Genomic DNA, 70,790 nt, shown 5'->3' with positions numbered 1-70,790 from the left:
GCGGGGTGGTGAAGGCGGGGGGAGTAGACGGGTAGAGAATGCGAGGGTGGAAAAGGCGGTGGGAGAAGGCGGGGAGAGAAGGCGGTGGAGAAAAGGCTGGGAGAAGGTGGTGGGAGCAGGCGGGGAGAGAAGACGAGGGTGTAGAACTCGGGGGAGAAGGCGGGGGAGTGAAGATGAGGGAGAGAGAAGGCGGGGAAAAGTCGGTGGGAGAAGGCAGAGAGCGAAGTCGAGTGTGGAGTAGTCGAGGGTGAGAAGGCTGGGATGAGAAGGCGAGGTGGAGAAGGCGAGGGAGAGAAGGCAAGTGGGAGAATGCGGGGCGAAGGCAGTGGGAGAAGGCGGGGAGAAGGCGATGAGAATAGAAGGCGGGGAGAAGGTGGCGGGAGAAGGTGGGGAGAGAGAATATGGGTGGAGAAGGAGGAGGGAGAGGGCGGGGGAGTGAAGACAAGGGGGAGAGAAGGTGGGGGGATGTTGGTGGGAAAGGCAGGAGGAGGAGGCGATGGGAGAGTAACGACGAGAGTGCGTGTTCGGAGAAGGCAGGGAGAGAAGGCGGGGGTGGTGAAGGCGGGGGGAGTAGACGGGTAGAGAATGCGAGGGTGGAAAAGGCGGTGGGAGAAAAGGCTGGGAGAAGGTGGTGGGAGCAGGCGGGGAGAGAAGACGAGGGTGTAGAAGTCGGGGGAGAAGGCGGGGGAGTGAAGATGAGGGAGAGAGAAGGCGGGGAGAAGTCGGTGCGAGAAGGCAGGGAGAGAAGTCGAGTGTGGAGTAGTCAAGGATGAGAAGGCTGGGATGAGAAGGCGAGGTGGAGAAGGCGAGGGAGAGAAGGCAAGTGGGAGAAGGCGGGGCGAAGGCAGTGGGAGAAGGCGGGGAGAAGGCGATGAGAATAGAAGGCGGGGAGAAGGTGGCGGGAGAAGGTGGGGAGAGAAGATATGGGTGGAGAAGGCAACGGTGAGAAGGCAGGTAGAGAATGGGAGGGGAAGAAGGCGATGTAGAGATGGCGTGGAGAGAAGGTGGTAAGAGTTGGTGGGGTGAAGAAGGCGTGGGAAGGAGGCGAAGAGAGAAGGCGATGGTGGAGAAGGCAGGGGGGAGAACAAGGTGGTAGAAGGCGGGGAAGATGGCGGGGAGAGAAGGCGGGGAGAAGGCAGTAGGAGCAGGCAGGGAGAGAAGACGAGGATGGAGAGACGAAGGTGAGAAGGCGGGAGAGAAGGCGAGGGTGGAGATGGTAGGGGAGAAGGCGGGGGAGTGAAGACGAAGGGGAGAGAAGGCGGGCAGACGTTGGTAGGAGAAGGCATGGAGAGAAGGCGAGGGGAGAGAAACGAAGGCGGAGAACGCAAGAAGAGCAGGCGAAGGTGGAGAAGGCAGGGGAGAGAAGGCGAGGGGGAGAAGGCTGGGAGAAGGCAGTGGGAGAATGCGGGGACAAAAGACGAGTTTGGAGAAGGTGAGGGTGAGAACGCGGGGAGAGAAGGTGTGGAGAGAGTGCGTGTTCGGAGAAGGCGGGCAGAGAAGGCGAGGGTGAAGTAGACGGGGGAGAGATGGCAGAGAGAAGGCAGGGGAGGGAAGGCGGGGGACCAGTCGATGGTGGAGTACAGCGGGGGGGTAAAATGTGGGGAGAAGGAAGTGGGAGGAGGCGGGGAGAGACGACGAAGGTGGAGAAGGCGGTGAGAAGACGGCAGAGAGAAGGGAGGGGAGAAGGTGGTGGAGAGAAGGCAGGGAGAGAAGGCGGGGAGAGAAGGCAATTGTGGAGAAGGCGCAGAGAGAAGGTGGTGGAAGAACGCGGGGAAGATGGCGGTTGAGAGAAGGAAAGGGTGGAGAAAGCGGGGAGAAGGTGGGAAGGAAGGCGGGGAGTAAGGCGAGTGTGGAGTAGGTGGGGAGCAAAATCGATGGTGGAAAAGGCGTGGAGAGAGTGCGCGTTTGGAGAAGGCGGGCAGAGATGGCGAAGGTGGAGTAGGCTGGGTAGAGATGGCGGAGAAAAGGCAGGGGAGGGAAGGCGGGGGATCAGCCGAGGGTGGAGTACAGCTGGGGGTAAAATGTGGGGAGAAGGTGGTGGGAGAAGTCTGGGAGAGAAGACGAGGGTGGAGAAGGCGAGGGTGAGAAGGCGGAGAGAAAATGCAAGTGTGGAGAAGGCGGTGAGAAGGCGTTATAGTGAAGGCGAGGGGGGAAAAGGCTAGCGAGAAGGTGGGGATAGAAGACGGGGATGAGAGAAGGCGGAGGAGAAGGTGGTTGGAGAAGGTGTGGTAGAGAAGGTGACGGGAGAGAAGATGGGTAGAGAAGGGGAGGGAGGTTAAAGCGAGGGCGAGAGAAGGCGAGAGGGGTGAAGGCAAGGGGATGGTGAATGCGAGGGGGTGTGTGAAGGTGTGAGTATGGTGAGGGCGTGAAGTGAAAGTGAGGGGTGTGAAGCCGAGAGTGGTGAAGGCGGGGAAGTGTAAAGTCGACGAGCAGAGAAACCGTGAGGGAAGGCGAGGGTGGAGAAAGCGTTGAGAAGGCGAGAGGGAAATGCTGAGGGGGATAAGGTAGAGAGAAGGCGAGGGGCAGAGTAGGCGAGGAGGCGAATGCGGGGAGGAGAAGGCGAGGGGAGAGAATGCTGGGGAGAAGGCGAGGGGAAAGAAGGTGAGGGTGGAGAAGGTGGAGAGAAGGCGATGGGAAGAGAAGGAGAGCGGAGAAAAGACGGGTAGAGAAGGGGAGCGAGGTGAAAGCGAGGGAGAGAGAAGGCGAGAATGGTGATGGCAAGGGGATGGTGAATGTGAGGGGCTGTGTGAAAATGACAGCCTGGTGAAGGCAAGGGGGTGAAGACAAGGGGCGTGAAGATGAGGTTGGTGAAGGTGGGGGAACGTGAAGACGAGGAGCAGAGAAGTGGGGAGAGAAGGCGAGTGTGGAGAATAAGAGGAGAAGTCGAGGAGGAGAGAAGGCAACTGGGAGAAGATGAGGGAGAAGGTGGGAAGAAGGCGAGTGAGAGAGACGGCGAGTGGGAGAAGGCGGGGTGGAGAGAATACGGGGAGAAGGCGAATGGAGCGAAGGTGAGGGTGGAGAAGTCGGTGAGAGAAGGCGAGGGGGAAAAGGCGAGGAGAGAGGCGAGGGGAGAGAAGACAGGAAGAGAAGGGAAGGGAGGTGAAAGCGAGGATGAGAGAAGGCGAGAGGGGTGAAGGCAACGGAAAGGTGAATGCGAGGGGGTGTGCGAAGGTGAGAATATGATGAGGGCGAGTGGGTGAATGCGAGGTGCGTGAAGATGAGGTTAGTGAAGGTGAGGGAAAGTGAAGACGAGGGGCAGAGAAAGGGGGTGAGAAGGCGAGGGTGCAGAATAAGGGGAGGGGGCGAGTGGGAGAGGAGGTGAGGGGGACAACACGGGGGGAGAAGGTGAGGAGGAGAGAAGTCCAGGGGGAGAAGGCAAGGGGAGTGAATGCGGGGAGAAGGCGAGTGGAAAAAAGGTGAGGGTGGAGAAGGCAGAGCGAAGTCGAGTTTGGAGAAGGCGAGGGTAAAGAAGTCGAGGAGGAGAGAAGGCTAGGGGGAGAAGGCGAGGGTGGAGAAGGCGAGGGGAGAAGGCGGATGAGAAGTCGAGGGGGAGAGGAGGCGAGGAGAGAAGGCAAGGGGAGAGAATTCAGGGGAGAAGGCGAGAAGAAAAAAGGTGAGGGTGGCGAAGGATTGAGAGAATGCAAGAGGGCGAGAAGGCGAGGGGACAAGGCGAGGGGAGAGAATGTGTGGGTGGAGAAGGCGTAGAGAAGGCGAGGGGGAGAGAAGGAGAGTGTGGAGAAGGCGAGGTTGGGCAAGGCGAGGGTGGAGAAGGTGTGGGAGAGGTCGATGGGTAGAGAAGGTGGGGGCAGAAGGTGGGGAGAAAGAAAGGGGTGTAGGTGAGTGCGGAGAAGGCAGAGCAAAGGCAGGAGAGAGAAGGCGTGGGAGAAAAGGTGAGGGAGGAGAAGGCGAGGTGAGAGATGGTGGGGAGAAGACAGGGACAGAAGGCGAGTGGGTGAAGGCGAGAGGACAGTGCAAGCGCAGGGTTGTGTGAAGGCGAGTGGAGATGAGGGCGAGATGGATGAATGCGAGGGGAGTGAAGACGAGGCTGGAGAAGGCGGGGGAGAGAAGGCGAGGGTGGAAAAGGCGGTTAGAGAAGACAAGGGGAGGGAAGGCGAGGAGAGAGTCGGCGAGATTTGGGGTGAAAGCAAGGCGATGGTGCAAGCGTGGGGTTGCGTGAAGGCGAGGGTAGGTTGAGGGCTAGATGGGTGAAGGCGAGGGGTGTGAAGTCGAGGGGGTGAAGGCGGGAGAGAGTGAAGACGAGGGTGAGAGAAGGCAGGGGAGAGAAGGTGAGGGTGGAGACAGCGGGGGTAGAAAGCGAGGGGAGAGAATGCGAGGATGGAGAAGGTGGTTAGAGAAGGCAAGGGGAGAGAAGGCGAGGAGAGATTAGGTGAGGGAGAGATGGGGGAGAGAAAGCGAGTTTGGAGAAGCTGTGGAGAAGGCAAGGGGAGAGAAGGCGAGGGTAGGGTAGGCGCGGGAGAGAAGGCAAGAGAACAGAAGCCAAGGGGGAGATAAGGTGGTGGGAGAAACCAGGGAGAGAAGGTGGGGAAGAGAAGGCGAGGGTGGAGTATGCGAGGGGATGAGGCAGGGAGAGAAGGTGAGGGGAGCAGGCAAGGGTGGAGTATGTGGAGAGAGAAGAGGAGGGGGAAAAGGCCGTGACAGAAGGCGAGGGTGGAAAAAATGCGGGAGGGCAGGTGCGGGAGAAAAGGCAGGGTAGAGAAGGCGAAGAGAAGGCAGGGAGAGAAGGCGAGGGTGGAGTAGGTGGCAGGGAGACGGCGGGAGAGAGAAGGCGAGGGTTGAGAAGGCGGGGGTGAGAAAGCGAGGGTGGTGTTGGCGGGGGAGAGTAGGCGAGGGGGAGAAGGTGGGGAGAAGGTGGAGGAGAAGGCGTGGAGAGAAGACGATGGTGGACAAGGCAAAGGGGAGAGAAGGCAAAGGGGAGAGAAGGCGAGGGAGAGATTAGGCGAGGGAGAGATGAAGGGAGAGAAAGCGAGGTTGGAGAAGCTGGGGAGAAGGCAAAGGGAGAGAAGACGAGGGAGAGATGGTGGGGTGAGGTGTCGAAGGCAAGGGGAGAGTGGCTGGTGAGGGCGAGTTGGGTCGAGGCGATGTTTGGGAAGACGAGGGGTGTGAAGGCGGGGAGGGTGAAGATGGGAAGAGAAGGCGAGGGAGAGAACGTGAGGGTGGAGTAGTCGTTGACCGAAGGCCGTGAAGTGAAGACGAGGGTGGAGAAAGCGAGGGTGGAGAAAGCGAGGGAGAGAAGACGAGGGGGAGAGAATGCGAGTGGATGGGGAGGGCGAGTTGGGTAAAGGCGATGTTTGGGATGACGAGGGATGTGAAAGCGGGGAGGGTGAAGATGGGAAGAGAAGGCGAGGGAGAGAAGGTGATGGTGGAGAAGTCGGGGACAATGCGAGGGTGGAGAAGGCGGGTAGAGAAGGCGTGGGTGGAGAAGACGGTGAAAGAAGGTGGTGGAGTGAAGGAGAGGGAGGAGAAGGCGGGGGAAAGGCGGGGGAAGAAGGTGGAATGAGAAGGCTAGGGGAGAGAACTCAGGGACAGAAAGTGGGAGAGAAGGCAGGGGAGAGAAGTCGGTGAAAGAAGGCGGTGGAGTGAAGGAGAGGGTGGTCAAGGCAGGGGAAAGGCGGGGCAAGAAGGTGCGATGTGAAGGCGAGGGGAGAGACGTCAGGGATAGAAGATGGGGAGAAGGCGGGGAGAGAAGTCAGCGTCAGAAGGCGTGGGGGAGAAGTCGGTGAGAGAATGCAGTGGAGTGAAGGAGAGGGTGGAGAGGTCCGTGAGAGAAGGCGTTGAGGAGAAGGTGGGGAAAAGGCGGGGTAAGATGGGGAGAGAAGGCGAGGGAGGAGAAGGCGGGGAGATGGCGAGGTGGAGAGAGGGCGAGCTGGAGAGGGAGAGTGGAGGGATTGTGGTGGGAGAAGGCGAGTGGAATGAAGGTGAGGGTGCAGAAGGCGGTGAGAGAAGGCAAGGGGAGAGAATGCTTTGGTGGAGAAGGCGGCGGTGAGAAGGTGCTGGAGGTGTAGGCAGGGGAGAGTAGGCGAGGGGGAGAAGGCAGGGAGAAGGCGGTTGGATAAGACGGGGAGAAATGGCAACGTGGAGTAGGCGGCGGGAGAAGACGGGGAGAAGGCAGTGGGAGAAGGCAGGGAGAGAAGACGAGGGTGGAGAGGACGAGGGTCGGAAGGCGGGGAGAGAAGACGAATGGATAGTGAGGGCAATTTAGGTGGAGGTGTTGGTTGTGAAGATGAGGGGTGTGAGTGCGGGGGAGGGTGAAGATGAGGGGGAGAGAAGGCGGGGAGAGAAGGTGAGGGTGGAGATGGCGGGGAAAGGCGGGGTAAGAAGGTGGGGAGAGAAGGCGAGGGGAGAGAGGTCAGGGACAGAATGTGGGGAAGAAGGCAGGAGAGAGAAGTCAGGGACAGAAGGCATGGGGGAGAAGTCGGTGAAAGAAGGTCGTGGACTGATGGAGGCGAAGGTATGGTGAAGGCGAGGTGATGTGTGAAGACACGAGTATGGTGAAGGGTATGCGGTGAAGGCAGAGGCCATGAAGACGAGGGTGGTGGAGGCAGTGAAGGGTGAAGACGAGGGGGAGGAAGGACGGGGTGAGAAGACGAGGGTGTGAAGGCGGGCAGAAGGCGGGGGAAGGCGACAGAGAGAGAAGGCGAGGGGGAAAAGGCGGGGGAGAGAAGGCGAGGGGAGAGAATGCGGGGGGAGAAGGAATGGAGAAGACGAGGGGGAGCGAAGGCGAGGGGGATAAGGTTGGGGAGAATGCGAGAGGGAGAGAAGGCGAGGGTGGAGAAGTTGGTGAGAGAAGGCGGGGAAGAAGCTGGGATGAGAGGGCGAGGGTGAGAAGTCAGGGACAGAAGGAGGGGGAAAAGGTGGAGGATAGAAGGCGAGTGTGGAAAAGTCGGGGAGAGAAGATGGTGGAGTGAAATAGAGGGTCGAGAAGGCGGGGGAAAGGCGGGGTAAGAAGGTGGGGAGAGAAGGCGAGGGGAGAGAAGTCAGGAACAGGAGGAGGGGGAGAAGGCGGGGAGAGAAATCACGAACTGAAGGTGGGGAGAAGGCGGGGAGGAAAGGCGAGGGGGTGAAGGCGAGGGGATTCTGAATGCGAGTGGGTGTGTGTAGGGGAGAGGATGGTGAGGGCAAATTGGGTGAAGGCGAGGGTTGTGTGGACCAGTGAGGAGAAGGCGGGGTAGAGAGAAGACGGGATGAGAGAAGGCAGGGAGAGAAGGTGATGGTGGAGAAGGCGGGGAAGAATGCGAAGGTGGACAAAGTGGGGAAAGGCGAGGAGAGAGAAGGCAAGGGTGGAGAAGGTATGGGGGAGAGAGGGAATGCGAGGGGAGAAGCGGGGAAAAGGTGAGGGGAAGAGATGGCAAGGGAAGAAGGCTGGTTCGAATGCGAGGGGGAGAGAGGGCGAGGTGGAGAAGACGAGGGGAGGAAATGCGGGGTAGAAGGCGAAGGGAAAGAAGGTGAGGGTGGAGAAGGCGGTGAGAGAAGGCAAGGGAAGAGAAGGCGAGGGAGGAGAAGGCGGGGTCGAGAGACGACTGGGGTGAGAGAAGGCGGGGAGAGAAGGTGAGGGTGGAGAAGGCTGGGAAGAATGCGAAGGTGCAGAAAGCATGGAGAAGGCGAGGAGAGAGAAGGTGAGAGTGGAGAAGGTGTGGGGGAGAGAGGGAAGTGGGGGGACAAGGCGGGGAGAGAAGGTAAGGGTGGAGAAGGCGGGAAAGAATGCCAGGGTGGAGAAGGCGAGGAGAAGACGAGGAGAGAGAAGGCGAGGGTGGAGAATGTGTGGGGGAGAGAGGGAATGCGGGGGACGAAGGCGGGAAGAAGGCGAGGAGGAGCGATGGCCAGGAGGGAAAAGGGGAGGGGAAAGAAGGCAGGGAGAAGGCGATGGGAGTGATGGCGGGGGTGGAGTAGGAGGTAAGAGAAGGCGACCTGAGAGAAGACAGGGAGAGAAGCGAGGGAGTGAAGGCGAGGGGGAGGGAAGGTGAGGTGGAGTGAAGGCGAGGGGGTGAAGGCAAGGGGATGGTGAAGGCGGGGGAGAGAAGGCAACGGTGGAGAAGGAGGGTGTTGACGGTGGATGAGAGAAGGCAATGGTGGAGAAGGCGGGGAGAAGGCGTGCGGAGAGAATGCGAGGGAAAGAATTGGAGTGGAGAAAAGGCGGGGAGAAGGCGAGGAGAGAGAAGGCGAGGGTGGGGATGGAGGTGAGAGAAGGCGGGGAGGAAAGGAAAGGAGGTGAAGGCGAGGGGATTCTGAAGGCGAGTGGGTGTTTGAAGGCGAGATGATGGTGAGGCCAAATTGGGTGAAGACGAGGGTTGTGTGGACCAGTGAGGAAAAGGCGGGGTAGAGAGAGTACGAGGGTGAGAGAAGGCGGGGAAGAATGTGAGGGTGGTGAAGGCGATGGTGGAGAAGGTGGGGAGAAGGCGAGGAGAGAGAAGGCGAGGATGGAGAAGCTGTGGTTGCAGAAGGCGAGGGGAGCGAAAGAGAGAGGGGAGAAGGCAGAGGGAGAAGGCAAAAGGAGACAATACAGGGGAGAAGGCGCGGGGAGAAGGCGAGAGTGGAGAAGGCGGGGAGAGAATGTGAGGGGGTGAAGTCGAGGGGGACAGAAGGCGAGGGGAGTGAATGCGACGGGATGGTGAAGGCGAGAGGGTGTGTGAAGGCGAGGGGATAGTGAGGGCGAGTTGAGTGAAGGCAATGGTTGTGAAGAGGAGGAGCGTGAAGGCAGTGGAGGGTGAAGGTGATGGGGAGAGAAGGCAAGGGAGAAAAGGTGAGGGTGGAGAAGGCGAGGAGAATGCGAGGGTAGAGAAGGTGGGGAGAGTAGGTGCGGGTGGAGAAGACGGAGAGAGAAGGTGAGACGGAGAAAAGGCGAGGGCAGACAAGTCGGTGAGAGAAGGCAGGAAGGGAAGGAAAGGGAGGAGAAGGAGGGAAAGAAGGTGGTGAGAGCAGGTGAGGGCAGAGAATTCGGGACAGAAGGTCGGGGAGAGAGCCGAAGGTGGAGAAGGCGAGGGGAGAGAAGGTGGTGGGAGAAGGCTTGGGATGGATGGCGAGGGGAGAGAAGATGGGTGGAGAAGGCAAGGGGGTGAAGGCGAGGGTGAGAAAAGGCGAGAGGGGTGAAGGCGAGGGGATGGTGAAGGCGAGGGAGTGTGTGAAGGCGCAAGTATGGTGAAGGCGAGAGGAGTGAAGGCGAACGGGTGTGAAGACGAGGGATCGAGAAGATGGGGACACAAGGCAAGGGTGAGAAGGCGGGGGAGAAGGCGGGGAAGAAGGTGAGGGGATAGAGGGCGATGGGAGAAGGCGAGGGGAAGGAATGCTGGGGTAGAAGGCGAGGAGAAAGAAGGTGAGCGTGGTGAAGGCAGTGTTGGAAGGTGAGGGGGAGAGAAAGCGACTGAAAGAAGGCGGAGGTGGAGAAGGCGGTGAGAGAAAGCAAGAAGGTAGATAAAGCGGTGAGAGAAGGTGAGGAGGGTGGAGAAGGCTGCGGTGATTGCGGAAGAGAAAAAGGCAAGTGGAGAGAAGGCGAGAGTGGAGAAGGCGTTGAGAGAAGGCAAGAGGGTGGAGAAAGTGCTGACCGAAAGCGAGAGGTGTGGAGAAGGCGAGGGAGAAGTTGGGGGGGCGGTGAGAAGGCAAAGGGTGAGAAGGCAAGAGGAGAGAAGACGAGGGTGGATAGAGTGGTGAGGGAAGTCGAGGGGGAGAGAATGCGAGGGGGAGAGAATGCGAGGGTGGAGAAGGAAAGGGGAGACAAGGTGAGGGGGAGAAAAGGCGAGGGTGCAGAGGTGGGTCGAGAAGGTGAGGGTGGAGACGGTGGGGAAGAAGGCAAGGCAGAGAGAATGCCACGGGGAGAGAAGGCAAGGGGAGAGAAGACGAGGTGAGAGAAGGTGAGGGTGGAGAATGTGAGCAGGATAAAATGCAAGGGTGAGAAGGCTGGGGTGGTGAAGGCGTTTTGGGAAGGCGAGGGGAGAGAACGCGAGGGAGAGAGGGTAGTTGGAGAAGGCATTTTGAGAAGGCGAGGCTGGAGAACACAGGGAGAGAGCGTAGTGAGAAAAGGTGAGGGGGAGAAGGTGGGGAGAAGGCGAGGGTGGATAATGTGGGGGTAGAATGTGGGGGAGACAAGACAGGGAGAAGCTGGTGGGAGAAGGCGGACGTGAGAAGGCGAGGGGAGAGAAGATAGATCGACAAGATAGTGGGAGAAGGCAGGGAGAGAAGGCGAGATTGGAGAAAGCGGGGAAGAAGCCCTTGGGAGAAGACGGGGATGAGAAGTCAAGGGGGAGAAGATGAGGGCGAGAGAAAGCGAGAGCGGTGTAGGCGAAGGAATGGTGAAGGTGAGGCAATGGTGAAGGAGAAGGGGTGAGTGAGGTGATGGGATGGTGAGGGCGATGGGGTAAATTTGAGGGGTGTGAAGACGGGGGAGGTTGAAGACGGGTGGCGAGAAGGCGGAAGTAAAGGTGAGGGTGGAGAAGGCAGGGAGAATGCAAGAGGGAGAGAAAACGAGGGGGAGAAGGAGGGGTTAGAAGGCGAGGATGAAGAAGGCGGGAGAAGGTGGGGGAGAGAAGACGATGGGAGAGAAGGCAAGAGGAGAGAAGGCGAGTGGCAGAGATGGCAAGGGTGGAGAAGGCGAGTGGTACAGAAGGCGATGGGGAGAGAAGGCAAATGGTGCAAAGGTGAGGGGAGGGAATGTCCGAATGGAGAAGGCGAGGGTGGAGAATGCAGGGGAGAAAGCGGGGTTGGAGAAGGTGGGGGTAGAGAAGGCTAGTAGCAGAGAAGGCAGCGAGCGAAGGCGGGGACGGAAGAAGAGAGTGGCGAAGACGGGGTGTAAAGGCAGGAGAAGAAGGTGGGGAGAGAATGAGAGGGGACAGAAGACGGGGAGAGAAGCTAAAAGGGATGAAGGTGAGGGGAGGGAAGGTTAGGGGTTGAATGAGAGGGGATGGAGAAGGCGGGGAGATAAGGCGAGGTTGGAGAAGGCGGGGAAAAACGGGTGAGAGAAGCCGAGCGTGGAGAAGGCGGGGAGAAGGCGAGGGGGAGAGAAGGATGGGGGAGAATTCGAGGGGAGAGAAGGCCGGGAGAAGGCAAGGGTAGAGAAGGCGATGGTCGCGATCGGAGGTGAGAGAAGGCGAGGGGAGAGATGGCGGGAAGAGAAGGTGTGGGGAATGAAGGTGAGGGAGGGACAAGGCGAGTGGGTTTGTGAAGGCGAGGGGATGGAGAGAGCGAGTTGGGTGAAGGCAAGCGTCATGAAGATGAGGGAGGTGAATGCGAGGGGAGGGTAAAGACGGGGGTGGAGAGAAGGTGAGGGTGTAGAAGGTGGGGAGAGACCGTGAGTGTGGAGAAGGTGGGTAGAAGGTGAGGGGAGAGAAAGCGACGAGGGAGAAAGCAGAGGGAGAAGGCGAGGGGTTGGGAAGGCGAGGGGAGAAGGCGAGGGGAGTGAAGACGAGGGTGGAGCAGGCGGTGAGAGAAGGCGAGGGAGACAATGCAAGGGTGGAGAAGGCAGGGGGAAGGCTGGGAGAGAAGGCGACGGTAGAGAAGGCGAGGGTGGAGAGGGTGGTGAGAGAAGGCAATGTCGTGGAGAAGGCGAGAGAGATGGTGGGGTAGAAAAGGCCAGGGAAGAGAAGGCAAGTGTGGAGAAAATGGTGAGGGAAGGCGAGGGGAGGGATGTCGAGGGGGAGAGAATGCGACGGTGGAGAAGGCGGGGAGCGAAGGCGAGGGGAGAGAATGCGAGGGTGGAGAAGATGTTGAATGAAGGCGAGAGTAGAGAAGGTGAGGGAGAGAAGGCGGGGAGAGAAGGCAAGGGGGAGAGAAGGTGAGGGGGTGAGAAGACGGGGAGAAGGAGGTGAGAGAAGGCGGGTATGAGAAGGCAAGAGGAGAGAGGGCGAGAGTGGTGAAGGTGAAGAGACAGTGAAGGCGAGGGGGTAAGTTAAGGCGAGGGGATGTTGAGGGCAAGGGGATGAAGTCGAGATGGGTGAAGACGTGACTGGTGACCTGTTGAAGCCGAGGGAGAGAAAGCGGGGGGGAAAGCCGAGGATGGAGAAGGCGGGAGAAGGTGAAGGGGAGAGAAGGCGAGTGGGGAGAAGGCGAGGTTGGAGAAGGCGGGGAGAGAAGGAAAGGGGGAGAGAAGGCTAGGGTGGAGAAAGCGAGGGGTAGAGAAAGCGAGGGTGGAGAAGGCGAGGAATATAGGCGTGGGGGAGAGAAGCCGAGGGGGGAGAAAAGAAAAGGGGAGAGAAGGCAAGGGGAGAGAAGGCGAGGGTGGAGAACTCGAGGGGGAGAGAAGGCGAGGGTGGAGAAGGCGGTAAGAGACGGCGAGGGGAGGGAAGACAAGGGAAAGAAGACGGGGAGAGAAGGCGAGGAGGTGAAGGCAAGGTGGTGAAGATGAGGGATTGGTGAAGGCGAGTGCGTGTGAGAAAGTAAGGGGATGGTGAGGGCGAGTTGGGTGAAGGCGAGGGGCATGTAGACGAGGGGGTGAAGGCGGGGAAGGGGGAAGATGGGGAGAGAAGGCGGGGAGAAGGTGAACAAAGAGAAGGCGAGGGGAAGAAGGTGAGGGTGGAGAAGGCGGGGAGGAGGCGAGGTGATAGAAGGCGAGGGGAGAGAAGGCAGAGGGTAAAGGTGACGTGGTGAGCAGGCGAGGGGTGAAGGCAAGGAAAGAGAATGTGCGGGGGGTGATGGCTAGGATAGAGAAAGCGAGGGAGAGAGAATGCAAGGGTGTAGAACGGGGGAGAAGGCGGGGTGAAAAGGCGGGGGTGGAGAAGGCGGTGAGAGAAGGCAAGAGGGTGGAGAAAGCGGTAAGATAAGGTGACGGTTTGGAGAAGGCTAGGGAGAATGCGGGAGAGAATAGGCAAAGGGAGCAAAGGCGACGATGGACAAGGAGTTGAGAGAAGGCAAGAGGGTGGAGAAGGTGGTGACAGAAGGCAAGGGGTGTGGAGAAGGCGAGGTAAAAGGCGGGGGGTGAGAAGGCAAGGGGAGAGAAGGCGAGGGAGGATAAAGTGGTGAGGGAAGGCGAGGGGGAGAGAATACGAGGGTGTAGAGAGCAGTGAGAGAAGGGGAGCAGAAGAAAATGCGAGGGGGAAGAAGGCGCGGAGAGAAGGTGAGGGCATACAAGGCGACGGGGAGAGAAGGCGAGGGTGGAGTGGGGTAGAGAAGGCGAGGGTATAGAAGGCGGGGAAGAAGGCAAGGGGAGAGAATGCGAGGGAGAGAGAAGGCAAGGGGAAAGAAAGCAAGGGGAGGGAAGGTGAGTATGGAGAACTCGAGGGGGAGACATGGCATGGGTGGAGATGGTGCAGGTGTGAAGGCGAGGGGAGAGAAGGGGATGGTGGTGAAGATGAGAAGGAGAGAAGGCGAGGGGATGAATAAGAGGGATTGGTGATGGTGAGTGGTTGCATGAAGGCGTGGGGACGGTGAGGGCAAGTTGGGTGAAGGCGAGTGGCGTAAAGACGAGTGGGGTGAAGGCAGGGACGCTAAAGTCGAGGTGGAGAGAAGGCGAAGGTGGAGAAGGCGAGGGAAAGAAGGCGGGAGACTAGGCGATGGGGGTGAAGATGATGGGGTGAAGGTGAGAGGGAGTGAAGGCAAGGGGGTGAAGGCGATTAGTTGGTGAAGGCGAGTGGGTGTGTGAAGGCGGGGGGATGGTGAGGCTGAGTTGGTTGAAGGCGAGGGGTGTGAAGACGAGGGTAGGGTGAAGACAGGGAGAGAAGGCTGGGAGAGTAGCTGAGGGTGGAGAAGGAGGGAAGAAGGTTGAACGAAGAGAACGTGAGGGGAGGGAAGGTGAGAATGGAGAAAGCGGGGAGTAGTCGAGGTGAGAGAATGCGAGGGGAGACAAGGCAGAGGTAGAAGGCGAGGAGTTGAGAAGGTGAGGGGAGAAGGCAAGGGGAGAGAATGTAGGGGTGAAGGCGAGGGAGAGAGAACGCGAGTGTGCAGAAGGCGTGGAGAGAAGGCGAGGGTGGAGAAGGCGGTGAGAGAAAGCAAGAGGGTAGAGAAATCAGTGAGAGAAGGTGAGGAGGATGGAGAAGGCTGGGGTGATTGCGGGAGAGAGAAGGCAAGGGTATAGAAAGCGAGGGTGGAGAAGGCGCTGAGAGAAGGCGAGAGGGTGGAGAAAGTGGTGACAGAAAGCGAGGGGTGTGGAGAAGGCGAGGGAGAGGTTGGGGGGTGAGAAGGCAAGGGGTGAGAAGGCAAGGGGAGAGAAGACGAGGGTGGATAGAGTGGCGAGGGAAGTCGAGGGGGAGAGAATGCATGGGTGGAGAAGGCAGTGAGGGAAGAGGAGCGGGAGAAAATGAAAGGATGGAGAAGGCGGGGACAGAAGGCAAGGGGAGACAAGGTGAGGGGGAGAAAAGGCGAGGGTGCAGAGGGGTTAGAGAAGGCGAGGGTGGAGATGGCGGGGAAGAAGGCAAGGCGGAGAGAATGCCACGGGGAGAGAAGGCAAGGGGAGAGAAGACGAGGTGAGAGAAGGTGAGGGTGGAGAATGCAAGTGGGATAGTATGCAAGAGTGAGAAGGCTAGGTTGGAGAAGGCGTTTTGGGAAGGCGAGAGGAGAGAACGCGAGGAAGAGAGGGTAGTTTGAGAAGGCATTTTGAGAAGGCGAGGCTGGAGAACATGGGGGAAAGAGCGAGGTGAGAGAAGGTGAGGGGGAGAAGGTGGGGAGAAGGCGAGGGTGGATAATATGGGGGTAGAATGCGGGGGAGAGAAGGCGGGGAGAAGCTGGTGGGAGAAGGCGGACGTGAGAAGGCGAGGGGAGAGAAGACAGATAGACAAGATAGTGGGAGAAGGCAGGGAGAGAAGGCGAGATTGGAGAAGGGGGGAAGAAGCCCTTGGGAGAAGACGGGGACGAGAAGTCAAGGGGGGAGAAGATGAGGGCGAGAGAAAGCGAGAGTGGTGTAGGCGAGGGAATGGAGAAGGTGAGGGAATGGTGAAGGAGAGGGGGTGAGTGAGGTGACGGGATGGTGAGGGCGAAGGGGTGAAGTCGAGGAGTGTGAAGACGGGGGAGGTTGTAGACGAGGGGCGAGAAGGCGGGGGTAAAGGCGAGGGTGGAGAAGGCAGGGAGAATGCGAGAGGGAGAGAAAACGAGGGGGAGAAGGCGGGGTTAGAAGGCGAAGAATGCAGAAGGTTGGAGAAGGTGGGGAGAGAGAAGACGATGGGAGAGAAGGCAAGAGGAGAGAAGGCGAGTGGCAGAGATGGCAAGGGTGGAGAAGGCGAGTGGTACAGAAGGCGATGGGGAGAAAAGGCAAATGGTGCAAAGGTGAGGGGAGAGAATGTCAGAATGGAGAAGGCGAGGGTGGAGAATGCAGGGGAGAAAGCGGGGTTGGACAAGGTGGGTGAGAGAAGGCGAGTTGTAGAGAAGGCAGCGAGTGAAGGCGGGGAAGGATGGAGAGAGTGGAGAAGACGGGGTGTAAAGGCAGGGGAAGAAGGTGGGGAAAGAATGAGAAAGGGACAGAAGACGGGGAGAGAAGCTGACAGGGGTGAAGGCGAGGGGGAGGGAAGGTGAGGGGGTGAATGAGAGGGGATGGAGAAGGCCGGGAGATAAGGTGTGGTTGGAGAAGGCGGGGTAAAACGGTTGAAAGAAGGCGAGGGTGGAGAAGGCGGGGAGAAGGCGAGGGGGAGAGATGGATGGGGGAGAATTCGACGGGAGAGAAGGCTGGGAGAAGGCCAGGGTAGAGAAGGCGATGGTGGCGAAGGGGGTGAGAGAAGGCTAGGGGAGAGATGACCGGAAGAGAAGGTGAGGGGAATGAAGGTGAGGGAGGGACAAGGCGAGTGGGTTTGTGAGGGCGAGGGGATGGAGAGAGCGATTTGGATGAAGGCAAGGGTCATGAAGACGAGCGAGGTGAAGGCGGGGGAGGGTGAAGACGGGGGTGGAGAGAAGGTGAGGGTGTAGAAGGTGGGGAGAGACTGTGAGGCTGGAGAAGGTGTGTAGAAGGCGAGGGGAGAGAAAGCGAGGGGGGAGAAGGCGATGTGAGAAGGCGAGGGGAGAGAATGCAAGGGTGGAGAAGGCAGAGGGAAGGCGGGGATAGAAGGCGACGGTAGAGAAGGCGAGGGTGGAGAGGGTTGTGTAAGAAGGCAAGGTCGTGGAGAAGGCGAGAGAGAAGGTGGGGTAGAAAAGGCGATGGAAGAGAAGGCAAGGGTGGAGAAAATGGTGAGGGAAGGCGTGGGGAGGAATGTCGAGGGGAGAGAAGGCGAGGGTGGAGAAGACGTTGAGTGAAGGCGAGAGTAGAGAAGGTGAGGGAGAGAAGGCGGGGAGATAAGGCGAGGGATACAGAAGGCGGGTAGGGAAGGCACGGGGAGAAAAGGCGAGGGAGAGGAGGCGGGTTGACGGCGGGGGAGAATGCGGGGGAGAGATAGCGGGGAGAGAAGGCTAAGGGAGGGAAGAGGGCTACAGGAGGCAAGGGGTCGGTGAAGGCGACGGGGTTAGTGAAAGCGAGGGGATGGTGATGGCCAGGGGTGAAGTCGAGGGGCGTGAAGATGATAGTGGTGAAGGCGGCGGAGGGTGAAGACGAGGGGAGCGAAGCCTGGCAGAGAATGCGAATTTGGAGATGGCGAGGGGGAAGGCGGAGAGAAAAGGCAAGGGCAGAGAAGGTATAGGGGAGAGATGATGGGGATAGATGGCGAGGGTGGAGTAGGCACAGTAGAGAAGATGAGGGAGGAGAAGGCGTCGGAAGAGAAGGCGGATAGAGAAGGCGAGGGTGGAGTATGTGGAAGGAGAAGGCGGGAAGAGAAGGGGAGGGGAGCAGGCAAGAGCGGAGTATGTGGGGGAGGCGGCGGGGGAGCAGGCAATGGTGGAGTATGCGGGGGGGAGAAGGCAGGGAGAGACGGCGAATGGGAGAGAAGGCAAGGGTGAAGACGTCGTTGAGAGACGATGAGGCGGAGCCAAGTCGAGGATGGAGATGACAGTGAGAGAAGCCGAGGTGGAGAGAAGGCGAGGGTAGAAAAGGCGGTGGAGAAGGCGCGGGGGAAAGAAGCCGAGCGGGGAGAAGGCGAGGGGAGAGAAGGTGGGGACAAGGCGAGGGGAGAGAAGGCGAGAGGAGAGAAGGAGGTGAGAGAAGACCAGGTGAGGGTGGAAAGCTGGGGAGAAAGCGAGCAGAGAGAATGCGAGGAGCAGAAGTGACAGGGCGAAGGCGAGGGGTTGAGAAGGCGAGGGGGAGAAGGCAAGGGTAAAGAATGCGGGGAGAGAAGGCGAAGGGAGCGAAGGCGAGGGAGAAAAGGCAAAGGGTGTGGAGAATGCTAGGAAGAAGGTGGGGAAGAGAAGGTGAGGGTGGAAAAGGCGGTGGGAGAAGGTAAGGTTGGAGAAGGCGGTGAGAGAAGGCGAGCGGGAGAGAAGACGAGAGTGGAGAAGGCGGTGAGGGAAGGAGAGGGGTGAGAATGCGAGGATGGAGAAGGCAGGGAGAGAAAGCGTAGGGAGACAAGGCAAAGGGAGAGAGGTTGTGGGTGGAGAACGCGTGGGGTATAGAAAGCGAGAGTGGAGAAGGTGGGGAAGAAGGCGAGGGGGCGAGAAGTCACGCGGAAGAAGGCGAGGGGGAAAGAAGGCAAGGGGAGACAAGGCGATGGTGGAGAAGACGAGGGGGAGAGAATGCGAGGGTGGAGAAGGCGGGGGGAGAAGGCGGTTGAGAGAACGCGACGGTGGAGAAGGCGGGGTAAAAGGCGGTGGGAGAGAAGGCGAGTGGGGCGAATTCGAGGGGAGAGAGGGCGTGGAGAAGGCAAGGGTAGAGAAGGCGAGGGTAGAGAAGAAAGTGAGAGAAGGCGAGATGTTGAAGGCGAGGGTGAGAGAAGGCGAGGGAGTGAAGCCAAGGGGAAGGTGAAGGCGAGTGGGTGTGTGAGGGCGAGGGGATGGTGAGGGCGAGTTGGGTGAAGTCGAGGGGCGTGAAGACGAAGTGAATGAAGACGGCGGTGGGGGAGGACGAGGGGAGAGAAGGCGGGAAGAAGAGTTAATTGTGGAGAAGGCAGGGTGAAGGCAAAGGAAGAGAAGGCGAGGGTGAGAAGGTAGGGGAGAGAACGCGAGGGGGGAGAAGCGAGAGGGAGATGTGGGGTTTGAGAAGGCAAGGGGAAGAAGGCAAATGGAGAGACTGCGGGAGAAGAAGGCGAGGGGAGAGAAGGCAAGGGTGGAGAAGGCGGTGAGAAAAGGCGAGCGGGAGAGAATGCGAGTGTGGAGAACACAGGGAGAAGGCGGGGAGAGAGGGCGAGGGTGGAGAAGGCAGTGAGAGAATGCGAGAGGGAGAGAAGACGAGAGTGGAAAAGGCAGTGAGGGAAGGCTGGGAGAAAATGCGAGGGTGGAGAAGGCGGGGGAGATGGCAGGGAGAGAATGCGAGGGTGGAAAAGGAGGGGAGAGAAGGCGAGGGAAGATAAGGCGGGGGGAGAGAAAGTGAGGGTGGAGAAGGCGAGGGTGACAAGGTGAGGGGAGTGAACGCGATGGGGGAGAAGCGAGATGGAGATGGGGGTGTTGAGAAGGCAAGGGGGAGAAGGCAAGTGGAGAGGCTACGGGAGAAGAAGGCGAGGGGAGAGAAGGCGAGGGTGGAGAAGGCGGTGAGAGAAAGCGAGTGGGAGAGAAGACGAGGGTGGAGAAGGCGGTGAGGGAACGTGAGGGGTTGAGAATGTGAGGATGGAGAAGCCAGGCAGAGAAACGAGGGGAAAGAAGGCAAGGGGGAAGGTGAGGGGATGAGACTGCGAGGATGGAGAAGGCAGGAGGAAAAGAATGGGGAGAGAAGGCAAGGGGGAGAGAAGGCATGGGTGGAGAACGCGTGGGGTATAGAAAGCGAGAGTGGAAAAGGTGGGGAAGAAGGTGAGGGGGTGAGAAAGCGCGGGGAAGAAGGCGAGGGGGAGAGAAGGAGAGGGTGGCGAAGATGAGGGGGAGAGAATGAGAGGGTGGAGAAGGTGGAGGGAGAAGGTAATGGTGGAGAAGGCGGGGAGAAGTCGAAGGGAGAGAAGGCGAGCGTGAGGAGGTGAGGGGAGAGAACGCGAGGGGGTAGAAGTGAGACGGAGAAGGCGAGGGGTTGAGAAGGCAATTGGGAGAAGGCAAGAGGAGAGACTGCAGGAGAAGAAGGCATGGGGAGAGAAGGCGAGCGTGGACAAGGCGGTGAGAAAAGGCGAGGGGGAGAGAATGCGAGGGGGAGAGGAGGCGTGGTGGAGAACGCGAGGATTAGAGAAGGCGAGGATGGAGAATGCGCGGGAAGAAGGCGAGGGGAAGAGAAAGTGAGGGGAGAGAATGCGGGGTAAAGATGGGGAGAAGACAAGGAAGAGAAGGCGAGGGGGAGAGAAGACGGGTAGAGAATGGGAAGGGGGTGAAGGCGAGGACGAGAGAAGACGAGAGAGGTGAAGGCGAGGGGGTGGTGAAGGCGAGGGTTGAGTGAAAGCGAGGGGTTGGTGATGGCGAGGGGTGAAGTCAATGGGCGTGAAGACGAGGGTGATGACGGTGGGCGAGGGTGAAGACGAGGGTAGACAAGGTGAGGGGAGAAGGCGAGGATGTGGAAGGGGGGAGAATGCAAAGGGGAGAGAAGACGAGAGGGGTGAAGGCGAGGGGAAGAGAAGGTGAGAGAGGACAAGGCGGGGGGAGAAGGCGAGTAGAAAGAAGGTGAGGGTGGAGAAGTCGCTGAGAGAAGGCGATGGGGAGAGAAGGCGAAGGGAAAACGCGGGGAGAAGGCGAGGGTACAGAAGGCGGGGGTAAGGCGGGAGATACAAGGCGAGTGTGGAGAAGGCAGGGGGAGAAGGCAAGGACAGAAGGCGGGGGAAGATGTCGGGGAAGAGAATGCGACGATGGAAAAGTTGGGGAAGAAGGTGAGGGGAAAGATGTGGAGGGGAGACAAAGCGGGGAGAAGGCGAGGGGAGTGAAGGCGAGGGTGGAGAAGGAGGTGAGAGAAGGCGTGGGGAGATAAGGTGAGGCTGGAGAAGGAGTTCAGAGAAGGCGACGGGAGAGAAGGCGAGAGTGCAGAAGGCATGGGGAGAAAGAACGGGGAGAAGGTGAGGGTAAAGAAGGCGGGGGTAAGGCTGGAGATAGAAGGCGAGTGTGGGGAAGGCAGGGGGAGAAGCAGACGGAGAAGGCGGGGGAAGATGTCGGGTAAGAGAATGCGATGGTGGAGAAGGTGGGGAAGAAGGCGAGTGGGAGAGAAGGCAGGGAGAAGGCGAAGGGGAGAGAAGGCGGGTCGAAAAGTGGAGGGGACAGAAGGCGAGCGGGAGAGATGGCGAGGTTTGAGGAAGGGAGTGGAAGAGAAGGTGAGGGGAGCGAAAGCAGTTGACAGAAGGTGAGAGGGAGAGAATATGAGGGTAGAGAAGTCGGTGAGGCAAGGCAAGGGGGAGAGAATGCGTCGGTGCAGAAGGCTTGGAGAGAAGCCGAGTAGATAGAAGGCGAGGGGGAGAGAAGGCGTGGGTGGAGAATGCGAGGGATAGAAAAGGCGAGGGTGGAGAATGCGGTGAAGGAGGCGAGGGGGTGCGAAGCCAAGGGAGGCAAGTCGACCGGGAGAGAAGGTGAGGGTGGAGAAGGAGGGGGCGAGAAGTTGAGGGGAGAGAAGGCGAAGGGGAAAGAAGACGAGGGAGGAGAAAGCGAGGATGGAGAATGGAGGGGAGATGACGGGGAGGAGAAGGCGGTGAGAGAAGGCGAGGGGAGAGAAGGTGAGGGAGAGAAGGCGGGAGAGAGAATGTGACGTGTAGAGAAGATGGGGAGAAAAGGATAGGGTGGAGAAGGTGGGGGTAAAGGCGGGGAAGGAGGTGGGGAGGTAAGGCGAGAGTGGAGAAAGAGTTCAGAGAAGTCGAGGGGAGAGTAGGTGAGGCTGAAAAAGGAGTTGAGAGAAGGGGAGGGGAGAGAAGGCGAGAGTGCGGAAGGAGTTGAGGGAAGGCAAGGGGGAGAGAAGGCGAGATTGTAGAAGGCCGGGGGAGAGAAGGGAGGGTGGAATAGGTATTGAGAAAAGGTTAGGGTGAGAAAAGGCGAGTTTGGAGAAGGCGGGAAGGAGGCGAGGTGTAGTGAAGGTGTGGAGAAGGCGAGGGGGAGAGAAGGTGGGTCGAAAATGGAGTGGACAGAAAGCGATGGGGAGAGATGGCGAGGTTTGCAAAAGGGGGTGGGAGATTAGGTGAGGGGAACGAAAGCGGTGAGAGAAGGTGAAAGGAAGAGAAGACGAGGGTGGAGAAGGCGCTGAGTCAAGGCAAGAGGGAGAGAAGGCGTGGGTGGAGAATAAGAGGGGTAGAGAAGGCGAGGATGGAGACTGCGGGGAAGAAGGCGAGGGGGAGAGAAGCCAAGGGGAGACAAGTCGAGGGGGATAGAAGGCGAGGGTGGAGAAGTCGAGGGGGAGAGAATGCGAGGGTGGAGAAGGAGGAGGAGAGAAGTTCAGGGGAGAGATGGTGAGGGGGAGAGAATCCGAGGGTGGAGAAGGCGGGCCAAAAGGTGAGGGGAGAAAAAGCGAAGGGGAAAGAAGGCGAGGGTGGAGAAGGCAAGGGTGGAGAATGGAGGGGGGTTGATGGTGTGGAGAAGGCGGTGAGAGAAAACGAGGGGAGAGAAGGTGAAGGAATGTAGACGGCAGAGAGAAGGCGAGGTGTAGAGAAGGTGGGAAGGGAAGGATAGTGTGGAGAAGGTGGGGGTAAAGGCGGGGAAGGAGGTGGGGAGAGAAGGCGAGGGTGAGAAGACGGGTAGAGAAGGGAGTAGGAGAAGGCGGGGAGAGAAGGCGAGGGTGGAGAACGCCGGGTAGAGAAGGCGTTGATAGAAGGGGAGAAGGCGAGAGGAGAGAATGCAGGGTGAGTACGCAATTGGAAAGAAGGTGAGGGTAGAGAAGTCGGTGAGAGAAGACGAAAGGGAGAATGCGAGGGGAGAGAATGTGGGGGAAGAAAAGGCGAAGGTGGAGAAGGTGAGGGGGAGGGAAGCCGAGCATGGAGAAGGCGGAGTGAGAAGCAGAGGGGGAGAGAAGGTGAGGATGGAGAAGCCGGGGAGAGAAAGGAAGGGGAAGAGCAGGCGAGGTAGAGCAGGTGGGGGAGAAGGCGGGGAGAAGGCGGGGAAGAGAATGACAGATAGAGAAGGCGAGGGGGGTGAAGTCGAGGCGCGTGAAGACGAGGGTGGTGATGGTGGGGGAGGGTGAAGTCGTGGGGATACAAGGTGGGGGGAGAAGGTGAGGATGGGCAAGATGGGGGTGAAGGCGAGGGGGAGAGAAGGCGGGGAGAAGGCAAGGGGGAGAGAAGGCGTATCGATAAACAGAGGGGACAGAACGCAAGGTGGAGAGATGGCGGGGTTTGCGAAAGCGAGTCGGAGCGAAGGTGAGGGGAGAAAAGGCGGTGATAGAAGGTGAAAAGGAGAGAAGACGAGGGTGGAGAAGGCGGTGAGGCAAGGCAAGGGGGAGAGAATGCGTGGGTGGGGAAGTCTGGGCGAGAAGCCGAGGGGAAAGAGAAGACGAGAGTGCAGAAAGAGGTGAGGGAAGACGAGGGGTGGGGGGAAGAGGGTGAGATTGGAGAAGTCCAGGGGGAGAGAAGGGAGGGTGGAATAGATATTGAGAGAAGGTTAGGGTGAGAAAAGGCGAGGTTGTAGAAGGCGGGGCAGACAGCGCGAGGTAGTGAAGGCAGGGAGAAGGCGAAGGGGAGAGAAGGCGGGTTGAAAAGTGGAGGGGACAGAAAACGAGGGGGAGAGACGGCGAAGTTTGGGAAAGGGAGTGGGAGAGAAAGTGAGAGGAGTGAAGGAGGTGAGAGAAGGTGAGAGGGAGAGAAGACGAGGGTGGAGAAGGCGGTGAGGCAAGGTAAGGAGGAGAGAAGGCGTGGGTGGAGAATGCGAGGGGTAGAGAATGCAAGCATGTAGAATGCGGGAAAGACGGCGAGGGGGAGAGAAGACATGGGGAGACAAGTCGAGGGGAGAGAAGGCGAGGGTGGAGAAGTCGAGGGGGAGAGAATGCAAGAGTGGAGAAGGCAGAGGAGAGAAGGTGAGGGGAGAGATGGTGAGGGGGAGAGAATGCGAGTGTTGAGAAGGCGGGGGCGAGAAGGTGAGGGGAAAGAAGGGGAAGGGGAAAGAAGGCGAAGGTGTAGAAGGCACAGGTTGAGAATGTGGGAGGAGAACGCGATGAGAGAAGGCGAGGGTGGAGAATGCGGTGGTAGAGAAGGCAGTGAGAGAAGGGGATGGGAAGAGAAGGCGAGGTAGAGAAGGTGGGGGAGGAGGCGGGGAGAAGGTGGGGAAAAGGAGGCGAGGGGGAGAAAAGATGGGTAGAGAAGGCGAGGGGGATGAAGGCGAGGGCGAGAGAAGGCGAGAGGGATGAAGACGAGGAGATAGTGAAAGCGAAGGAGTGAGTGAAAGCGACGGGATGGTGATGGCGAGGGGTGTGATGTTGAGGCGTGTGAATACGAAGGTGGTGACGGTGGGGGAGGGTGAAGAAGTGGGGATAATGCGAAGGGGAGAGAAGACGAGTGGGAAGAAGGCGAGGAGATGGCGAGGGGGAGAGAAGGGGAGTTTTATAAAGGTGGGGTGAGAAACGAGGGGGAGAAGGTGAGAGGAAAGAAGGTGAGGGTGGAGAAGTCGATGAGAGAAGATGAGGGGGAGAACGTGAGGGGAGAGAATGTGGGGTAAGAAAAGGCGAAGGTGGAGAAGGCAATGGTGGAGAAGACGATGAGAGAAGGCGAGTGGGAGAAAAGGCGAGCAGTAGGAGGTAGCGAGAAAGCGAGGGGGAGAGTAGGCGAGTATGAGAAGGAGTGGGTGGAGAAGGCGTGGGGAGAAAGAACGGGAGTGAAGGCGAGGTTGCAGAAGTTGGGGGTAAGCCGGGAGACAGAAGGCTAGTGTGGAGAAGGTGGGGGAGAAGGCGGGGAAGAAGTCGGGGAGAGAAGGCGTGGGTGGAGAATATAAGGGGTAGAGAAGGCGTGGGTACAGAATGCGGGGGAAGAATGCGAGGGGCAGAGAAGGCGAGGAGATAGAAGGCAAGGGGGAGAGAAGGCAACGGGAGAAAAGACGAGGGGGAGAGAAGGTGAGGCTGGTGAAGTCGAGGGGGAGAGAATGCGAGGGTGGAGGAAGCGGATGAGAGAAGCTGAGGGGAGAGAAGACAAGGGTGGAGAAGGTGAGGGTGGAGAAAATGGGGAGATGGCGGGGTGGAGAAGGTGTTGAGAGAAGGCAAGGGGGGTAAGGCGAGGGAAAGAAGGTGGGGAGATAAGGGGACGGGTAGAGAAGGCGGGAAGAGAGGCGGGGAGGGAAGGAGAGGGAGGAGAAGGCGAGGGGTAAAGGCGGGGAAGGAGGTGGGGAAGGAGGTGGGGAGAGCAGGCGAGATGACAGAAGATGGGAAGGTAAGGTAGTGGGAGAAGGCGGGGAGAGAAGGCGATGAGAGAAGGCGAGGGTGAGAGATGGTGAGAGGGGTGAAGATGAGGGTGATGACGGCGGGCCAGGGTGAAGACGAGGGGAGACAAGGTGGGGGGAGAAGGCGAGGATGGGGAAAGCGGGGAGAATGCGATTGGGAGAGAAGATGAGAGCGGAGAAGGCAGGTGGAAGGCCAGGAGAGAGAAGTGGAGGGGGCTCAAGATGAGGAGAGAAAGCGAGGGTGAGAAGGCGAGAGGAAAGAAGGTGAGGGTGGAGAAATCGGTGAGAGAAGGCGAGGGGGAGAGAAGGCGAGGTGGAGAAGGTGTGGAAAAGGCGATCGGGAGAGAAGGCGGATGGGAGAAGGCGAGGGAAGAGAATGCGGGGGGAGAAAATGCGAGGGTGGAGAAGGCGGTGAGAGAAGATGTGGAGGAGCGAAGCCGAGAGTGGAGAAGGCAGAGTGAGAAGCTGAGGGGGAGAGAAGGAGAGGGTGGAGAAGGCAGTGAGAGAAGCCGAGGGAGAGAGAAGACGAGCGTGGAGAAGGCCGGGGTAAGGCTGGAGATAGAAGGCGAGTGTGGAGAACGCGCGAGCAGAAGGCGGGGGAGCAGAAGGCGGGGGAGAAGTCGAGGGAGAGAATGCAACGGTGGAGTAGTCGGGGGAGAAGGCGAGGAGGACGAAGGTGAGGGGAGATAAGGCGGGGAGAGGATGAGGGTAGAGAATGCGAGGGTGGAGAAGGAGGTGAGAGAAAGCGAGGGGAGAGAAGGCGAGGGTGGAGAAGGAGTTGAGAGAAGGCGTGGAGAGAAGGTGGGGGACAGAAAGCGGAGGTGGAGAAGAGTTGAGACAAGTCGAGAGGAGAGAAGGTGAAGAGAGAGAAGGCGAGGGTGGAGAAGGATGTGAGTGAAGGTGAGGGGAGAGAAGGCGAGGGTGGAGAAGGAGTTGAGAGAAGGCGAGGGGGAAAGATGCGAGGATGAAATAGGGGTTGAGAGAAGACAAAGGGGAGAAAAGGCGAGAGTGGAAAAGGCTGTGGGAGAGGTCAAGAGTGGTGATCGCTGGGGAAGAAGGCGGGGGAGAAAGCGTGGGGGAGAGAAGGCGGGGGTGGAGAATGCAGCGAGAGACGGCGTGGAGAGAAGGCGAAGGTGGAGAATTCGGGGGTAGGATGCGGGGGAGAGAAGGTGGGGAGAAGGCAGCGAGCGAAGGCGAGAGAGTGGAGGCGAGGGGAAGGTAAGGCAGGGTGAATGCGAAGGGGAGAGCGAGTGGTGTGAAGGAAAAGAGTGTGAAGGGGAGTGGGTTCAAGGCGAGCGGGTAATAGTGAGCGGGGGTGAAGGCGAAGCGTCTAAAAGAAAGGTGGTTGAAGGCAAGTGTGGGTGAAGGCAAGCGGGGTGAAGGCAAGACGGGAAAGCAGATGGGTGTGAAGGAAAGGCATGTTGAACGTAAGGGGTGTTGAACGCAAATGAGGGTTAAGGCGAGGGGGGTCAAGGCAGGGGGAGAGAAGGCGGGGAGAGAAGGCGAAGGTGGACAATGAGGGGGGAGAAGGCGTGGGGAGAAAGAAAGGGGGAGAAGGTGAGGGTGGAGAAGGCGGAGATAAGGCAGGAGATAGAAGGCGAGAGTTGAGAAGGCGGGGGCAGAAGGCATGGGAGAAGATGGGGAAGAAGGCGCGGGAGAGAATGCGACGGTGGAGAAGGCGGGGAGAACGCGAGGGGGAAGAAGATGAGAGGACAGAAGGCGGGGAGTAGATGTGGGGAGAGAAGGCGAGGGTGGAGAAGGAGATGAGAGAATGCGAGGGGACAGAAGGCGAGGGTGGGGAAGGAGTTGAGAGAAGGCAAGGGGAGAGAACGCGAGGGCGAAAAGGAGTTGAGAGAAGGCGAGGGGAGAGAATGCGAGGGTGGAGAAGGAGTTGAGAGAAGGCGAGGGGTGAGAAGGTGAGGGTGGAGACGGAGTTGAGAGAAGGCGAGGGGAGAGAAGGCGAGGGTGAAGAAGGAGTTGAGAGAAGGCGAGAGGGAGAGAAGACGAGGCAGGTAAAAGCGTTGGGAGAAGGCGAGGGGAGAGAAGGCTAGGCTGGAGAAGGAGATGATATAAGGCATGGGGGAGAGATGGGAGGGTGAAATAAACGTTGAGAGAAGATGAAAGGGAGAAAAGGCGAGGGTGGAAAAGGCGGTGGGAGAAGTCCACGGTGGAGATTGTTAGGGGGAGAAGGCGTGGAGAAAGCAAAGGGGAGAGAAGGCGGGTGTAGAATGTGGGGGCGAGAAGGTGGGGAGAAGGTGGCGAGTGAAGGCGAGAGAGTGTAGGCGAGGGGACGAGAAGGCAGAGTGAATGGGAAGGGGAGGGCGAGTGGTGTGAAGGAAATGGGTATGATGGTGATGCGGGTTCAAGGCGAGCGGGTAATAGTGAGCTGGGGTGAAGGGTGTAAAAGAAAGGGGGTTGAATGGGAGAGAGGTTGAAGGCGAATGTGGGTAAAGGCAAGGGGGTGAAGGCAAGACGGGAAGTAGACTGGTGTGAAGGAAAGGCGTGTTGAAGGCAAGGGGTGTTAAAGGCAATTGGGGGTGAAAGCGAGGGGGGTGAAGGCAGGGGAAGAGAAGGCGTGGAGAGAAGGCAGAGAGTGAAGGGGAGAGAACGCAGGGATAAAGTCGGGGCGGGTGAAGACGCAGAGGAGAGAAGGCGGGGTGGAGAAGGCGGGGGGAGAAGACGGGGAGAGAAGGCAGGGGGAGAGAAGTCGTAGAGAGAAGGCAGGGAGAGAACGCTGGGATAAGGCGAGTAGAGTGAAGGGGAGAGGGAGAAGGCGAGGGAGAAGAAGGCGACGGAAGGTGAAGGCAAGGGGAGAGAAGGCGGGAAGAGATGTCAGGTGTAGAGAAGGCAAGGGGTGAGAAGGCGAGGAGTGAAGGAGGGGAGAAGGGGGGAAGAGAAGGCGAGGGCAGAGAAGGTGATGGGGAGAAGTCAAGGGGGACATGGCGAGGGTTGAGAAGGCAAGGGGGAGAGAAGGTGAAGATGGCTGAAGGCGAGGGGATATGAAGGTGAGGGGGTGAAGGCGAGGGGTGTGAATGTGACGGTGGTTGAAGGCAAGGGGTGGTGAAGGTGAAGGAGTGAAGGGGAGGGAGGGTGAAGGTGAGGTGGGGTGAAGGCGAAGGGGGTGAAGGTGTGGATGCGTGAAGCTGAGGGGGTGAATGGGAGGGGGGAGGGCGAGTGGTGTGAAGGAAACCGGTGTGAAGCCGAGGGGGTATTCAAGGCCACGGGTTCATTGTGAGTGGGGGTGACGTTGAAATGTGCGAAGGAAAGGGTGTTGAGGGCAAGAGAGGTTGAAGGCGAGTGTGGGTAAAGGCAAGGGGGTGTGAAAACAAAACAGGAAAGACGAGGGGTGTGAAGGAAAGTGGTGTTGAAGGCGAGGGGTGTTGAAGGCAATTGGGGGTGAAGCGAAGGGGGTATGAAGGCGGAGAGGTGTAGGGAAGGGGGAGAAGGCGAGGGGGGAGAATGCGACAGGGCGGAGAATGCGGAGGGAGAAGGCAGGGAGAAAGCGAGGGGGAAAAGGTGGGGAGACAAGACAAGGGTGGTGAATGAGTTGGAAGAAAACAGGCAGAGAAAGCCAGGGTGGAGATTGCCGGGGGAGAAGGTGGGGGAGTACGCGAGGGGGTGAGAAGGTGAGGTTTGACAATGTGGTGAGAGAAGGCGGGGAGAGAAGGCGATGGGGGAGAATGTGGAGGTAGAATGGGGGGTAGAGAAGGCGGGAGAGTGGAGGCACGGGGAAGAGATGGCAGGGAGAGAAGATGGGGAGAAGACGTGAGACGTGAAGGTTGGACTGGAGAAGACGAGGAAGAGAGAAGGCAGGGGTAGAGATGGCAGCGGGAGATAAGGCGGTCAGAGAAGGCGGGGAGAAGGCGAGCGAGGGTGAAGGCGAGGGGGAGAAGGCAAAGGGGAGAAAGCGAGGGAAGTTAAAGGTGAATGGGAGAGAAGGTGTGGAGAGAAGGCAGGGGTAGAGAAGGCAAGAGGTGAGAAGGCTGGGAGGGAAGGCGGGGAGAAGGCGAGGGGAGAGAAGGCGAGGGGAGAGGAGGCGAGGGCAGAGAAGGTGACAGGGAGAAATAAAGAGGGAGAAGGCGAGGGTTGAGAAGGGAAGGGGACAGAAAGCGAGGGGGCTGAAGGTGAGGGACTTTGAAGGTGAGGGGGTGAAGGCGAGGGGTGTGAAAGTGATTGTCGTTCAGGCAAGGGGTGGTGAAGGCGAGTGGGTGAAGGGGAGGGGGTGAAGGTGTGGATGAGTGAAGGCGAGGGGGTGAATGGGAGAAGGAGGGCGAGTGGTGTGAAGGAAATGGGTGTGAAGGTGAGTGTGTTTCAAGGCGAAGGGGTGGTGGTGAGCGGGTGTGAAGTTGATGGGTGTGAAGGGAAAGGGGTTGAGGGCGAGAGACGTTGAAGGCGAGTGTGGGTAAAGGCAAGACTGGTGAAGGCAAGACAGGAAAGCCGAGGGGTGTGAAGGAAAGGGGTGGTGAAGGCAATTGGGGATGAAGGCAAGAGGGTGTTAAGGCGGGTATGTGAAGGCAAGGGAGTGAAGTCAAGGAGGTGTGAAAGCGAGGAGGTGAAGGCGAGGGTGTGAAGGCTAGGGCGTGAAGGCGTGGGGTTGTGAAGGCGTAGGGGTGGAAAGGAGGGAGGGTGAAGGCAAGGGGGTTTGACGGCGAGGGGGTGAAGGTGAGGGGAATGAAGTCGAGGGGGATGAAGTCGAGATGTGTGAAGGCGAGTGGGAGAAGGCGTGTGAGTATAAAGATGAGGGGGAGAAGGTGAGGGACACTGAATGGAAGGGGGTGAAGATGATGGAGGGTGAAGGCGACGGTGGTGAAGGCGAGGGGGGTAGAGGCGAGGGTAGACAATGTGGGGGAGGAATGCGAGTGGGAGAAGGTGGGGGAGAGAAGTCGAGGACAGAAAGCGAGGGTGGAGAATTTGGGGGGAAACATCGGAGAGAGAAGACGGCGAGAGAAGACTAGGGTTAGCAGGTGCGGGGAGATGGTGGGGGGAGAAGGCAGGTGAGAAGGCAGGGGATAGAAAGTGGGGAGAGAAGGCGAGAGGGGAGAAAGCTGGGTGAGAAGGTGGGAAGAGAAAGAGAGGGGAGAAAAGGCGAGGGCGAGAGAAGGCCAGAGTGGAGAAGGCGAGAGGGAGAGAAGGTGACATTGGAGAAGGCGAGTGGTAGAGAAGGCGACGGGAGAGAAGACGCTGAGAAAAGGAAAGGGGGAGAGAAGGAGAGTGTGGAGATGGCAGTGAGACTAGGCGAGTTGGGAGAAGGTGAGGCGGACAAGGCAAAGGTGGAGAAGGCGGTGAGTGAAAGCAAGGGGGAGAGAAGGCAAGGTTGGTGTATGCAGGGGAGAAGGCGTGGTGGTGACTGATATGGGGAGAAGGCAGGGAGAGAAGGCGAGGGTGGCGATTGCAGCGGGGAGGAGGCGGGGGAGAAAGCGAGGGAAGAAGGTGAAGAGAGAAGGCAAGGATGGTGAATGCGTTGGAAGAAGACGGGGAGAGAAGGCCAGGGTGGAGATTGAGGGGGAGAATGCGGGGGTGAAAGCGAGGGGGAGAGAATGCGAGGGTTGAGAATGCGGTGAGGGAAGGCGGGGCGAGAAGGCGAAGGTGGATAATGTGGGAATAGAAGGTGGGGGAGAGAAGGCGGGGAGAGAAGGCGGGAGAGTCTAGGCAAAGGGAAGAGAAGGCAGGGAGAGAAGGTGGAGGGAGAAGAAGTGGGGGTGTAGGTTGGGACGGGTGAAGACGAGGAGGAGAGAAGGCGGGGTAGAAAAGGCGGGGGAGAGAGAGGGCAGGGAGAGTAGGCGGCGAGAAAAAGCGGGGAGGAGGCGAGGGAGGGTGAAGGCGAGGGGGACAAGGTGAGGGGAATTAGGCGAGTGATGGTGAAGGCGAGGAGGAGAAGGCAAAGGGGCAGAGAGGCGAGCGGGGCTGAAGACGGGGAGAGAAGGCGGGGAGAGAAGGCAGCAGAAACAAGGCAAAGGGTGAGAAGGTGGCGAGAAGTTGAGGGGAGAGAGGTGAGGGGGAGAAGACGAGTGGGAGAAGGCGAGGGGGAGAGAAACGGAGGGAGGCTAAAGGTGAGGTTCTTTGATGGTGAGGGGCTTTGATGGTGAGGGGTGTGAATATGACGTTGGTTGAAGGCAGGGAGGGTGAAGGTGAGGGGGTGAAGAGTAGGGAGGGTGAAGGCGAGGTGGGGTGAAGCCAAGGGGAGAGAAGTCGAGTGGAGCTGATGGCGAGGGGTTTTGTAGGTGAGGGGTGAAGACGAGAGGTGTGAATATGACGGTGGTTGAAGGCAAGGTGGGTGACGGTGCAGTGGGTGAGAAGGAGGGAGGGTGAACGCAAGGGGGGCGAATGCAATGGGGGAAGGCGAGGGGTGTGAAGGAAGCGGGTGTGAATGCGAGGGGGTTTAAGGCATGGGTGTGATGGTGAGAGGGGGTGAAGGCGAAGGGTGTGAAGAAAAGGGGGTTGAAGGCGAAAGGGAGTGAAGGCAAGGGCGGGTGAAGTCGAGGAGATGAAGGCAAGGGGTGAAGTCAAGGGGGTGTAAAGGCGAGGAGGTGCATGCAACGGGGTGAAGTTAAGTGGGTGTGAAGGGGAGGGGTAGTGAAGACGAGGGGGGTGAAGGCTAGGGGGTATAGGCGATGGGGTGTGAAGATGTGGCGATAAAGGGGAGGGAAGGTGAAGGCGAGAGGAATGAAGGCGAACAAGGTGAAGTTGAAGGTGAGTGAAGTCGAGAGGAATGAAGGTGAGGGGTGTGAAGGCAATGGGGAGAAGGCAAGGGAGGGTGAAGGTGAGGGGAGTGAAGGCGAGGGTGGTGAAGGCGAGAGGGAGTGAAGGCGAGGGAAGTGAAGGTGATGGGGAGAAGGCGGGGTAGGGTGAATGCGAGAGGGAGTGAAGGCGAGGGGTGTGAAGACGGGAGTGAAGGCAAGGTGGTGAAGGCGAGAAGGGTGAAGGATAGGGGAGTGACGGCGACGGGGTGAAGACGATGGTGGACAATGTGTGGATGAAGGCGAGGAGGGAGAAGACGAGGGGAGAGAAAACGAGGACAGATTTCGAAGAGGGAGAATGAGGGGTGGAGGTTGGGGAGAGAAGGCGGGGAGAAAATACTTTGGGGAGAAGGCGGAGGGGAGAATGAAAGGGGAGAAGATAATCACAGAAAGCGAGGGAGGAGAATGGGGTGAACAAGTCGGGGAGAGAAGGCGGGGAGAGAAGACTAGAGGAGCAGGCGGGGAGAAGGTGGAGTGAGAAGTCAGGGGAGAGAACGCCAGGGAGAGAAGGTGAGAGTGGAGAAAGCGGGGTAGTATGCGGGGGAGAGAAGGTGGGGAGGGCAAGAAGGGGAGAACAGGGGAGAGAATGCGGGGAGAAGGCGGGGAGAAGGCGGGGAGAGAAGGCGCAGGGGAGAGAAGGCAGGGAAAAGGCGGGGAGAAGGCAGTGACAGAAGGTGAGGGGTGAGAAGCAGGGGAGAGAAGGTGGGGAGAGAAGGTGAAGGAAGAGAAAGTGGGGAGAATGTGTGGGAGAAGGTGGCGATAGAAGGAGAGGGGAGACAATGCGAGGGGGGGGCGAATGCAGTGAGAGAAGGTGAGGGGTCAGAAGGCGAAGGTGAAGAAGGTGGAGGAGTGTAGGTGAGGGAGAGAGAAGGCCAGGGTGGGGAAGGCGAGGGGAGAGAATCCGTGGGAAGAATGCGGGGAAGAAGGCGAGGGTGGTGTATGCGGGGGTGAAGGCGGAGATGGGGAATGCAGGGGGGTAAGGCGGGGAGAGAAGACGAGTACAGAATGAGTGGATTGAGAATGCGGGGGAAGATGTTGAGGGAGAGAAGGTGAGAGTGGAGAATGCAGTGGGAGAAGTTGGGGAGAGAAGTCGGGGAAATAAGGCGAGGGGGAGAAGGCCAGGGTGAGATTGCGGGTGGAGCAGTCAGGGAGAGAAGGTGAGGAGAGAAGACAAGGGGGGAGCAGGTGGGGGGAAAATGCGGGGAAGAAGGCGAGCGTTGAGAAGGCAAGGGTGGAGAATGCGGGGGAGAAGGCGAGGGGATAGAAGGTGAGTGTGGAGAAGGCGAGGGGTGCAAAAGGCGGGGAAGAAGGTGGGGTGAGTGGGCGAGGGTGTAGAAGACTGAGAGAATGCGATGGGGATAGAAGGCGAGGTTGCAGGATGTGGGGGAGAAGGCGTGGAGAGAAGGCGAGTGGCAGAAGGTGGAGGAAAAGAGAGGGGAGAGAAGGCGGGGAGATGGTGATGAGAGAACGCGAGGAGAAAATGCAGGGGAGAGAAGGCAGGGAGACAAGGCGGGGAAGAAGGCTAGGGAGAGTAGGCGTGGGAGAGAAGGTGGAGGGGAGAAGGTGAGGGAGATAACACGGGGAGGGAAGGCGGGGTTAAGGCGAGTGAGAGAATGCGAGGGTGGAAAATGCGGGGGAGAAGGCAGGGTGAGAAGGCAGGGGAGAGAAGTTGCGGAAGAAGGCAAGGGGGAAAAGATGGGGAGAGAAGGAGTGGGGAAATGTAGGGGAGAGATGGTGCTGCAGAAGGCGGTGAGAGAAGGTGAGGGGAGAGTAGGCAACGGGGAGAAGACGGGGAAAGAAGGAACGGGAGAGAATGTGCGGGAGAAAGCGAGAGGGTAAAAGGCAAGGGGAGAGAAGACGAGGGGAGAGAAGGCAAGGGTGTAGAGGGCGGGGAGAAGGCAAGGGGAGAGAATGTGGTAGGCAGAAGGCAGGTTGTAAAGGTGAAAGGGGGGGAGAAAGCTGGAGCAAATTCGAAGTCTGGTTTGCAGATAGGAAAGCAAGCAAGAAAGATTTGTTCTTGCCCATGTAAAAGGCTGCTCTTGGAGACCAAGGTAGATTTTGCCAAGATTCGAACTGGCAACCGTTCATGTATGAGGCCAACGCGATAACTACTGCACTTCAGAAACAAGCCCAGTGCAGTGCCGCTTCAGCTGATTGGCGTCCAGGACTAAAATTTGCAGCCATTCTGCACTTCACCTTTCTGCCCACCTTTGACGACAAAATATAGACAAGGTTGTTTGGACCATAGGGTGAGGTGGAATAGGCCTGGACAGCTTTCCCTGCAGCGTAGCGGCTGCGACATGATCTTATGGTAGGGTTGTAAACTGAGTATTTACGTGTTTTACCCAAGCTGGGGCGAGTTGAAAACGCTAGAGCATAGGTTCAAGGCGAGTGGGCTGAAACGGACAAAGGACCTAAGGCACATTTCCCACACAGAAGGTTGTGCCTGCATGGAATGAGCTACCAGAGGAGGTGGAGTAGGCTAGCACACTCAGAAAATTGCAAAGGTAACTGGATGAGTGTCTGGATAGGAAGGGTTTAGAGGGATGGGGCAAAATGTGGGAAATGAGATTTGTTTAATTATGGCTATGTGGTGAGCATGGATGGGATCCACCAAAGACTCTGTTTCCACGCGGTGTACCCAAATAACATTGTGTTGCTTACACCGGCTTTAACCGTTTATGTTTAGTGGAGCTTGCCGTCGCAGTCTGTGTCATAATCATTTAGTGTGTTCGACTGCTCACGGGGAAGGTAGTATTGTGAAATACTGTAGAAAAGAACGACTTCCTTCCTTTTGATCGGACAACTATACTCCGTGAAATATTCCCAGATCCTCAGTTGAGGATTTTACTGCTGGAAGTCACCTCAGGAACTCTGTTAACTTGAATTGAATTTAGCGAATCACAAAACAGAAAACATTTAACATGGAACACGAACGAAACTGGCAAACCAAATGCATTTTCAAACACAGCAAAGCATGAATTCTAAATGTGAGACAGTCTGAGTGCATGATCAATAATATCAATTTCGCAGCAGATAATGATAGCCGACCAATCCAGACAAAAATCAGTGGTAAGCTGAGTCTATCTTCTCAGACTCTTTTCAGAAACAAAAGTATCTGTGACTGCGTGAGAATGTATGTTCGGTTATGATTTGGTCAAGTAACCATGAGCTGCTTGACATTACTGCAATTTCGATTCTTGCTTTGCTAAATGATTTCACCCATTGCTCGAAAGAGGACAACTTTCACGTTTACACAGAACACGAAACACACCGGACTGCAGGGAAAATGCACAAAGCTGATCAGGCCATGTTCCAAACAATACCATGCAGCATGGTTTCAGTCACTGTGTCTGTTTTGCAGAATAAGAGTCCCAAAGGAAGTTCTCCACCCTAAAACCGGAGGTAGCATTACAATCCGAGAATGACCGATCACATTGTGAGGATGCTCCGACCTCGGGGCCAGTTCGAGATGCCACTTTCCTTGCCTTTTACGTTAACTCTGCAATTTACTGCAGAGATGTTCACACCTAGACATGAGCCACATGGATACGAATTGAGTTGGAAACCTGTTTGGGAATCGACGAGAAGCGACTCAATAAATTTTGCTGAGTTCCATGGTGCTTATTAGAAATGCAGATTCTGTTCACGCCAATCTAAAAGGCAGTTTCTCAACATAGTAACAGAAGTCAAAAGGTAATTACCTCACCCCACCCCCACTCCGGAAGAGGTGCTAACTGCACTTGAGTGATTTTTCTTCTCGATGTGAAGAGCTCTCATGCCTGAGTAACCTTCACATCTCTTGTTGCTGAGTGAATCACAAAGAAGGAGTTTCACCAGAACTGCAACTGCTTCACTTCCCCACTCGACCTCCCCGTTTACATTTTCCTGCTCGTCAGTGATTTAAAGAAAACCAAATGGATGTGGTGTCATTCTGTAGCCTCTCTGTTGATTCCTCCGTTTCAGTTCCAACATGGCTTAGATCTCGGGGCGCACCTTAATACTAGCGACGCTATGAAAGCACAAGTCCAAAGGTTCCTCTGAGAGTGTAATGAGCGACAAACATGTGAACTGCTCCAAAACATGGTTCAGGACCTCTGGTACCAATTCTCGTAAGTTGGATAAGGACAGACAGCTTCCAAATGCAGCCTTTCAGAGACGACTTTAGGGTACATTTGACAGACAGAATAGTCCAGGAATTCGTGGTGCGCTGTGACACCAGAGCATCAGCTTCTTCTCTGTGTTTGAACCGGGCCGCCTGCACAAGGAATGCAAATGTGGGGCTGCTTTTCGTGGAAGGATCAGAACGCGATAACTACACTCTCAAACATAATGGCATATGATCAGAATCAGGTTGGAGAAAAACTTTACAATGCTTTGCACAATAATTCAATGGAATTTTATTACATTTCACTACAAGAGCAGATTTGTTCAAGCAAATTCGAAGGCAGGTTTGCAGATGGAAAAGCAAGCATGTGAATGGCTGCAGTTGACGAACAAAGCAGTTCTGGCCCAGTTTCGAAGTGGGGACATATCGCACGTTAGGCGAATGTGATGACCACGACACAACAGAAACAAACCTCAGCCGCCCGCTATGAGGTTGATTTCGCTTCCCTTTGGATGCTGCCTGAACTGCTGTGCTCTTCCAGCACCATTAATCCAGTTGTCCAACGTAATTGACATCTTGATAACGTAAAAAAGGACACAAGAAATTGATGACAAAGTATAGACAATGATGTCGTCAATATTTGGACAGTAGGGCGAGGTGGAATAAGCTGGGACAACTTTCCCTGTTGTGGTTCTGTTCGCCGAGCTGGGAGTTTTTGTTGCAAACTTTTCGTCCCCTGGCTAGGCGACATCATCAGTGCTTTGGAGCCTCCTGCGAAGCGCTTCTTTGATGTTTCTTCCGGTATTTATAGTGGTCTATCCTTGCCGCTTCCGGGTGTCAGTTTCAGCTGTCCGCTGTAGTGGTTGGTATATTGGGTCCAGGTCGATGTGTTTGTTGATGGAGTTTGTGGATGAATGCCATGCCTCTAGGAATTCCCTGGCTGTTCTCTGTCTGGCTTGCCCTATGATAGTAGTGTTTTCCTAGTCGAATTCATGTTGCTTGTTGTCTGCGTGTGTGGCTACTAGGGATAGCTGGTCGTGTCGTTTCGTGGCTAGTTGATGTTCATGTATGCGGATTGTTAGCTGTCTTCCTGTTTGTCCTATATAGTGTTTTGTGCAGTCCTTGCATGGTATTTTGTAAACTACATTAGTTTTGCTCATGTTGGGTATCGGGTCCTTTGTTCTAGTGAGTTGTTGTCTGAGCGTGGCTGTTGGTTTGTGTACCGTTATGAGTCCTAAGGGTCGCAGTAGTCTGGCTGTCAGTTCTGAAACGCTCCTGATGTATGGTAGTGTGGCTAGTCCTTTTGGTTGTGGCATGTCCTCGTTCCGTGGTCTTTCTCTTAGGCATCTGTTGATAAAGTTGCGTGGGTATCCGTTTGAGGATATTTGCTGCTGGCAGTTACCTCAGGAACCCTGTAAACTCATAATGTATTGAGCGAATCGGACATTTAACATGGAACACAAACAAAACTGGCAAACCTAATGCATTTTCAGACGCAGCAAAATATGAATGCTAAATGTGAGACAGTCCGAGGGCATGAGCCATAAAGTAATCTCACAACTAACAACAGGGCAATTCCAAAATATTATTTCAAACATACTGCAGCCTTAGTGCACCAATGCTGAAAAGAGAGAAAGAAAGAACATAATAAGAATGGGCCATAAAAAGTGAATTTCAACGATCACAGTCTCGATTATATTAACTTTCCCTTCCGATATCTTCAGGACGGAAATGAAGGAAATGGAAGAAATTCAATAACATATGACATCGAAATTCATTGGAACGATTTTCCCATTCGCCAGAAAATCAAATAACGACGAGTCGTGTCACCGCAGGACTTTGTTTCACAACAGCGATGAAATAACAGTCTCCATTCGCTTCCAGTAAAAACTCAACTTGCCTGGAACATAAAGCAACGATAGAACTGCTTGTGATTTTCCGCGCGGGAGGTGAACACGATCATGAGAGCACAGACACTTTGAAAAATTGGGCACTTTCCCACACCACAGTTAATTCCTCGGGAAGCAAACGCATTTTTATTTTGTTTTCAACATCAATACAGCCGGAATCGACACAGTATTTTAACAAGCTGCAGAGTTAGAGGTGGCCAGCAGAAAGGGCAGTGGTGGGATTCGAACCCACACCCCTGTTGAGAGCGGAATCTGGATCCAGCGGCTTGACAGCAGGGCAAGTCCAAACTACGCGCTTAATTCTGTCGCGGCCTTAGTGCACTACCACTTACCAGAAAGTGCTGGAAAGAGAGAAAGAATGAATATAATGAGAATGGGCCATAAAATGAGAATTTCATCAGTCCCAGTCTCGATTAGGTAATCTTTCCCTTCTGCCTCTAGGACAGAAATGGTGGAACACACAACATCGCAAACATTTTCCCATTCGCCAAAACACCAAATAACGACGAGTTCAGTCACTGCAGGACTTTGTTTCACAACAGCGATGGTATAAGTGTCTGCATTCGGCTCCAGTGAAAACTCAACTTTTCTGAAAAGAAACAGCAGCGATGGAGCTGCTTGATCCCGCGATATTTCGTTTGGGAGGCGAACACTGCTATGTCAGCACAGGCACTGATCCCTTTCCTGAGTCTATATTCGCACCCACCACTGTAAAGTCTTTGAGAATCAAACCCCACCTTTTTAACTTTGACCCACATTTCAACATGCTGCAGCATTACAGTTGATCCACTGCAATGACAGAGCAGCCAATCGAACTCACATAACCGAGATTCAAAAGCCTCGACGCATCTGTTTAGTTCACTGTGCCATGCGACCTCTTTTTACACGTTCATACATTTTCACGTATGTGACTGCAAAGTAACAGAAACATTTTCCCAGGGAAAGGGTTCCGTAATCCCTCTCCTACTTGCACAGCTACTGGGAAATGCTGGCTACAATATCAATTTCGCTGCAGATAACGATAGCCCATTAATCCAGTCATAAATCAATGGTTATCTGAATCCATCTATTGAGACGCTTTTCAGCTGCAAATGTATACGTGTGTGCAAGAGTGTATGTTCGGTTTCAACTTCATAAAATAACCATGAGCTGCATGAGTTCGCGGTGCAATAGGTAAAGTTGGAGATCCCAGCCTGATGTCCCAATGTTCCCACCTCAATGTTAATCAAAGCTGCTCCAGTTGAGTTTTGAGCTCCCAGCCTGACGCTCCAATGCTCTCTGGTCCATGTCAATAAAAGCTGCTCCAGGTGAGTTTGGTGAACCCAGGTTGATGTCCCAATGCCCCCTGCTACTCAATGCCAATAGAAGTTGCACCAGTTGAATTTGGAGCTCCCAGCCTGATGCACCAATGTTCCCTGTTCCATGTCAATAGAAGATTCTCCAGGTGCGGTTGGAGTTTACCGCCTGGTGTCCCAATGCTCCCTGCTGCGCCATGTCAATAGAAACTGCTCTATGTGATGGTGGCGCTCCTCGCCTGATGCCCCAATGCTCCCTGCTGCTCTAAGCCAATAGAAGCTGCTCAAGGTGCTATTTGAGCTGAATCCCCGGCATCTCATGCGCCTGTTTACGATCACAGAATTACCGTGCGCTCACTGATTGCATCCCTAGGGGCCACAGAGTAGTTGCACTATTAAAGTTGTATCCAAATACAGGTGTATTTTCCGCAACATGTGAACCTTACCTTACTTTTAATCACCACCCAAGTATACTTTCTGAAAGACTTTCTTTCCAAAGCCTTGTTCAGCATGTGCCAATTGCACTCAGTGCGACACAAGATAATCGTGCTAAATGTCGGATTTTCAATAAATATTCGATCATATGATTCAGGCTGTATAACTGCTATTTAGCAAAGATGACGTATTTGAGGAAATCAGCAGTTTTATTTCCTGTGAGGGAATGAGGTTTGTATTCATTAAATTGAACTTGTTAAATGTGTAAAATGATCACAATAGATCTGAATTTGTAAAATGTTTGATAACGTTGTTTTCCAACATGTCATGAGGCGTTGTCTTCTATTGGCAACACCGTTGCTAGAACTAACTACCTATTAATGACTAGAGAATAAACGAAATTTAGATAATTTCACTTGTTTGTTCTACATTAGTTAGCGGTTATTGATCCACAGCTTTGGTCAGTCCCTGCAGTTAACATGATGTCTGCTCCAATTGTTCATAAAGAGAGGGAGCTTGCTTCCCATTTTTTGTCTTTGTCTGCGTCTCATGTTCAGCATTCATCACTGGCAAGACCAATGAGATAGCGAGAGAACAATGTGTAACTGTGTCCACGCACAGTACCTACATTAGCAAGTTCTCTGCTGTGCATTTACACCCAGTACTCGGTGTCCCTGAACCCCTCCTCTGCCCCTTTCGAAATAGCTCCATTATTTTCTGCTGTCTGTCTATGCTTTTGTCACTAAGATGCATTACTTCTACCCACTCTGCTACAGGTTTCATGTGACAAAATACTCATTAACAATCCATTGGATAAACGTGCACTTGCCATCTCTTGTTATTTTCTTTTCCCGGATCTCATTCATTCGATAAAAGCTCACAATAACTTGTCTTCGAAAGGAAAACCGTGTTCTTTTTCATTATCCGAAGTCAGTCTGCAGTTTAAGCGACAGATTCGACTAATTAATGGATACTTTACTGCAGCGTCGATGGCGATAAACTGATCAGTCGGCCTCCTATTTAGCCGAGGCCCAAACAAAAGCAGCGTCATGAAAGACTGCACTCCATAAGCGACGAGAGTGTGATTCGACCCCACGCCTGCAAAGAACAATAAGTCAGTAATCAATCACTTTAACCTCTCAGACACCTCGTCGCACATGTTCTGTACATCTGACTCTTTGTTTAACTGAGTTGAGTAAATTGTGCATAGAAGCGGATTCTTCTCGCTGCTGTTGGTGAAATGATAAATATCAGAGACCAGTTCACAAAGAATGGCCTCACCTCTGATCGATGGGGCAAGCAAATTCCCAATGTGGCATTCTGCTCACATGATCTGAACAGAAATAAAGAAATTACTAACTAACAAGATCTGCTGAATTGAATTCTGTCAAGAATTGGAGCTGATGGAATGAAAAGCCTCGTGACGGGGGAGATGTAACACTGTCTCTGAGGAATTGTTTTCCCGACTCGAGGACAGTCCACAGTGCACAATGGCAGAACTAGCACTCCCTCTCTTCTGGACAGATATTTTTGACCGATTGCACTTAAGTACAGAGTGAACAATTTCAAAATCTTAAATAAGACTAACTGAAAATTGAATTGAACAACGCAAAAAACGACTGGAGCGACTCTTTAAAATAAGGTTTATTTGGCTCAACCTTGGCCTGTGTTCTTTTCCTGGGCTGGGTGACACCAAGTCACTGTACGATCACAGCAACACAGTGAGCAAATGGCAGAGGGAAAATGCGTGTAGTACGACAGGGCATGTTGGAGCAGCAGGAGATACACAGGGAGTGAATTTCCCACAACGGGAACACTTTCCAAACAGCGGACTGAGATGGAAAAACTCAGAGTGTAATGAAATTTTATAATTGATTCCGCGGGCACTGTGGAGATCAGTTATTGAATCTGTTTAAAATTAAAATTAAAAGGTTTCTACGGATTTAAAACAAAATAAAAATGTCCAGGGGTTAGTGACCGTACATATTGCAATTATATTATTAAATAATTAACTCATCTTAGCAATGAGCACCTCATCCATTTCCTCATAGAACGTTGGAACCACTGCTAAAGGCGTTCATATAATTCAAGATACCAGCCATGGAAGAAGAGATACTCGTTTTCCCAGACGTTTTGAGAAAACCAGGACTGTTGCTGGAAGCATTAATGCGTGAATCCAGTACAGCAGGTAATCAGTAGAGGGTATCTCTGCGCCAGTATAGTATGCTGTGTTGAGTGGAGGTTTTAAAATTGACTCTCACATGGAGCTGCTTCAATTTGTCATTGTGTTGAAGTTTCAGGACAGAAAGCGTTGAGAAAAGCCAAGTTGATTGGAAAGTATCAGTTTGTTTGAACTGAGAAACGACCTTTTGTTTGCAATCTTCTAGGAGATCAATTCTATTTACATTGTTTCACGTTGAGTAATATGCCATACCTTTCAAATTCATGATCATTTTATATTCCATCTTATCCAGCTGGACGTGGTAATGAAAAGTCTTTGTTGATAAGTCAACAAAATTCTAAATTTTTACACATACTTTGACTTTCTCCCAATGGTAAATTCCCTAATTCATCCTCATAAAACCGGTTTGTATCATTTCTAATGATTTCATGCCTCACTAAACTTCAACCCTGAGTTTCCTCGTGCCTTTCTCTACAGGAAATTCTGGCAGTGCCCTTTCTAATGTCTTTTTTTTTGTTGGAGAGTGAGGGCAAGTAGTACAAACAATGTTTGCACTGAGTTTGACCTTTAGGTTTTACAGTTACTGTATGAACTCATTGCTTTGTGATGCAATTCCCCGTTCATAAATTCAAACAATGTTCATTACTAGCTAACCAGATCATGAACAATTAATTATAATATCTCTGTTATGATAATTTTGTGCGTTCTTGTCTGGTTTGTTCGTGTGTCCCTTTCTTAAATCCTACCCAACGTTTAATTTGTGATTGGAAACATGTCCTTCACCACTGATGTTTGGAAACCCCATTCGACATTGAATGATTTTACTCATATGCTCCCAGAGCACAGTTCTCCCATTCCTGTGATGAATCCGGTGAACATTCTCAAAGCATCTTCAAAGCCAAGGATTCCCTTCTCCGAGTTGGGGATCGGTTCTGCATTGAACTTAATGTGCATGCTCATTAAAAGCAAAACAATTGCAGCAAGATTTTCAGACTAAGATTATGCAATCTGCTTGCATTAACGTTTGTCCCAACAGTTACATTCCTTATGGTCGTTTGTTTGTGGATGATAACATTTCCTGAATCTTTCTGCTTTTATTTCATATTGACGGATGTTGCAGCAGTTTATAATGATAGTGATATCTAGAAGCCAACAGAGACCACGGTAGCTGATAACGTGAAATGAGACAGCAGTAATGATTGACCTCAGAATGAAGGTGTCGCTGGTTTGCAGTGATAACAGTGTGGCTGAGTTTTGTATTTATTTTGGAGGAGGACATGTTGGGTCTAAGACGAGCGCTTAAAACTGAAGCAAGGGGAATGGTATCAGATAACGAAGTTAGAGTGAGCTGAATTGAAGTGGAAATTTGCATCAGAGGATAGGGCAGTATAGCTTCATCATGTCATTCAGACTGTAAAAGCCACGCAGAAGAAGCAAAACACCTTCAATGCAGGCACAATGACAGGTCAAATGGGAAGGAAACAAAGCAAGACACTAAGATGGAATGCAGCAATTTATGTGAAAGGCATATATCCTTTGTGAAATGCTGACTGCCCTCTCGTTGGAAAATGGAATATCCTGCAGTGTAACAGTGATATTTGTCTTGCTTCAACACAAGGCCAAGAGACAAGGACACATTGCCTTTTGTCAAAGTGTGGTATTGTGAAAGCATGCTAGGGGCATCTACCAGAATTCAAGACTTCATAGATCTCCTCTGCGCTGTCCAACATATTCGCTGCTCCTGTAGTCAGTTGTCATTAGCTTTACCTTGTGTCTTCCTCAGCTCCCTGTTTCCCGTAAACACTTCAAATGTGAACAAATCACCAGTATTTTCACTTTGCCTCATTCTTCGTAACTTCCGTACTGAAAAAACGTACAATTAACCAAGCTGCCTTCTCTGGCTCTCACTCTGGTATAACCTGAGTAGTGAAGTGTACTGTGTTTGATGGCAGGACACCCTGCAGGATTTTGCAGACAGCGCCATCCTCCTTGTGACGTGTACCTGCTGGGTAATATTCTGTTGTGTACATGTGTCCTGACTTTGCCAATATCACCCATATCTAACTCCCTGCATTCTGTTGGTTGAATTGTGATTCCACTCAGAATCACAAATGTGTCACAAACCAACTTAGCTGTGCTGGCTCTCCACAGAGATAAATGTGTTTCTCTTTTGGTATCATTCTCTTGCCTTCTCCCTGTAATACTGCACACTTTTACTTTCAACATAACCATCGAATTAGTTTTTAAATACCTCGATTGAAACTGTGTCTTTGTCAATGTCAGGCAGTGGTTTACAGACCCAAATCACTCCCAATGTCAAAACGTTTCTCTTCATGTAAATTTTTCTTCTTTTCGTAATGACTTTAAAACTCTACCGAATCGTTCTCGATCCTACCAGGCGTAGGGAGCATTCTCCCTTTCTTCTTTCCTATGTCTATACCACTCATGACTTGGAAAGTTTCAATAAAGCCAGCTTTCGGCCTTCTTCTCTCCAAGAAGAACTGCCCTAACTATCCAAATGACCTTTATTGTTGTCATTCCTCATAAACCACGCCGTTCCCATCAACCTGTTCAGCGCTGTTTCCAATCATTTCACGTTCCCACTTCAAGAATATCACCTACTCATTCCCTCTCCTTGTTCGCGGGACGGTGCCGTTTATCCCTTCTGCTTGGACTAAGCTGTGTCCATCGGCAGATTATTCATCTATTTCCATCTACCTGCAGGCAGTGTGAGGGGAGGCAAACGCGATTACGCTCTAAATCTCTCTCTCATCGGCACAACAGCATCCCTCAAGTGCTGGAAATCAGCAAGTTTGATTGGGAATTTCCTCCCAATATCATTTATCAGAGAAAGCGACAAAGATACTGAGATAGTGGGAAATAGAGAAATGTACTCCGGATACACTTCCCTGAGGTAAATTCATGTGAGGGCATTTTTGTGCAGCCTGTTTAGTGTTCAGAATCCATCTTCACACAGCAATCCTACAGAAAAGCTATTCTAATCGGAACATCTGTTTCTTTGCTGCAATTGGGCAGCAGTTAGCATCTGAGCCCCAACTGTCTGAGATGAAGAGAATCCGAGTAAAACCCTCACTCACTGAGAGCGATTCTCACAGCCCTGAGCTGCGGAGCTGCAGATAATCTAACATGGACATTGTTTCACCTCAGTCCCTCTGTCCCAGAGACAGGAGGAGGAACAGCATCAATGTGTCGCATCATTCACGCGTCGGCAGAAGCCGTTCAGCCCACCGAGTCCACTGCGCCTCTGGGTCGCTTGTATATCTCTGTGGTTATTCATAATTGGTGATGTATGTCCTAATAATGCAGAACAGTGTCTGTGTCGTAATGCTGTCTCCAACAAGATGATGCAATTGTCATTCATGGCTTTTCATATCAAAGGGAGGACACTGCTGTGTGAAACAGCGTGGGGTCTAATTGCAGGGCGACTTGCGCATAGAGCACTCTGCAACTGATATATCTTACCTGCATCAGTTTATTCCCAGCTCTGGCAAGTGATTTTGCGAATCAGATCAGAGAAGACAGATTGAGAACAGAGAAAGAGCTTCCAGACATTCACAAGTGTATTTCCTCACCTGTGTTAATTTGGCGGTTGTATCAGTTCGTGATTTTCATTTCAGATACATTGAGAGAAAGGAAGTGGAATTTGAAACAACATGCAATACGTTGAATGGAGCTATGTTATAGAGGAACACTGGCGGGGCAGTACACATACTGGAGAGGAGAAAGTGAAATTTGCAGATGCTGGAGATCAGAGCTGAAAATGTGCTGCTGGAAAAGCGCAGCAGGTCAGGCAGCATCCAAGGAACAGGAAATTCGACGTTTCGGGCATAAGCCCTTCGGGGTTTAATGGGATGGTGGAATAGATGAAGAATAAGTGGAACAAATCAGGAATGACTGAGTTATGTCCTAATGCAGGCTTTTCAGGTTATGTGAGGTTGGTAAGGGTAAATAGGAGGGAAATTCCATCATTGAGGTGAGTATATAACGAAAGCTTAGAGCTTCAAAACCAGCGAGGAACGACAAAGAAGTTTACAGCAGGTATTTTAATTTTGCGAGTTATTGAAATCGTAGATGATTTTTCAGAAAGAAAAATAAAAGAAGCTGATTCTAGATTATTTGAAAAGACGCATGCAGACACACAAGAAGCGAATTTAACAGGGACCGGGATTCTGTGCTGCCTGGATGGAGATGCAAAAGTGGCACGTTCACGAATTGTTTAGCATTCATTGGAAAGAAATTGTATAACACTTGCAACTGAAAAAGTTAAGTATAAGAAGAGCTGGTGGTGTTGATATGTGTCACGCTGGTTCTACGTGAACTACCAAAAACTGTAAATATACTGATCTGTTTGTTGTAGCTTTGCAGTAAATGGAAGCCAATTAGCTCACTCTGCTGGCTAACTGGTTTGTGGCATAGAGTGAGACTAACATTGTGGGATTAATTGTCGCACTGTCTCAGGTTGCCATAAGGATCATCATCTCTCCCTCTCACCTGATATGTAATATGATGGTGACTCTAATGAGTAGGAATGGCCCTGTCGATGTCAAGCATCACCATCATTGCCATCTGTTGCCTTGAACATTTGGTCAAAATGACCAGGAACGGGACTGAGTCCATTTAATACTCACTCAGCTCCGCACGAAAAACCCAGCAAAAAGATTCCTCTTTATTCCCGTTTGAATGCTCTGTTCTGCACAACGGCAAACCTATTTGTTATGACTTTACCAGATTCACTGACAACATTCAATCTATCCAATGAGATAAATCTAATTCCTTTTGAACAGTTTAATGAACTGTGCGAGTTTGCAGCAAATGGGATAATGTGAAACGAGTTTAACAGCCTTTCCAAGAATGGAATACAATGGAGGGTCAAATATTTGAAAAATGTCATCATGCTGAAACACGACCTCTGTTTCTCGATAGCCTGGGGAATATGGACAGCTTTCAGGCTGAGAATTGACACATTTCACGAATACAGAACAAACACACAAATAAAAAGCTGGAGGTTTACAATAAATGCTGCTTTATTCGATGATATTTTTCAAATTCACTTCAGTCTGGTGCTCCAATGATCCCTGATCAACATCAGGAAAAACAGCTTCAAATAATACTTGAAATTCCAGCTGCAGCATTTCACACTCTTTTCAGTGAGAATGAATTGCTCCACGGGAACAGCAGAGCGTTATGCTGTAAATTGCGCTATTCGTGCCTCTCGGACCTTCAACCAACCTGTTCTACTTTAGTTGTAATCTTGAATTTAAAGTTAAGGCAAAGGAGGAGGAACTGACATTGACTATTGGAGCGCCAAGTTCAGGAAAGGGGCATAGAAAAATGTTGTGCAAATTAGACTTGATTGAAAGCTGCGTTTCTGTGGGTCACTGTCCTGTTTACAAACAATATTACATTATCGCTGTCACAGGGCTTTTCATTCGGTCGGCTTCAAATCTGCATAGAATTTGATTCAAAGACGCTTCATAACTTCCTTCTGAAAGTTCATACAGACAACATGAAACATGCAGAACTCATCATCAATCTTCACCAATACTACATCTGAGGACATGTTGCACAAAGTTTTCATGAATACTAAAGAAAAAGAATGCTAAACAAGAGTAAATTGAACTTCAGTTTTAATTGTAAAATGATAAGAATTCATAATAAGATACAGAATCGCTAAAATCCATGTTTATTAACGTGGCCAGAACTCTAGCCCAGCAAAGGGAAAATCTGTCCCTGAATCCCCATGTCCACACGGCCGTTTGCTCCATGTTCCCAGTTGGAAGCCTGTGTGAAGGAGCGTGCAGGCACACAGAGCGACTGGGAGAATCCTCCACTGTCTGATCAAAGCTGCAACAGGAGCTGTGTATCCCAGCTATGAGAGCAATGGGACAAAGGGGAGGTCCTTGATATTCAGTGGTGTACATTCACAGTGTCCTCGTCATGTTATTGTTTAATTTCCTCTGTCAGGAACAGCACAGACAGGAAGAAGAACAACTGGAGGCAAGTTCACCCACCGGTGCTACATCGTCATTTGATATCATTATGGCTGCCCAAATTTTTTCCCAGCCCATCCACATCAACCTGTCGCCCAAAGGGAAAAAGACACTGAATAATCCGAAAGCTTCTGTGCAACTGTGGGTGGGAAATGTGTTTAGAGACAGTGGGCTTCTGCAGTGGGTTTTGTGAATGAGCAGTCGATTCTGGTCTGGTCATGATTCAAATAATACGATTCCCTCAAAGCTCACCACCAAGAAGGTTAGGAATCTCCTCTGGTCAGTTCTGGTCAGGGACGAGAACTCCAGATGTCTGGATTTGACGATGAATCAGTAGAACAATCATTGATTCAGCTGAAATGTGAAATGGATTAATAAGCACATGGATGAGTTTGGATAATGTAGGGCGACACAGTGAGAATAGTTCACAGATTAGTGCAACATCGAGGGTCGAAGGGCTTATTCTCTGCTTTATTGTTCTATGTTCTAAACTCCGAACCTGGTGGGACTCAAACAAACAAATTTTGAATCGCCACCTTAACAACGCAGTGCAAGTCTAAAACATATTTCATTTCGCTACAGAGCTGCGCTAGCCTCCATTTTGCTACATCCAAAGATACGGTTTCAAGTCTGTCATCGAACATCTGTTTATCCTTGCCCCACTTTCCAGTACCTCGTCATTCAGGGCTAACTCTTCAAGGTGTTCAACTAAATGCTCCGGAAATGTTCTGATGACTCTTAGATTTACAGTGAGTTTCAGACAAACAACACTCTCAGGATGAAAGCATTTTCCTAAACCTTGTCTGAATATCCTCTCTCTTGCAATATCCCTGGTTATTAACCCTTCCCGTAAGAAGTTTATTCCTATCACATATATCTATCCCCTTTCTGTGCACGTTAATCTGTTCCTATCTCAGCTTTCCCCACTGTCAGATAAAGAGACTCAACCGAGCTCATCTATCTTTGCAGTGGCGACAGTGTAGTGCTTCAAAAGCACAGCATGTCAGGCAGCATCCATGGAGCAGCAGGAGAATCAACGTTCCAGGCATGAGCCCTTCATCAGAATGAGGCTTGTCGGTCGGGGTTGAGATATAAGTGGGAGGGGAGGTCTGTTGGTGGTAAAGTACCTGGGAAAGTGACAGATGGATGAAGGTGTGGGCGAAGGTGATAGCTCAGCGGGGTGTTTGATCGACAGGTCAAGAGAGCAGTGCCGAGTTGGAGGCTTGCGACGGTGATAATGTGGGAGGAAGTGAAATGAGGAAGCTGTTCAAGTACACATTTATCCCGTGTGGTTGCACGGTCCGAAGGCGGAATATGAGACATTCTTACTCCACACATCAGGTGGTAATGGAATGGCGGTGGTTTGTGCCAGAACCATTGCTTCTCCTGATCCCCTGCCTGACCCTCACCGCCATCGACACACAGCCCCCAACCTGACCCTCACCTCCGTCTGTACACTGCCCCCAACCTGAACTTCACCACCGTCTGCACACTGCCCCCAACCTGACTCTCACCGCCGTCCGCCCATTGCCCCCATCCTGACTCTCAACACTGTCCACACACTGCCCACAGCCTGATCGTCACCACAGTCCACACATCGCCCCCAGCCTAACCCGCACCACCGTGTGCACACTGCCCCCAACCTGACCTTCACCACCGTCTGCACACTGCCCCCACCCTGACTCTCACTGCCGTCCTCACACTGCCCACAGCCTGACCATCATCGCCGTCCAACACCACCCCCAGCCAGACCCAATTCTCCGTCCAACAGCGCTCCCAGCCTTACCCTCATCTCGGTCCAACACCGCCCCCAGCCTGATCCTCATCTCTGTCCACACACCGCCCCAGTCTCACCCTCTCCACCGTCCAAAGCCACAGCAGCCTGACCCTCACCTCCAATCACACCCTGCTCCCAGCCCGACACTCACCGCCATCCTCAGTCCATCCCCAGCCTGACCCCCACCTCTGCCCTCACATGACACCCAGCCTGAAATTCCACCACCATCAAACACCGCCTCCAGCATGACGCTCACTGCCATCCAAAACCGCCCCAGCCTGATCCTCACTGCCATCCACACACCGCCATCAGCCTGATCCTTACCACCATCCGCACATCGTCGCCAGCCTGAACCTCACCACCGTCCACACTTTGCCCCCAGCCTGACTCTCAATGCTGTCCCCACACCACCCCAGCCTGACCATCACCGCTGTCTGACACTGCCCCCAGCCTTACCCTTTATGCTGTCCAACACTGCCCCCAGCCTGGCACTCATCACTTTCCACCCAATGCCCCCAAACTGACCCTCTCCTCCCTCCAAACACGGCCCTTAGCCTGATGCCCACTGCCTTCAAACACCACCCTCAGCCTGAACCTCACTGCGGTCACACAATGCCCCCATCCTGACCCTCGCCACTGTCCTCACACTGCAGCCAGCATGACCCTCACCGCCATCCTCCCTCTGCCCCAGTCCGAACCTCACTGCCGTCCTCACTCCACCACCAGCCACAAACTCACCGCCATCCTCACACTGTCCCCAGCCTTAACCCCACCGCCGTCAAACACCACTCCAGCCTGAGCTTCACCGCCGCCCAACAGCGCCACAGCCTGACACACACCACAGTCCACACACCGCCCCCAGCCTGACCCTCACTGCTTTTCAAACTCCACCCCCAATCTGACCCTCCCCACCGTCCACACACCACCCCCGGGCTGACCCTCACTGCCATCCACATACTGCCCCAGCCTGATCTTCACCTCCATCTACACACCACCCCCAGCCTGATATCAACACTGGCCACACACCGTCCTGAGCCTGACATCACACCATCCACACACCGATCCCAGCCTCACCCTAACCGCCCCTCCCACACTGCCCCAAGGCTGAACCTCACCGCCATCCAAATACCGCTCCCATTCTGACCCTCACCACTGACCACACACCACCCCCAGCCTGACCCTCACCGCTGTCCAACACAGTCTCCAGCCTGATCCTTATTGCCATCCACTCCCCGCGGCCAGCCTGACCCTCACTGCCAGGCTGATCTCACCATCCCCAGCTTGACCCTTACCACCGTCCACACACTGCCCCTAGCCTGAACACCACCACATTCAAACACCGTTCCAGCCTGATCATCGCCACCATTCAACATCGCCCCAGCCTGATCCTCACCTCCGTCTACACACCTCCTCCACAATGACATCACACCATCCACACACTGACACGAGCCTCAGACTGACTGAACCACAAACATTGCCACAAGCCTGAACCTCACGCACAATGACATACCACCCCCAGTCTGATACTCACCAACGCCCACACATCGCCCCAGTCTGACCCTCACCAACACCCACATACCGCCCCCAATCTGACCCTTACCGACGCCCACATGTGGCCGCAGCCTGACCCTCACCGCTGTCCAACACCACCCCTATCCTGAACCTCAACGCCTCCCACACTCCATCCCCAGCCTGACCTTCACCGCTGACCAACACCGCCCCAATCCTGACAATCACCACCCTCCACACACCACTCCCAGCCTGACCCTCACCGTTGTTCAAACTCTGCCCCCAGCCTGATCCTCAACACTGCTCACACACTGCCCTCAGCCTGACCCTCACCGCTGTCCAACACCACCCCCAGCCTGACCCTCACCACCGCCTAAACTCCACCCCACCTGACCCTCATCACCACCTACACAACGCCCCTAGCCAGAGCCTCACCACCTCCCACACTCGATCCCCAGCCTGACCCTCACCACCATCCACACATCGCCGCCAGCCTGAACCTCACCGCCGTCCACAAACCGTCCCCAGCCTGACCCTCACCACCGTCCACACACCGCCCCCAGCCTGACCCTCACTGCTGCTCAAACTCTGCCCCCATCCTGACCCTCACCACCGTCCTCACACCACTCCCGTCCTCACCCTCAGCACCATCCACACACCACTCCCAGACTGACCCTCACCACCATCTACACACCGCCCCCAGCCTGACCCACACCGCCATCTACACAGCCTCACCCTGACCGCCCCATGCACATTGCCTCCAGCTTGAACATCATGAACGTCCACATACCGCCCCCAGTCTGACCCACACCACCGCGCACCCAATGCCCCCTGCCTGACCCTGACCACCACCTATACATCACCCCTAGCCTTACCTTCACAGGTGGGGTCCACAACCGCCCCCAGCCTGACAGTCACCGCCACCCACGCTCCATCCCTTGCCTTACCCTCACTGTTGTTCAACACTGCCCTCAGCCAGTTTGTCACTGCCGTCCACACACTGCCCCCGCCTGACCCTCTCCGCTGTCCACACACCGCCTACAGCCTGACCCTCTCCACTGTCCACACACTGCCTCCACCCTGACACTCACTGCTGCCAACACACCACACCCAGCCTGACCCTCACCGCCGCCCAAATACCACACCCGCCTGACTCTCACCGCCATCCTCACACCGCACCCAGCTTGACCTTCTTCTCCATCCACACAGCACCCCCAGCATAACGTGCACCGCCGACGACACACTGTCCCTTGCCTGAATCTCACCGCCAACCACTCTCCATCGCCAGTCTGACCCTCACCACTGAACAACCCCGACCCCACCCTGACGCACACCGCCGTCTTCACACTGCCCCCATCCTGACCTCACCTCATCCACACACTTTCCCCAGCCTGATCGTCACCACCATCCACACATCGCCCCCAGCCTGACCTTCTCTGCTGGCCACCCACTGCCCCAACACTAACTCTCACTGCCAACCTCAAATCGCACTAAGCATGACCCTTACTGCCGTTTACACACTGCCCCCAGCCTGGCCCTCACTGCCAACTACATGCTGCCCACAGCCTGACCCTCACCTCCGTCCAATGCCGCCCCCAGCCTGACCCTCACCGTCATCCAACACCGTCAACACACCGCCCCAATTCTAGCCTTCTCTGTCATTCAACACTACCCCAGCCTGACCCTCACATCCATCCACACACCGAACCAGCCTGACCCTCACCACCATCCTGTCACTGCCCCCAGTTCCACCCTCACCACTGTCCTCCCTCCATCCTAACCCTGTCCCACACCACCATCCTCGCACCGCCCCCAGGCTGACCCCCACTACCGTCAACCACTGCCTTCAGCCTGACCCTCGCCACCATTGAACACTACCACAATCTGACCCTCACCTCCGCCCACACACCGCCCGAGCCTGACCCTCACCACAGTCCACACACCACCTCCAGCCTGACTCTCACCACCATCCACACTCCGCCCCCAGCCTGACTCTCAATGCTGTTCACACACCTCTCCCATCCTGGCCCTCACCGCCTTCCGCCCACTGCCCCCAACCTGACCCTCTCCTCTGTCCACACACCGCCCTTAGCCTGATGCCCACCGCCTTCAAACACCACCCTCAACCTGACCCTCACTCCGGTCAACACAATGTCCCTATCCTGACCCTCGCCACCATCCTCACAGTGCCGCCAGCATTACCCTCACCACCATCCTCACTCTGTCCCCAGCCCGAATCTCAACGCCGTACTCACTCCACCTCCAGCCTGATACTCACCACCATTCTCAGACTGTCCCCAGTCTAACACCCATCATCGTCAAACACCACTTCCAGCCTGACCCCCTCCGCCATCCAACACCGCAGTCCACACACCACCCCCAGCCTGACCCTCGCCGGCATTCACATACTGCTCCCCAGAATCTCACTGCTGTCCAACACTGGCCCCAGACTGTCCCTCACTGCCTTCCACTGACTGCTCCCAAACTGAAACTCACCTCTATCCACACACTGCCCCCAGCCTGACTCCCACCACTGTCCACACACCGCCGTCAGCCTAACCCTCACCGCTGTCCACATACTGCCCCCAGCCTGACTCCCACCACTGTCCACACACCGCCGTCAGCCTAACCCTCACCGCTGTCCACATACTGCCCCCAGCCTGACTCCCACCACCGTCCAACTCTGCCCCAGCCAGACCCTCACTGCCGTCCTCACTCTGCCCCCAGCCCGATCCTTAATTCTGTCCTCACACCACCCCCAGCCTGACACTCTCCTCCGTCCACACATCGCCCAAGCCCAACCCTCACCGCTGTCCACATTCCGCCCCCACCCTGACACTCACTGTTGTACGCACACTAACCCAGCGTGACCCAGACCACCGCCCGCAAACCGCCCCCAGCCTGACCCAAACCGAAGTTCACACACCGCCTCCAGCCTGACGCTCACCATCGTGCAACATGGCCCACAGCCTTGCCTTCTCTGTCGCGCACACACCACCACAACCCTAACCTTCACCACAATCCACACAACGCCCTCAGCCAGACCTTCACCACCGCCCCCAACCTGACCCTTGCCACCGTCATCACACCACCCCCAGCCTTACTCTCTCTGTCCCACACGCACCACCATGAGCCTAACCCTCACTGCCGTTCACAGGTCGCCCACAGCCTGACCCTCACCGCCGTCCAGACACTGCACTCAGCCTGAACCTCACCGCTGTTCAAACCCCGCCCCATCCTGACCCTAACCGCCATCCACACACTGCCCCCAGACTGACCGTCACCGATGTTCAAACTCCGCCCACATTCTGAACTTCACCATCATCCATGCACCGCACTCGGCCTGACCCTCACCACTATCCACACACCGCACCAAGCCTGACCCTAACCACATTCACGCAACGACCCCTAGCCTGTACCACACAGCCATACACATACACCGCCCCCAACCTCACCCTGACGACCCCACACTCACTGCCTCCAGCCTGAACCTCACCGCCGTCCAACACCGCCCACACTACGTCCCCAGCCATACACTCACTTCTATCCAACACCACCCTCAGCCTTACCCTCACTGCTGTCTTCCACTGCTCCCAGCCTGACCCTCTCCACTGTCCACACACTGCCCCCAGCCTGACGCTCACCGTCGTGCAACACGGCCCCTAGCCTTACCTCTCTGTCCCACACACACCACCACTGGCCTAACCCTCACTGCAGTCCACATGCCGCCCGCAGCCTGATCTTCAAGGCGGTCCCCACACCACCCCCAGCCTGACCCTCAGCACCCCCAAACTCTGCCCTTTGCTGACACTCACAGCCACCCAACACCGCCCCTAGCCTGAGCCTCACCACCGCCAAACTCCATCCACAGTCTGACCGTCACCACTGTCCAACACCGTCCCAGCCTTACCCTCATCGCTGTCCACACGCCGACACACACCATCGCGAACACACCGCCCCCAGCCTGACCCTCACCACCGCCCAAATACCGCCCCTTCTTGACCTCACCATCGTCCATACACTGAACACAGCCTGACCCTCACCGCCATCCTCACATCACCCACAGCATGACCCTCACCTCCATCAACACACTGCCCCCAGCCTGAATCACTACCGACCACACACTGTCCCTAGACTGAAACTCACCGCTGCCCACACTCCCTCCACAGCCTGACCACCACCGCTGTCCAGCATCATCCTCACCCTGATGCTCACTGCCGTCCACACATCAAACCCAATCCAGACCCTCACCACTATCCACACATTGCCGCCGCCTTACCTCACCAACGTCTACACACTGCACCCCAGCCTAAACTCCACCGTCGTCAAACACCGACCCAGACTGTCCCTCGCCGCCATCCAAAACAGCCTGAGCCTGACCCTCACTGACATACACACAGCGCCTCCCAGCCTGACCCACCCCGCCGTCCACACACCGCCATCCACACACCGTGCACAGCTTCACCCTGACAGCCCCACAGACACTGCCTCCAGCCTGAACCTCACCGGCGTGCAAATACCGCCCAAAGCCTGACCCTCACCACCGCCCAACACCGCCCCTAGCCTGAGCCTCACTGCCACCCACACTCCATCCCCATCCAGACCCACAACGCTGTCCAACACCGCCCTCAGCCTGACCCTTAGCGTTGTCCACACAAGGACCCACCCTGACACTCACTGCCGCCAACACACCACCCCTCGCCTGACCCTCATCACCCCTCAAACACCGTCCTCGCCTGACCCTCACCGACGTCTTCACACTGCTTCCAGCCTGACCATCTCCACCATCCTCACACGACCTCCAGTCTGACTCTCATCTCTGTCAACACACCGCCCCGAGCCTGACCCACACTGCCAACCAAACACCGCCCAACACCGCCCCTAGCCTGAGCCTCACTGCCACCCACACTCCATTCCCAGCCAGACCCACAACGCTGTCCAACACCGCCCTCAGCCTGACCCTTAGCGTTGTCCACACAAGGACCCACCCTGACACTCACTGCCGCCAACACACCACCCCTCGCCTGACCCTCATCACCCCTCAAACACCGTCCTCGCCTGACCCTCACCGACGTCTTCACACTGCTTCCAGCCTGACCATCTCCACCATCCTCACACCACCTCCAGCCTGACTCTCATCCCTGTCAACACACCTCCCCGAGCCTGACCCACACTGCCAACCAAACACTGTCACCGCTGACCACTCTCCTTCCCCAGCCTGGCACTCACCACTGTCCAACACTGCCCCCAGCCTGACCTTCACTGCACTCGGCACACCACCCCCAGCCTGACCCTCACCGCCGTCCACACAGCACCCCCAGCCTGACCTTCACAGACCAGCTAACACCGTCCCAGCCTGACCCTCACCGCCGTTCACACCCCAGCCCAGTCTGACCCCCACTGCCATTCACACATTGCCCCCAGCCTGACCTTCACTGTCACCCACACACCAACCTCAGCCTGACGCTCATCATCGTCCATACACTCTCCCCAGCCTGACCATTACCGCCGTCCACACAGCGCCCCAAACTGACCCTCGCCCCAATCCACCAGCCTGACCCTTCACCTCCGTCCAACTCCGCCCCCAACCCGGCCCTCAACACCACCCACATATCATCCCTAGCCTGGTCCTCACCATCGTCCATACACCATTTCCAACCTGACCCTCATCGCCGTCCACACAGCGCCCATTGCCTGACCCTCACCGCTACCCAAACACCGTCCCCAGCCTGACCCACACCACAGTCCACACACAGCCACCAGCCTGTACCTCACCTCCGTCCAACCCTGCTCGCAGCCTGACCGCCATGGACACCCACACACCATCCCCAGCCTGACCCTCACCACATCCACTCACTGCTCCCAGCCTGATACTGATCACCATCCAACACCATCCCCCGCCTGGACCCCCCGCCCGCTGACCCCTTATGACATTCAATCTGACCCTCATCGCCGTCCAACACCGTCCCAGCCTGACCCTCACTGCTGTTCGCATACCACCCCCAGCCTGACCCTCACCGCCGTCCACACACCGCAACCAGCCTGACACTCAAGGTCCCTCCCACACCAAACGCAGCCTGACCCTCACTGACGTCCAGCACCACCATCTGCCTGACACTCACCACCACACCACGCCACCTCCAGCCTGACCATCACATCCCTCCACACACTGCCCCCAGCCTGACACTAACCGCTGTCCAACACTGACCCCACCCTGAACCTCCCCAAACCATTGATCCACCACTCTCATCCTGATCTTCCCTGCCATCCATCACCGTGTCTGACCCCCACCACTTCCCAAACACCGCCTCCAGCCTGAAGCTCTCACAACACATTGCCCCCAGCCTGAAGCTCCCGCAACACACAATCCCCAGCCTGGCACTCACTGCCATCCACACACTGCCCTCTGCCTGACTATACGCGTTGCCCCCAAACTATTCCGCCCACCTCCCACCAACTACGTCCAACACCGTCCACTTCCCCAACCCCGTCCGACACCGCCCCGTTACCCAACCCCGTCTAACACCACCGCGTTGTACAGTCCTGTTGAATACCGTCCCCTCTCCAAACCCTATCCAGCACAGCACCCTCCTCCAACCCCTTCCAACTCCGGTCCCTCCACCAACCCCGTCCAACGCCAGCCACTCCCACAACCCTGCCCAACACCGCCCCTCCCTAACCCCATCCAACACCGCACCCTCCCCGACCCCGTCCAACACCACCACCTCTCCCCATTCCAGTCAAACACCACCCCCTCTCCCCAAACCCAATCCAACACCGCACCCTCTCCCCCAACACCATTCAACACCGCCACCTCTCCAACACCGACCATCACCACCCCTTCACCAAGCCCGTCCATCACCGTCCCTTCCCCGAAACCAATTCACCATCATCCTCTCGCCGAACCCTGTCCAACGCCGCCACCTGCCCCAACCCCATCCAATACCACCCTAATCCCCATCTCCACCCAACAACCCCTTCCCCCAATCCCGTCCAACACCGCACCCTCCCCTAACTCCATCCAACATCGCCCCCTCCCCAATCCCCGTCCAACACAACCCTCTCACAAACCCGTCCAAAACCGTCCGCTCCCCAGCCCTGTCCAATGCAGACCCCTCTCCACTGCCCAACCGTTACAGGCACCTTCCCCACCCCTGTCCAACACCGCGCCCTCCACTCAGCCACCTCCAACGCCGCCCACTCCCCCAATCGTACAACACGACCTCCCTCCCCAACCTGACAGCACCACCCCTCCCACAAACCCGTCCAACACCGACCTTCCACAACACACTCCCTCGCCTGACTCCATCCAACAACGCCTCCTTCCCCCAACCCAGTCCAAAACCGCCGACCCCAGCCCACCCCATCCAACACTGCCCACCCCCCAGCTCCATCCAACACTGCTCATCCTCAAACCCCATTCGAAACCGCTCCCTCCCCAACCCAGTCCAACACTGCACCCTACCCGACCCCGTCCAATACCGTCCCTTCTCCCCATTCCAGTCAAACAACACCACCCTCCCCAAACCCAGTCCAACACCGCACCCTCTCCCCCAACACTGTCCAACACTGCCCCCTCATCCAACCCCGTCCAACACCGCCCACTCCATGACCCTGTCCATCACCGCCTCTGTCCCAGCACTGTCCAACATCGCACGCTCCCCTAACTGCATCCAATAGGGGCGCCCACCCCAACTCCATCCAACACTGCCCGCTCCCCCAAACCAGTACAACACCGCCACCACCCCAAAACCGGACCTACCGTAACGCCGTAAAACACCACCCACTCCTCCAACCCCGTTCAAAACCGCCCCCTACCCCACCACAATCCAACACCGCCCTATCCACAATTAGGTCCAAAATCGCCCTCTTGCCACCAGCCCCTTCCAAAACTGGCCCCCCTCCTTCAAACACGTCCAACACCGTCCCCTCCCCGAACCTAACCAACACCGTCCCCTGTCCCAGCACTGTCCAGCACCACACCCTCTCCCAACCGCGTCCAATACAGGTGAACTCCACTAACCCCATCCAGCACTGCTCCCTACCCTCCGAACTGGTCCAGAAGCGACCCCACACCTTACCCCGTCCAATACCCCCACCCCCAACCCCACCCAACACCGCACACACCCCCAGCCCTGGCCAACACCGCACACTCTCCCAAACCCGAACATCACTGCCCCTTCCCCATCCCCGTCCAACACCACCCCCTCTCCAAACGCGTCCAAAACTGCCCCTCCCAAAATCCCGTCCAACTCCGCCCCCACCCCCAAACACGTCCAACACCGCCCCCTCCCACAACAGTCAACACTGCCCCTCCCCATCATCATCCAACACTGTCCACTCCCCAACCCCAACGAACACCGTCCCCTCCCCAACTCTGTCCGGTCACGTACCCTCTCTTAAACCCCCTCCAAAGCCGCCCCCACCCTAACCCCGTCCAACATCGCTCCCTCCCCAATCCCGTTCAACTCCGCCCCCACCCCAACACCGTCTAACACAGCGCCCACTCCAAGCCACGATCAACACCCCCATCCGCAACCCCGTCCAACACAGGCCCCTCCCCAACACCACCAAACACCTGCCCCTTCCCAATACTGCTCCCTCCTCCAAACACGTTCAACACCGCCCCCTCCCTACAACCCCGACCAAAACCGCCCGCTCCCCAACACCATCCTGTACCTCTCACACCTTCAACACCGGCCAACACAGCCCACCCCCACAACACCGTCAAACACTGCCCCCTCCCCATCACCGTCCAACACTGCCCACTCCCCCAACCCCGTCCAACACCGCCCTCTCCCCCAACCCCGTCCAACACCGCCCTCTCCCCAAACCCTGTTCAACACCATCTCTTCTCCACTGCAACCCTTGGCACTCCACGTCCAACACTGCACCCTCCTAAAAACAGTCCAACACTGTCAACTGTACCCAAACCCGTCGAGCACCGTCCACTCCCCCAATCCCATCCAACACCGCCCCCTCCCCATCTCCGTCCAACACCGCCCACTCCCCTAACCCGGTCCAACACTGCCCACTCTGACAACCCCATCCATTACCGCCAACTCACCCAAACCAGTCAAACACCGCCCCCTGCAATCAAACCTGTCCAAGGCCGCCCCATCCCCCAGCCTTGTCCAACTCTTTTCCCCTCCCCCAATACCATCCATCAACGCTCCCTTCCCCAACACCGTCCAACCCAGGCACCGTCCCAGCCCTGTCCAAAACAAACGCCTCACCCAACTACATCCAACAGCGCCTCTACCCGAAACCCGTACAACACCGCCCCTTGCGCCCAGCCATGTCCAAGAGCACCACATCCCCATCACAGGACGACACCGCCCCCTCCCCCAACACCTCTCCCCAGTCCAACACCGCCCCTCGCCAACCCCGTCCAACACCATCCCATCCCGAACACACTCCAAGACCGCACCAGCCCCCAATCCCGTCCAAAATCTCCCCCACCTCCAAGCCCGTCCAACACAGGCCCCTCCCCAGCACACTCCAAAACAAACACCTCCCCCAACTTTGTCCAACACCGTCCCCTCCCAGAACCCCGTCCAACACCGCCCCTTGCCCCAACCATGTCCATCACCGCCTCTTCCACCACCCCCTTCCAAAAACGTGCTCGCCCCATCACAGGACAACACCGCCTCCTCCCCAACCCCGGCCAACACTATTCCTTCCCAACACAGTCCAACACCGCACTCGCCCTCAACACTGTCCAACACCACCCCCTCACACAAGACTGTCCCAAACTGCCCCCGTCCAAACCCCGTCCAACACTGACCCCTCCCCCAACCATGTCAAATATCGACCCCTCCCCAACCCCAACCATCACCGCCCCTTCCCCAACCCCATCCAACACCTCCCCTCCCCCTCCACCCAACCTAGTCCAACACTGTTCACTCCTCTAATCCCATCCAACAAGACCCACTACTCCAACCTGGTCCAACATCACCCACTCCCCCAATCCCCTCCAACACCACCCACACTCCCAACCCTCTCCAACAACGACAACTCCCCAACCTAGTCCAACACCGACGCAACCCGAACTGCGTCCAACAACACCCCAACCCCAACTCTGTCTAACACCGTCCATTCCCCCAAAACCATCCATCAATGCCCCCTCCCCACCCCGTCCAACAACCCGTCCCCTCCACCAACCCTGTCGAACACGGCGCCCTCCCTAATCACGTCCAACACCGCCTCCATCCCCGAAACCTGTCCAACACCGCCCCTCCCCAAACCTCGTCGAACACCGCTCCCAAAGCAACCCCACCCAACAACGCCCACTCACCCAACCACATCGAACACCACTCACTTTCTTAACCCCGTCCAACACCGCTCCCACTGCAATCACATCCAACACCGTCCTCTCCCTCAACCCCTCTAACACCTCCACGCCACCAAACCCTGTCTAACACCGTCCCCTCTTCCAAACCCGTCAAACAGCGCCCCTCCCCCAACACTGGCCAACATCGTCCCCATCTCCCAAAAACGTCCAACAATGCCCCCTCACCCTACACAGTACAACACCAACCCTCCCTCCAGCCCCGTTACAAACCGCCCCTGCCCACAGCCCCATCCAACAACATCCTTCCCCAGCCCTTTCATACACAGACCTTCCCACAGCCCCGACCAACACCACCTATTTCCCCATCTCTACACCCTCTCCCCATCCCTCTCCCCAACCCTATCCATCAATGCCCCCTTCCCCCAATCCCCATCCAACACCGCCTACTCCACCAAACCCGTCTAACAACGCCCACTCCTCCAATTCCGTCCACTCCCCAAACGTCATCCAACACCGCCCCCTCCCCAGCACCGCCCAACACAGCCCCCACACCGACTCACGTCAAACACCACCATCCCCATTGCCTGTCCATCACAGGCCACCCCCGCAGCCCCGTCCAACACCTCCATTTCCACAAACACAGTCCAACACCGCCCCTCACACCTGCCCCATCCATAACAGCCCCATAACGCCTGCCCCGACCACCACTGGCCCCAACCCAACAATGTCCAACACCGCCCATTCCCCCAACCCCGTCCTACACCGCCCCCTCCACAACCCCGTCCAACACCGCCCCCTCACCCAACCCCGTCCAACACCGCCCCCTGCACCCAAACCTGTCCAACACTGCCCCCACCCCCAGCCCTGTCCAATACCGCCCCCTCCACAAACACCATCAAACAGCGCTCCCTCCGCCAACAACGTCCCCTCCCCAATCCTGTCCAACACAGTCCACGGCACAACCCTGTCCGAAACAAACGCCTCCCCAACTCTGTCCAACACTTCCCCCTAACCAAAACCCGTCCAACACCGCCCTTGCGCCCATCCATGTCCAATAACGCCCGATCCCCATCACAGTACGACACCGCCCTTTCCCCAATCCTGTCCATAAGCGCTCCGTCCCCAACCCCGTCCAACTCCACCCCGTCCCCAACACAGGTCAACATCGCACTCGATTCCAAACCCGTCCAAATCCGCCCCCAACTCCAACCCCGTCCAACACAGGCCCTGCTCCAATACCGTTCAAAAAAAACCTCCCCGAAATTCGTCCTACACCACCCCCTTCACCCACCCTCATCCAGCACTTCCCCCTGCCCCCAACATCAGTAAAATACCGCCCCCTCCCCAACCCTGTCAAACTTCGCCGCCTCCCACCTCGTCCAACATCACCCGCTCCCCCAAGTCCTTTAACTACACAAACCCCGTCCAACACCACCCCCTCCCCCATGCCCGTTCATCACTGGCCCCTCCCGCAGCCCCGTGCAACACCACCCCTCCACAAACACCGTCCATCACCGCCCCTCCCGCTGCCCCATCCATAGTATTCCCCTAGTCCCTGCCACATCCATCACATGCCCCTTACACAACCCCGTCCAATACCGCCCACTCCCTCAATGCAGTCCAGCATAAGCCACTACCCCAACACCACCCATTCCCCCAAACCAGTCCAACACCGCCCACTCCCCCAACACCACTCACTCCCTCCACCCTGTCCAACAACATCTCTTCCCCAACCATGTCCAACACCGGCCCTTCCCAACCACATACAACACTGCCCTTTCCCCAACCCCTTCCAACAGCGTCCCTCCCCATCCCCGTCCAACACTGCACCTTCCTCCAGCCCTGTCGAGCATCTGCCCACTCTCCCAGCCCTGTCCAAACCGCCTTTTTCCCCATCCCCATTCAACACCGCCTCCTCCCCAAACATGTCCAACACTGCCCTGTGCCCCAACCCCGTCCAACAGTGCACTTTCCCCAGCACCGTCTGATACCACCACCTCCCCCAAACACGTCCGACACCACCACCTCCCCAATCCCGTCCAACACCATCCCCTCCCCAACCCCGTCCAACACATGCCACCTCCCCATCCTTATCCAACAACACCCCCTCCCCAAACCCCGTCAAACACGACATCTTCCCCAACCCCTTCCAACTCCGTCACATCCTCCAAACCCGTCATATCCGCCCTTCACCCAAACCCCATCCAACACTGTCCCTCCCCAGCCCCGTCCAAAACCAAACCCCTCACCCACCCTCGTCCAGCACCGCCCCCTCCCCAACTCCATCAACCTCCGCCCATACACAACCCCGTCCAACCCAGGCGCTGTCCTAGCCATGTCCAAAACAAACGCCTCCCCCTACTCTGTCCAACAACACCCCCACCCGAAACCTGTCCAACACCGCCCCTTACGCCAAACCATGTCCAACAACGTCCCATCCCAATCACAGTACGACACCGCGCCTTCTCCATCCCTGTCCAAACCCGCCCCCTCTCCAACCCCGTCCAACAGAGTCCCCTCCCCAACCTCGTCCAATACTGCACCTTCCCCAATCATCGTCGACACCGCCCCGTCCCCAAACACGTCCAACACCGCCCCTTCCTAACCCTATCCCACATCTCCCCACCCCCAACCCTGTCCAACGCCGCCCCTTTCTTCCAAACCCGTCCAACACCGCCCCCTCCCCAAATATGTCAGACAATGCCATCCCCAACCCCGTCGAACACAGCCCTTCCCCCAACACTATCCGACAATGCACCCTCCCCCAACCCCTTCCAACTTCGCCACGTCCCCAAACCAGTCCAACACCGCCCCTCACCCAAGGCCCTGTCAACACCGTCCCTCCCCAGCTCTGTCCAATACTACCCCCCTCACCCACCTCGTCCAGCACGGCCAGCAACCCCCAACACCATCCAACACCACCCCCTCCCCAACCCAATCCAAAACAGCCCCATCCGCAACACAGTCCAACACACCCCTCCTCAACCCTATCCAACACACCCCTCCCCACCCCTATCCAACACCCCCAACACAGTCGAACCCTCTTCCACCAACTCCGTCCAACGCAGCCCCCTTCTTCAACACCGTCAACACAGCACGCTTCACAGCCCTGTCCCACCCACCCCCTCCCCAACACAATCCAAACACCCCCTCCCCAACCCTGAAAAACACCAGCCCTCTCTCAACTGGACGAACCAGCCCCGTCCACCCATCCCCATCCAACACCGCCCCCTCTATCAATCGGTCCAATCTCGTCCCCTCCACCAGACCCAATCAACAGTGCCCCTTTCCCCGTTCAACACTGCCCCTCCCCCAATGGCTTCCAAACATGCCGTCGCCCCACCCCTGTAGAACACGTCCCCTTTCTTGCCAGCCCTGGTCCCACCCCGTTTCTCTGTCTCCCCCAGGCCGCACTCTGTGTCTCTCGCCCCTCACTCTGTCTTGCCCCCCGACACCTCTCTGTCTCTCTCGCCCCTCTCTCTCTCGCCCCCTCTCTCTCGGCCACTCTCTCTCATCCCCCTCTCCATCTCTTGCCTCCTCTCTCTCTCGCCCCCTCTCTCCTCCTCTCTCTCTCGCCTCCTCATCCCCACTCTCTCTTGCACCCCCTCTCTCGCCACCTCTCTCTCTCTCGCCCCCTTCCCCCTCTCTCGCCCCTTTCTCTCGTCCCCTCTCTTCGCGCCCTCTATCTCTCGCCCCTCTCTCTCGCCCCCTCTCTCGCTCCCTCTCAAGCCCCTCCTCACTCGAACCCGCTCTCTCTCACCCCATCTCTCGCTGCACCCTCTCTCGCACCCACCTCGCCCTCCTCTCTCGTCCGTCTCTCTCTCGCCTTCTATCTCTCTCAGCTCCCCCTCTCTACCTATCTCTCTCTATCTATCTTGCTGTCGCTGACTCTCTTCTGTTCCCTTATTCTCTGTCTCTCGTTTCTTTCCTCCCGCCCTCTCACTCTGTCTCAGTCTCTTCCTCTTTCTGTCTCGCCCTCTCTTGCCCCTGTGCTCTCGCTGTCAGCCTCTCTCTCTCCCGCCCCCTCTCTGTCAAACCCACTCTCACGGAGCCCTCTCTCCTTCTTGCCCCTCCTCTCTTTCTCTCGTCTCTCTCACCATCTATCTCTTTTGCCCTCACTCTCTCTCTCCGCCCATCACACTCTCTCTATCGCCCTCGCTCTCGTTCTTGCCCTCGCTCACTTTCATGCCTTCACTCTCTATTTCCCTCTCTCGCTCGTCCCCCTCTGTCCTCAGCTCTCTCTCATCCCCTTTCTCACTAACTCGCCCCCGCTCTTTCGATCCCTCTCCCTCAACCCCTATCTCTCTCTATTTGACTTGCCCCTTTCTCTCTCGCCACCTCCGTCACATCTATCTCAGCTTCATTCTCTCTCTCGTCTCCATCTCTCATTACCTCCTACCCTGTCTCTCTCTCTCCCCCTCACCCTCTTTCTCACTTGTTCCCCCTCTCTCACTCCTTGCTCCTTCTCTCCCTCCACATTATCTCACTCCCGATCCCGCGCCCTCAGTGACTCTCTCCCCACCTCTCTCTGTTTCTCACTGACTGAATGCCTCTCCCTCCTGTCCCTCCCTCCTTCTCTCTCTGACACAGTCTGTCTCCCTGATCATTCCCTCTCCCTCTGACCCAGACACTGGCGGGTTTGGTGGTTAGGCTGCATGTTGGGGGTGTGGGTGGGAGGATAGAGAGATGTGGGAGGAAGATGGAGGGGAAAACAGGATACAGACGGAATTGTGGGAGGGAAACCGAGATTGCAGAGTGAGGGGGAGGGAGATAGGAAAGAGTGGAGGCAGGTGGAGAAACGGGGGTTTTGGGGGTGCATGTGAGAGAGGGGTGAGTGAAAGGGAGAGATGGTGAAAAAGCGACAGTGTGCAGAAAGAGAGGGAGAGAGAGAGGGAGAGAAGTGATGAGAAAGAGTAGTGGAGAGGAAATGGGGAGGCCAGGCTGAAGTGGGGGGAGCAGAGGGAGTTAAACACATCTCCTGAGTTCAGGGCGCGGTGCTCTCCCCTTCCCTGATGACCAGGACTTTGACTGAGTCTGTCTTTCTCCAGCTCAGAGTCTCCAACACAAAGACACATAACAACATCGGTCACTCTGCTACTCGGCACGCTTTAATGAACATTTTTATTGTTTACAAATGGAAGTGATGGATACAGTCAGTGGGATTGTGCCTTTTCTCACTGGCTCCTGAGTTGTGAGAAATATTGAAATGTTTCCCTGTGGGATAAGGGTGGACAAACCAGCGGTACCCTCTCTCTGTTACCATAGCGACAGGCTCCTCCATCGCTGAAACACTGAACTGAAATGAGAACATCCCGGATGATGTGATTAATGATGGAATTTAAGTGATGGATGGATTTGTGTGAAGGGATATTTCAGCACATTCTTCAGCTGCTGCCTGAACTTAGTCTGGGTCACGGCATAAATCGCGGTGTTTGTGCAGCAACTGAGGAGCTGCAGCATGAAGCCCAATTCCTGCACAAAGTAATGCAGATATAAAGACTTATACCCAATATACCACATCCGGCTCCATATACAAAACAGCATTATCGTTGACCATAACAGGATGAAATTGGCCGAGATCACAAACAGTAAAATGATGGACTTTTTTCGGTTTCTCATTTCTGTGTCAGACTGAGGGTCCACATTTGTGAGAGTGTGGAGTCTCCTGCGGGCTCTGCTGGTTACTAAAATGTGTCTGACGGTGAGAACATTGAGCAGCAGAATCAGGAGAAATGGGACACACGGAGTTAGAATGTGGTGGAGGAACTCGATTGTGACCCAGACACTGGAGAATAGAACAGCGTCTGATACATCACAAAACCAGGGGGCGTTCCCCAGCCAATACTGAGCTTTTAGCATAAAATACCAGGAAGTGTTTTTGAAACAGCTCAAAACAGTCACTGCTCCCAGGACCACAGCCGCCGTTTTCTCACTGCAGTATTTACTTTTCAGCTTCTGGCAACAAATGGCCATAAACCGATCAAAGGTGAAAGTGACGGTGAACCAGACAGAGCAGCCAGTGGCTGCATAAAGCAGGACGGCGTGGATATTACACACAGGGACGGAATCCACCAGAAAATAAAATTGTTTCGGATAAACAATGGGAATGTGTCTCAGTATCAGGTCGAGGATAATGACCAGGAGATCCGCCGCTGCCATGGCCCCCAGGTAACGTCGGACACATGAAGACAATCCACAATCTTTATAAAGCAGAACGTAGATGGTCACTACGTTAACTGTGAGGAAGGAAAACAAACCCATTATCCATCAGCCTGGAGGCAAAGGGACCCGTTTGATCGGAGACCCAGTGGGATTTTCAAATGTGTCCCTGTATTCAGGGATTACTAAAATAATTGGAGCTGGAATAACAAATGGGAAGGTCGGAATTACTGAAAAAAATGTGACAGAAACTACAGGAAACCTTCCCTCCCCAAACACACGCAGAGACACATCGATACGGACAGGTGATTTCAGAAGGACAGAACATTCCCACACACTCGATCACTCGAGAGCAGACACAGGTCACTCCTTCCCAGTTCCTAATACGGAGGGTGGAAACGTTGCTCTCCTGAAGAATTCTCTCCAATTTCCTGAAGACAAACGGAGTTTGAGAATCTGTGTACTTTGTTGTACATTGTGATCGATCCTGTGTCATGAAGAAATGTAAACGCATGGAAAACGTGTTTACTCCTTTAACAGCCTGTGGAAACTTCGGCACATGGTCTCCTTCTCCCTGGAACGGGAGCTCTTCCCTCGGGATCTTATCGTTTGTTCAATTCACTGACGTCCGGCCGTTCACAAACAGTGTCAAGGACAGAACGTTCTGGGGAATGCCAGTCATAGAATGTTGGGGACAGAACATTCCGGGGAATGATAGTTATAGAATGTTGGGGACAGAACGTTCTGGGGAATGCCAGTTATAGGATGTTGGGGAGAAAACGTTCCGAGGAATGTCAGATATACAATGTCAGGGACAGAACGTTCCGGGGTGTGTCAGTTATAGAATGCTGGTTATGGAAATTTCCGGGGAATATCAGTTATAGAATGTTGAGACAGAACGTTCTGGGGAGTGTCAGTGATAGAATTTTGGGGACAGAACATTCCGGGGAATGTCAGTTATAGAATTTTGGGGATGGATTGTTCTGGGGAACGTCAGTTATAGAATGTTGGGACAGAAAGTTTCGGGGAACTCCTTGACCTGTCCATCACCTTCCGTACTATCTCCACCCCACCCTATCCACCCCACCAACATGATGCACTGTTCACAGGGTACATAAGTATTCAGCACGGGGAGCTGCACTGACCACATTACAGCAGTGCATTGTCGATAAACCTCAACCAGATAGTTTGACCAGCACAGAGATAGTTTGATCACCGTGAATTCATCTGTAAACCAGGAGCAGTTACCCTCTCAGCATGTAGGACTGCGTACCCCACCCCAGTGCATTGATCTGTAAACCCGGAGCAGTTACCCTCCCAGCATGTATGACTGTGTACACCATTCATGTGCATTGATCTCTAAACCAGGAGCAGTTACCCACCCAGAATGTAGGTCTGTGTGCACCACCCCAGTGCATTGATCTATAAACCAGGAGCAGTTACCCTCCCAGCATTGAGGGCTGTGTACACCACCCAGGTGCATTGATCTGTAGTCCAGAAGCAGGTACACTCCCAGCATTTAGGACTGTGTGCACAACTCCAATACATTGATCTGTCACCCAGGAGCAGTTATCCTTTCAGCATGTTGGACTGTGTACACCACCCCACTGCATAGCTTAGAAACATTTTGTTAGATCCCTGCCCATCGTGGGGAAACTTGAACACCAAGCTGGAAGTGACAGGATATGCACCTCCCATCCATTTACCTCTCCATATCTCCATATAACTATTCAAGACCCTCCATTGGGCAGAGTTTGTCTGCAGGACTTCTTTCCCTAATACTGTAGATTACAGATAATAATAATTAAAGATAGTTATAGTTCATGTCGATGGCGCAGCACGTGCACTCAATATCCTACAGTTGAGACAAATATTTTGTATTTACATAACCATACAAAGTGTTTTGTGTAATTCAGTAATGATAACCTGACTATAAAACATCAACATCATGTCAAATCCAAGGTCTTGCAAGTTAAAATTACAGATATTTTGTTTATCTGTGTGTGTGTGTGTGTGTGTGTGTGTGTGTGTGTGTGTGCGCGCGTGTGTCAGTATTTTTAGAAATGGAAATATCGGCTAAATGTTTGAAATACCCAAACAGTCTGTCATTCATCTTTCCATCATAGTTTGAGTAACATTGATTGCTCTGGATCATAAACGTGTTGTTTAGCAGATTAAAGAAACTAGCCTGACTTGGTCCTCAAACTGACCCTGACCCAGTCTGAGACCGATATCGTCATATCACCAACCTAGTTACAGTTAACATTTGTTGTGAGCAGTGGAGGGGTCGGACTAGAAAAGGAAACAGTGACCCAAAAAGCTGGGGAACTATAGACTGGTGAGCCTGATGTCATGGTGGGTAAGTTGTTGGAGGAGATTCTGAAAGATATCATTTACATACATTTAGGAAGGCAAGGGCTGATTGGGGTAGACAACTTGGCTTTCTGCATGGGAAATCATGTCTCATTAATTTGGTTGAGGTTTTTGAAGAGGTGACAACGAAGATTGATGAAGGCAGTTTGTTTGACATTATCTATATGAACTTCAGCAAGGTGTTCATTTAAAGAACAAAGAGCAAAGTTTAAGGGGGATACACGTGGAAAGTACTTCAGAAAGTTTACAGCCGAGGAACAGGCCCTTCAGCCTCCAAGCCTGAGCCAATCCAAATGTACTTTCTAAATCTGTCGGTCAATTCCTAAACATCTGTATCCCTCTGCTCCCCACCTACTCATGCATCTGACCAGACTCATCTAAATGAATCTACCTGCCTGCCTCTACCATCTCTGCTAGCAACGTGTTCCAAATGCCCACCACCCTCTGTGTGAAGTACTTTCCACGTGTATCCCCCTTAAACTTTCCTCCTCTCACTTTGAAAGCACGACTTCTCGTCATTGAATACTTCACCCTGGGAAAAAGCTTGTCTCTGTCCACCCTGTCTCGACCCTCCATGATTTTGCAAACTTTAATCAGGTCCCCCCTCTCAATCTCCTTTTTTTCTAGTGAAAATAAACCTAACCTACTCAGACTCTCTTCATAGCTAGTATTTCATTCTGATTGGTAGATAGATTAGTAAGTATCAGTCACATGGAATGCAGAAGAAGCTAGTCACAATTGGCTTGAAGTAAGAGGGATATAATTTAAACTGGAGGCTTGTGAGCAGCAGTGTGCTGCAAGAATCAGGACTGAGTTCACTGCATTTCATCATTTATGTAAAAGACTTAGATGTGAATATTGTGGCCACAGTTATTATGTTTACAGATGACATCAGAAAGGTGGTGCAGTAGATTATCTCAGCGTACAACGAGACCACCTTTAGTTGGGACAAAGGGGCAAGGAGTGACAGGTGAAGTTTAATTTCGATAAATACGACGTTTTGCATTTTGGGAAGGCAAATCAGGGAAGAAATTATACACTTAATGGTCCTGGGGAGTGTTGTGGAACAAAGGGACCTAGGGCACAGAAACAGGAGGCCGTTTGGTACATTTTTCCTTGAATATGGAGTCGCAGGTCGACAGAGAGTTGCAGAACACATTTGGCACATTTGCCTTAATCAGTCAGCGCATTGAGTATAGGAGTTGTGGTGACATGTTGCATCTGTACAGGATGTTAGTGAGATCACTTTACGAATACTGTGTACAATTTGGTTTTCTGCAGAAATGACTTACCCGGATGCTCCAGGTCTGGAGGTTTGAGCTTTAGGGAAAGACTGATTAGATTGAGGTGTTTCCACCTGGAGTGTCAGAGGTTGAGGAGATGACATTTTAGTGGTTTATAAAATCATCAGGGGCATGGATATTCTGAACATCCACGTTCTGATTCCCAGGGTAAGGGAGTCCAGAACTGGTAAGCATAGGTTGGAGGGGAGAGGGCGAATGATTTATAAGGGACCTGAAGGTACATTTTTCGCAAAGAGAGTGGTATGTCTGCAGAAAGTGCTGTCACAGGAAGTGGTGAAGGAGGTTACAATCGCACATTTAAAAGTATCTGAAAGAGGAGGGATATTGACCAAATGCCGGCAAATGGGACTGGATCATATTTGATATCTGATCGGAGTGAACAGATTGGACGAACAGGTCTGTTTCCATTCTGCATGACTCTCTGATTCTATAAGAGGGATGATGAAAAATTCTGAAAGGACTTTTCAAGTCGGAATTCTCTTCACTGGGAGTTTATCCTGCCTCTATGTTCACATC

The sequence above is a fragment of the Hemiscyllium ocellatum genome, chromosome 8, assembly GCF_020745735.1.
Source record: "Hemiscyllium ocellatum isolate sHemOce1 chromosome 8, sHemOce1.pat.X.cur, whole genome shotgun sequence".
In the NCBI taxonomy this organism is placed as follows: domain Eukaryota; kingdom Metazoa; phylum Chordata; class Chondrichthyes; order Orectolobiformes; family Hemiscylliidae; genus Hemiscyllium; species Hemiscyllium ocellatum.
Note: the sequence above shows the minus strand (reverse complement) of the source record.